The 72,089-nt window shown below is 38.1% G+C and overlaps 2 protein-coding genes across 2 annotated transcripts; both read left to right on the top strand.

Moving 5' to 3' along the window:
* Nucleotides 1–1,476: 1,476 nt before the first annotated feature.
* LOC141417902 (vomeronasal type-1 receptor 4-like) lies at nucleotides 1,477–27,903 on the top strand. The gene is made up of 3 exons (XM_074057364.1): nucleotides 1,477–2,244; nucleotides 4,151–4,208; nucleotides 27,782–27,903. The coding sequence occupies exons 1-3, from the start codon at nucleotides 1,477–1,479 to the stop codon at nucleotides 27,901–27,903; spliced, it is 948 nt and encodes a 315-aa protein (XP_073913465.1).
* Nucleotides 27,904–40,894: 12,991 nt separating this feature from the next.
* On the top strand, nucleotides 40,895–50,603 carry LOC141417903 (vomeronasal type-1 receptor 4-like). The gene is made up of 4 exons (XM_074057365.1): nucleotides 40,895–41,767; nucleotides 42,887–42,945; nucleotides 50,209–50,416; nucleotides 50,559–50,603. Exons 1-4 carry the CDS (start codon nucleotides 40,895–40,897, stop codon nucleotides 50,601–50,603), a joined length of 1,185 nt encoding a protein of 394 aa, XP_073913466.1.
* Nucleotides 50,604–72,089: the final 21,486 nt, after the last annotated feature.

The following is a 72,089-nucleotide window of genomic DNA, read 5'->3' on the forward strand; positions in this document are numbered from 1 at the left end:
TTCTTGGTGCTCAATGCTGTTATAGGAATCCTATACTCTTACAATCTCTACATGCTTGTTTTAAGAGTATGAAGAAGCTACAGCAATATATAGTACAATGTAGAACCTGTAACTGAGTGATAACTGCATGTGCATACAGTTTTCTCCATCTTTGAGCATATCATGACATGATGATGAAAGTAATTGTATGAATGCTGAATGCATCACTCATCTGTGATTATGATATGGGTATTGCTCTCTCAAATCCTCACAAGAAATATTGAAATACATGTTAACAAATAATTGTGAGTTTTCACTACCACTTCTCAGATGAGTACCATTTTGTCTATTTAAAAAGCATTCTCATTCTAATTGGTTTGGAAATCTTATAATGGAGGAGATTGCTTACTTTCTGCTCTGCTTTGCTTTGAACTTCAATTTGATTCAACAAAATTAAGTCTGTTATATATACAATTGTGTGATATCCCAAATCTACTACTTAAGTTTTTGAAGTATATGGGACTTCATGACATACACATGCCAGGTTGCATGTATGGTTCCTATAGTATTACTATATCATTCATCAATCTTGCCTCATTGAGAATAAATTTCTTAACTCAGATATTAATGCATAAGTGCATTATCTGAAATCAGAAATAATTCAGTTGCATGCTATTCTGATTTATCATTGGCTGCCTCTTTTTGTCCTATGATTAGAAAAAAATGTATAGGAGTATTTACTTATTCTTCTGATAGATGGCAGTGGCATTGCATTCCTATTATAAAGTGCAATCTGTCATTTAGTAGCCATCCTGAAAATACCCATTATTGCACTGTTGTACACAACTTGCAATGGGGTAGGTTCTTTCAGGTTTATATTGCTCATAATACATTTACCTTTATTAAAACACCATAATGTTCTCTGATAATTGATATTTCCTCATGGAATTTTAATAAGTGTCAAAATCAATAAATGTAAGTGGAAGTCTCTTGAAACAACAATTATAAGCTACCACCAGTTTATGGAATAACAAGAATGTGTAGAAACAAAACTAGAGAAGTGGACTATTGGAAGAAACTATTTAACAACCTTTAGGGTTGCATGTGCATCAATGTATTCTGTGAACACTCAGGAAGATTCTAGACCCCAACTTACCCTAATGACAATGACAATTTATACAATAGGTAAGCCCTCTCTTCCAAACTATGTTCTCCTCTTCTTTATGTTTAAAGTCATAGCCAGGCCTGCCAAAAAGATTGTGAAGTATTGAGAAATTGTCATGTGTGCTTCATCATCAAAGGGATTTGTCCATTATAAATGCTTGCTAAATTTATTAATCCTTGGAATCGTCTTAGGAAAAGATAAACTTTGAGGAACTATTTCTAATGGTCCTAACTGTGAATGGAGGATGTTGAGTTCAGTTGACTCAGTACAGGCAGCCTGTGCCTCATCTTCCTATGCAGGATCCTCTGGCTCAGACAACAGGAACCCACAGGATGGAAGGCAGTACTGCAGCTATAGGAGTGATCTTCATATTACAGACTCTACTTGGAATTCTTGGAAATTCCTGTCTTCTGTATTATTATGTGTTCCTTTCCTACACTGGGTTCAGGCTAAGGTCCACAGACATGATTCTTAAACACTTGACTGTAGCCAATATCTTAGCTCTTGTGTGTAAAGGAGTTCCCCAGACAATGGCAGCTTTTGGTTTGGAAGTTTCTGTCAGTGATATTGGATGCAAACTGCTTTTCTATATCCACAGAGTGGGCAGGGGTGTGTCCATTTGCAGCACCTGTTTCCTGAGTGTCTTCCAGGCCATCACCATCAGCCCCAGTGAATCCAGGTGGGCAGAATTTAAGGCGAAAGCTCCCAAATATATTGTTTCCTCCATGTTCCTGAGCTGGATCATGTCTCTCCTTGTAAACATTGTTCATCTTAGGTTTATTGCTGGACAGGAGAGCAATGAAAACATCACCAGCCTAAAAAGTTATGGATACTGTTCTTCTGTTCGTCATGATAAATACCATGACATACTGTATTCAGTAATCCTGACATTTCCTGATGTCCTTTGTCTGGGGCTCATGCTCTGCGCCAGTGGCTCCATTGTTTTCATCCTGTATAGACATAAGCAGAAAATGCAACATGTTCATAGGACCAGCATCTCCCCCAGATCCTCCCCTGAGTCCAGAGCTACCAAAACCATCCTTCTCCTGGTAAGCACCTTTGTCTTGTTCTATATGCTTTCTTGCATCCTGAATGTTTGTGTTAGTCTTAGTTATATTCCCAGCTTGTTCCTGGTGAACACAGCTGCAATATTCAATGTCTGGTTTTCATCAGTGAGTCCCTTCCTGCTGATGAGCAGTGGCCCCAGTGTTTCCAGGCTCTGCTTTCCACAGATAAGATGTACAAAAATACCCTAATCACATGAGGAGCTTTAAAATCATTTGTTTCTGTGCTAACTATGGCTTTGTACTCATCCCCACACAGTCTTAGCACAGGAAAACAGTCACATAATAGCAGCCTATTATTTATATCCATGTACCCTCACATAATATGCTCAAATCCACCTTGTATATTATATTATAATTTGTCTATGTGTGTATTCACATATCACACTTAGGTTGTTTATCCATGATGCAATATTAAACATTTTTCAAAAGATATTTAAATTTTAATTGTAACACTAGGTATTAAACTGGAAAAACAGCTTTAACATAAAATCTCTTTTATTTGACTTTTTCTGATGTTTAGTTGACTAATTAGTTTAAATAGATAGATTGCATTCTTATTGATCCCCTTCAATTCTGTGTCTTGGCTATTTCTCTTAGGAAAATATATCCACAATATTGATACTCATGATAAGAATTTGGCTTTGCATACGATTTTAGGCTTTCATGTTAATGTAATAATGGACATATTTAGAAAAAATTTACCAAGCAATAATGTATTCTCATGATACTTGTATTTTCTTATTCCATCTGTGTTGATTTCTTCCATGTTATTTATTTTCAAAATTCTAAATATTTCCCCCTTTTTAGTGGTGTATATTTATTGTTAGACTTCATTTTCAAAACTGTAATGTACTGTGAAAAGTAGTCAACGGTAAAGTTATTTGGGTCTTAACCTCTCCCTTGAACAATAGAGAGCATTGTAAACAAATCTACTTTCATGTTTTGATGCATTTGCAAGTTCTAAAGAATTTTCAAGCCAATTTTATGCATAGTTTATTCATACATGAGATTTCACAAACTGAGCACACCTGTGTATGCATCTTCTGTGTCAAAAAACAGAATTTTCAGAGCCTGTGAAATGGCTGAAGCAGTAGAGTACTTGCCTAGTAAATGTGAGGCCCTGACATCAAATCCTAGTGCTACCAAAACCAAGCACCAATATTTTCAGTCTCACAAATACTTCCCCCTGCCCCCGCATCATTATTCCCCAGATACCACATGTGCATCTACCTCCATACATCACTTTCACCTCTTGTTAATTAAACACAAAAGGAATCAACAGCACAAACTCTTTAGAGTTTGACTTTTACAGTCTGTATGTTTTTTATTTTTCTGTATTTTTTCATGCTCTTAGTGATAGAATTCTATGTGTGGCTACTAGCCATTACCTCATTCATTTCTTGTGTGCATGTGAGTGTGTTTCAGTATGGGTCCATCATGAATCCTCTTGTAATGTCTGTTCTGCAACATGCTTTGGTGATGTCTAAAGAGTTTTTGTTGTTGTTATTTTAGGTAGATACTGGGTTTGAACTCAGAGTGTTGGACTTCCTAGGAAGGCAGCTAGCCCTTTTTTGCTTTAGTTATTTTTCAGGTAAGATTTGGAATTTGTGTCCAGGTCTAGTCTCAAGCCATGATTCTCCCAATATTTGCCTCCCTAGGTGGAATTACAGGCATGTGCCACCAGATCAGCTCTACTTATAGGTATTTCTGTTGAACACATGTGCAGCAGTAGAGTTGCTGGGTCACAATATCACTTGTTTACAGGAGTTTACATCACCTTAGTTGTAGAGAACATTTCTGAGCTCTCTTCCAAAATAATTATATGAATTTTATCCCAGGAAAAAGTCCTTAATTTTAGTAAGTATTTGCATTTATTTTATTTAGCATAAATTAAATTGTTCAAAGAGATTTTTGTCATGACATTTCCATATGTGCATAGAGAGTACTTTGGTTACACTTGCTTGCTCTATTTTATTTTTCAGCACTCTCCTCCCTTTGTCTTCCCTCTCTCCTTCCTAGTGGTTCTCTTTTTACTTTCTTGACCTTCATTTTTTGTTTTGTTTTGTTTTGTTTTTTGTCTCCCTAGCTTACACATATGAGGAAAAACCAGGTGACATTTGTCTTTGTGTGACTGGCTTATTTTGCTTAGCATGATGATCTACAGTTCCAGCCAAATGTCATCATTTCATTCTCCTTAATGGCTGAGTAAAATGTGAGTTTGTAGGTTTGCCACTTTTTTATCCATTCATTTGTTGTTGAGAACTGAGACTGATCTCATAACTTGGCTTTTGTGAATAGTATCACAAATAACATGGGTATGTTGTCATGTCTATTATAAGGTGACTTTGTTCTTTGGGATATAGTCCTAGAAAGGTGTACCTGAGTAATAGGGAAGTTCTACTTTTAAGTTTTTGAGGAACTTCCATAGTGGGTAGACTAACTTACATTCACACCAGCAGTCAAGAACAGCTCCTTTTCATTTATATCTTCACTAGCACGCATTGTTATTTGGTTTCTTAATAATAGCCATTCTGAATGGAGTAAGGTAGAATATCAACATAGTTTTGATTTGTGTTTCCCTAAGAGCAACAATGTTGAGAATTTTTTCATGTGTTTATTTGCTATTATTACTTTCTTATTTGAAAAGTGTTTCTTCAGTTTATTTTTCATTTTACTTTATAATTTTGGAGGGATTGGGGTTTGAACTCAGTGCTTTGCCCTTGGAAATCAGGCACACTACCATTTGAGCCACTCTTCCCATCCATTTTTCTGTGGTAATTTTGGAGATGGGGGTCTCTTGTACTAATTTCCTGGGCTGTCCTCCAATGTGTTCTCCGGATCATAGCCTCCCAAGTAGCAAAGATTACAGTCATGACCCACCAGCACCCAATTCTTCAGATTACTTACCATTTATTGATTGCATTATTTCTTCCTTCAGGTCTAATTTTTTAGTTCTTTACATATTCTGGACGTTGATCCTATGTCGGATGAAGATTTGACAGAGACTGTCTCCCATTATCCAGGCTGTCCCTTCACTCTGTTTATTGGGTTATTTTTTGTCAAGTAGATGCTTTAATTTGATTCAATCCATGTTGAAAATTCTTATTTCCTGGACTGTTGGATTTGTATTCAGAAAGCACGTGTCTACTAAGCCTGTATCTTCAATGGTTTCCCATAACAATTTTCAGATTCTTTATTCTTATAGGAACTATTTTCTCATGTCTAGGAATGAAGTTCAGTGTTGCATCACCTGATTAGCATGTGAGTTCCCCTTTTCCTATCACCACAAAACAAATACCTCCATGACTAACAAAAAAATTAAAAACAGAATTCTTTTCCCATTATATGATCTGAGAGATGTTCTACTTCACTCTTTTTAAAAATATCATTTCATGCCTTTAAATTGTTTAACTGGTCATTCATTTAGGACTGAATGCTTTTATGTGAGTAGTGATTTGAGTCCTTTTTCCCGTGAAGATAATGTTTCAATTGATTCTGAAGACACTGTAGCTGACTTTGCTATGGTTGTCGTTTTATGTGTGACCACAACCTCTCCTACAGTGACTCCTCCCAACTTCACATTAAGCAAGCTACATAGTGTGTAAGGGGCCCCTTCCCCAGCATCTGCTTGATGTGCAATACATTCATCTCCTCCTAAGTTTGTTTTGTGGAGGGCCTGTGATCTGAGCCTGTGAATCTTTCTGAAACCTGCCCTTTCTGTTTTTCCATGATCCCCACTACAGGGAGGTGTTCTCATTCTTCCTTACCATATTTTCAATGCTGTGTATCACTGTTCATTGTTTTATTGAAATATCTAAAGTTAAAGATTTCTGGATTCCAACTGGTTTCAGACTGTGCGCTGCTTACTTTTTCCCTTTCTAGCCTTTCTTTGCCACCCACTAATTCTTGGCTCTAGTATTTGGGGATAATTTTCCAGATTAGTGCAGATGCGGGAACGTGATGGGTATCTCCAATCTGCCATCTTGAGTGTCCTTGGGTGTGGCCTCCTCATTATGCCCCAAGGTTCTTGAAAGTTGAGGTCAAGCTTACAGTTCTTTTCCTTTTTTGCTGTCTCAATGTAATAATCTCCTTCATCTTTACCTTCAATCTTCTGCTTTATCTAGTCCATTGATAAATCTTTTGATTGTGTTGTTACTGGATTATTGAATTTTACACTACTAATATTGCAACCTTTCCCTTTACTCTCCTCCTTCCACTGGTTCCCACCCCTAAACTGTCACCCTGTTGTATACTTATGTCATTTTTAAGGGTCTAGGTTCACATAAGAGAAAGAACATGCAATATTTGGTTTTCTCAGTCTGGTTTTCTCATCTTGTATGATGATTTCAATTTCTATTCATTTTCCTAAAGATGACATAATTTTGTTCTTATTATGTCTTAACAGTATGGTGGTGTGTGTGTGTGTGTGTGTGTGGTGTATATCACATTTTCTTTTCTTTCTTTTTATTTTATCATTTTTACATTTACTTACATATGTATACATTATTTGGGGCCCCTCCCCCGTCCCACCTCCAGGCAGAAGCTGTTCTGCCCTCTTGTTTTCTCACTTTGTTGAAGAAAAAAACATATAAGATAAAAAGAAAAACATAGTGTTTTTGCTAGTTTGAGATGAAGGTAGCTATACAGGGAAATTCCTTGTGTTGTTTTCATGCATATGTGTATTACAAACCAAATTGGTTCATCTCTACCAGAGCTCTTCACTACTTCCTGGTCACCTTCCCATAGTGGCCTCTGTCATTTTAAGATTAATATATTTGTTTCTATGCAGTGAGCACATCAGCCACATTCAAGTTTTAGATTTCCTTCCCTTTCCTTATGCCTCCCATGTACAATCTCCCCTTAGTGTATGACCCATGTCCAATTATATTACTGCATTTGTTTTAGGTTTATAATCCACATATGAGGGAGAACATGCGATTTTTGGCCTTCTGAGCCTGGCTAACTTCATTTAAGTTGATGTTCTCCAGTTCCATCCATTTACTTGTGAATGACAAAATCCCATTCACAATGGTTATTTAGCTATTCAAACAGGGATGTGTGGTGTGTAGAACATGAAAGACAACCAAAATACAGATGTTAAAAATGTTGGTGTGATATTGACTAGTCTATGTAGAGGATTCTGCTTTAGTCAGGAAGCAGATATGCAATGAAATAAACACAATACTATGTGTTAACATTATCCTGGTGTTTCTTGGTAGTGTTTTTCCATAGTAGTGGTTGTCCAAATCATGAACTATGTTTGGGTCAAAATAATGTTTGGACATGTTGGAAGTTTTAATGGTTTATCAGAGCAATTGGATTCACCATTGTATATTGGTAAAGTGTAGTGGTGTTATTTACTAAAACTAACTCTTGGGAAGACATTTAATGTGTATATTTCCAATAAAATTTATACATGCTATCCTAGAAGACTGTTAGAAAAAAATGGTGTGGATGGACATAAAACAGTGGATTACAGCAATCCCTGTACCTATATGAATCTGAGACAAAAATATCAGCCTTTGGCTCAGGTGGTAGACCATGGTCTGTTAGGCAAGGTGAGAAGTAAACAGCAGAGGGACTCCAAATGAAATCCAGAAATGTCTACAGAACATTTCATCCAACCTCTACACAATATACATTCTTCTCAGCAGCCCATGGAACCTTCTCCAAAATAGATCATATCCTAGGGCACAAAGCAAGCCTCAGCAAATATAAGAAAATAGAAATAATACCGTGCATACTATCTGACCACAATGCAGTAAAAGTAGAACTCAACAACAAAAGTAAAGACAAAAAACATGCAAGCAGCTGCAACTAAATAACTCATTACTTAATGAAGAATGGATCATCGATGCAATAAAAGAGGAAATTAAAAAGTTCCTGGAAGTCAATGAAAATGAAAACACAACCTACTGGAACCTATGGGACACAGCTAAGGCAGTCTTGAGAGGAAAGTTTATAGCCATGAGTGCATATATTAAAAAGATTGAAAGATCCCAAATCAATGACCTAATGATACATCTCAAACTCCTAGAAAAACAACAAGCAAATCCCAAAACAAATAGAAGGAGAGAAATAACAAAATTAAGAGCTGAAATCAATGAAATAGAAACCAAAAAAACCATACAAAGAATTAATGAAACAAAAAGTTGGTTCTTTGAAAAAATAAACAAGATCGATAGACCCCTGGCAAACCTGACTAAAATGAGGAGAGAAAAAACCCTAATTAGTAGAATTAGGAATGCAAAAGGGGAGATAACAACAAACACCATGGAAATCCAGGAAATCATCAGAGACTACTTTGAGAACCTATATTCAAATAAATTTGAAAATCTAAAAGAAATGGACAGATTTCTAGATACATATGATCATCCAAAACTGAACCAAGAGGAAATTAATCACCTGAATAGACCTATAACACAAAATGAAATTGAAGCAGCAACCAAGAGTCTCCCAAAAAAGAAAAGTCCAGGACCTGATGGATTCTCTGCTGAATTCTATCAGACCTTTAAAGAAGAACTGATACCAATCCTCTTTAAACTGTTCCATGAAATAGAAAGGAAAGGAAAACTGCCAAACACATTTTATGAAGCCAATATTACACTTATCCCAAAACCAGGCAAAGACACCTCCAAAAAGGAGAACTATAGGCCAATCTCCTTAATGAACATTGATGCAAAAATCCTCAACAAAATAATGGCAAAACGAATTCAGCAACACATCAAAAAGATTATTCACCATGACCAAGTAGGCTTCATCCCAGGGATGCAGGAAAATCATATGCATCCCAGGGATGCATATGATTTTCAACATATGAAAATCAATAAACATAATAGACCACATTAACAGAAGCAAAGACAAAAACCACTTGATCATCTCAATAGATGCAGAAAAAGCCTTTGATAAGATCCAACATCATTTCATGATAAAAGCTCTAAGAAAACTAGGAATAGAAGGAAAGTTCCTCAACATTATAAAAGCTATATATGACAAACCTACAGCCAGCATTATACTTAACGGAGAAAAACTAAAACCACTCCCTCTAAAATCAGGAACCAGACAAGGATGCCCACTATCTCCACTCCTATTCAACATAGTACTGGAATTCCTAGCCAGAGCAATTAGGCAAGAAGAAGGAATAAAAGGAATACAAATAGGTAAAGAAACTGTCAAAATATCCCTATTTGCAGACGACATGATCCTATACCTTAAAGACCCAAAAAACTGTACTCAGAAGCTTCTAGACATCATCAATAGCTATAGCAAGGTAGGAGGATATAAAATCAACATAGAAAAATCATTAGCATTTCTATACACTAACAATGAGCAAATGGAAAAAGAATGTATGAAAACAATTCCATTTACAATAGCATCAAAAAAAATCAAATACCTAGGTGTAAACCTAACAAAAGATGTGAAAGACCTCTACAAGAGATTGAGGAAGACTATGGAAAGTGGAGAGATCTCCCATGCTCATGGATTGGTAGAATCAATATAGTAAAAATGTCGATACTCCCAAAAGTAATCTACATGTTTAATGCAATTCCCATCAAAATTCCAATGACATTCATTAAAGAGATTGAAAAATCTACTGTTAAATTTATATGGAAACACAAGAGGCCACGAATAGCCAAGGCAATACTCAGTCAAAAGAACAATGCAGGAGGTATCACAATACCTGACTTCAAACTATATTACAAAGCAATAACAATAAAAACAGCATGGTACTGGCACAAAAATAGACATGAAGACCAGTGGAACAGAATAGAGGACCCAGATATGAAGCCACAAAACTATAACCAACTTGTCTTTGACAAAGGAGCTAAAAATATACAATGGAGAAATAGCAGCCTCTTCAAGAAAAACTGCTGGGAAAACTGGTTAGCAGTCTGCAAAAAACTGAAACTAGATCCATGCATATCACCCTATACCAAGATTAACTCAAAATGGATCAAGGATCTTAATATCAGACCCCAAACTCTTAAGTTGATACAAGAAAGAGTAGGAAATACTCTGGAGTTAGTAGGTATAGGTAAGAACTTTCTCAACGAAACCCCAGCAGCACAGCAACTAAGAGACAGCATAGATAAATGGGACCTCATAAAACTAAAAGGCTTCTGTTCATGAAAAGAAATGGTCTCTAAACTGAAGAGAACACCCACAGAGTGGGAGAAAATATTTGCCAACTATACATCAGACAAAGGACTGATAACCAGAATATACAGGGAACTCAAAAAACTATGTTCTCCCAAAACTAATGAACTAATAAAGAAATGGGCACGTGAACTAAACAGAACTTTCTCAAAAGAAGAAATTCAAATGGCCAGAAAACACATGAAAAAATGCTCACCATCTCTAGCAATAAAGGAAATGCAAATTAAAACCACGCTAAGATTCCACCTCACCCCTGTTAGAATAGCCATCATCAGCAACACCACCAACAACAGGTGTTGGCGAGGATGCGGGGAAGAAGGAACCCTCTTACACTGTTGGTGGGAATGTACACTAGTACAACCACTCTGGAAAAAAATTTGGAGGCTACTTAAAAAGCTGGACATCGATCTACCATTTGATCCAGTAATACCACTCTTGGGGATATACCCAAAAGACTGTTACTCCAGAGGCACCTGCACATCCATGTTTATTGCGGCACTATTCACAATAGCCAAGTTATGGAAACAGCCAAGATGCCCCAGCACTGACGAATGGATTAAGAAAATGTGGTATCTATACACAATGGAATTTTATGCAGCCATGAAGAAGAACGAAATGTTATCATTCGCTGGTAAATGGATGGAATTGGAGAACATCAGTCTGAGTGAGGTTAGCCTGGCCCAAAAGACCAAAAATTGTATGTTCTCCCTCATATGTGGACATTAGATCAAGGGCAAACACAACAAGGGGATTGGACTTTGAGCACATGATAAAAGCGAGAGCACACAAGGGAGGGGTGAGGATAGGTAAGACACCTAAAAAACTAGCTAGCATTTGTTGCCCTTAATGCAGAGAAACTAAAGCAGATACCTTAAAGCAACTGAGGCCAATAGGAAAAGGGGAACAGGTACTAGAGAAATGGTCAGATCAAAAAGAATTAACCTAGAAGGTAACACCCACGCACAGGAAATCAATGTGAGTCAATGCCCTGTATAGCTATCCTTATCTCAACCAGCAAAAACCCTTGTTCCTTCCTATTATTGCTTATACTCTCTCTACAACAAAATTAGAAATAAGGGCAAAATAGTTTCTGCTGGGTATTGGGGGTTAGAAGGAGGGGGCGGAGTGGGTGGTAAGGGAGGGGGTGGGGGCAGAGGGGAGAAATGAACCAAGCCTTGTATGCACATATGAATAATAAAAGAAAAATAAAAAAAAAGAAATCCAGAAATGTCAAAATTTAGATTCTAAAGGAAAGAACAAACTCTAACATAGAGTACTGAGGAAAATGGTAGGGCAGGGGAAGGACCTCTACCAGCTGGACAAGAAGCTTAGGATAGAAACCCAAAAGGAGAGACATCAGAAGATGCACAAGCATATGCCAGCATCTACAGATATAAAAGACAGGACATGAGGTGTACATACTGCACAGTACCGGGACACAAGGCAAGGAGTCCAGCTTCATATAAATATAAATATACACACACACAGTATATGTGAATGTGTGTAGTGCCAGAGGGAGGAAACTAAACTGCAAAGGCAAAGGTTCAAAATGAATAAAACAGTAGACAAGGCAAGGATCCATAAGGACTCCTTATGCTATGGCAGCAGACCTGGATCTGCATCACAAAGAGAACTCTGGTGAGAGAAAAAAGTTGTTGGGCTAGAGCATAGAATCATGAGGCTTAGGCAGTCAGGATCAAGTCCTACAATGTGCCCAGGCAGTGCAAGCTCCATTGCCTTGTTCATTTTGCACAGCTGTGAATGACTACAGAGTTGGTAAACAGTAACTACAAACCAGGAATTTATGAAAATGAATGATTAACTGACATAGGGAGATACCTGAAACATGGTGGAGTGCTCAACTCAAATTCAACAAATCAGAAACTGATTGTAGGCAGTCCCTATATTTCCTGCGTATTCAGGCCTGCCTACATGTGAACACTGTCCTGAATCAAGCCCAGTAGGAAAGTCGGGTCAAGTTCAATCCCTTAATAGACCCCACCACTCTAACTTTTTGAATTCAAAAACAAAACAAACAAAACAAACAAAACACTTCACTCTCAAATTATAACCTAAAAAGCATTTTTAAAGAAAAAGTGATGTATACAAAGGAATTTAGAGTATTTTTTTACATTTCTCTTAGCTTATATTAGTTGTAGAGGGAGGGTTTCATTGTGACACATATATACATACAATGTATCTTAATGTTTTTCATCTATCATTCTTTTTTGTTCATTTGCATATTGATTTATTTATTTATTTTTATTTTATCATTTTTACATTTACTCAACATGTGTATATGTTATTTGAGCCACCTCCCCCCCCACACACACACTCCGCTTCTGGGCAGAACCTGTTCTGCCCTCTTCTCAGATTTTGTTGAAGAGAAAACATAAGAGATAATAAGAAAGACATAATGTTTTTTGCTAGTTTGAGATAAAGATAGTTATACAGAGATTCCTAGCATTGCTTCCATGCACTTGTGTACTGCAACCCATATTGGTTCGTCTCTGCCAGACCTCTTCACTACTTCCCAGTCCCCTTCCCATAGCAGACTCTGCCAGTTTAAGATTACTTTATTCACTCCTCTACAGTGAGCACATCAACCACATTCAAGTTTTAGGTTTCCTTCCCTTTAACTACTCCTCCCATGCATGTTCTCCACTTTGTGTGTGACCCATGACCAATAATATTACTGTATTTGTGTTATATCTAAATTCCACTTATTAGAGAAAACATGCAATTTTTTGCCTTCTGAGTCTGGCTAACTTTGTTTAAGCTGATGTTCTCCAGTTCTATCCAAAGAAGAATGACAATTCTTCTTTGTGGCTGAACAAAATCCCATTGTGTATATATTCCACATTTTCTTAATCCATTCATTGGTAGTGGGCCATCTTGTCTGTTTTCATTGTTTGGCTGTTGTGAACAGTGCTGCAACAAACATGGGTGTGCAGTTGCCTTCATAATAACTTGAGTCGCATTCCTTCAAGTATATCTCTAGGAGTGGTATTGCTGGATCATATGGCAGATCTCTGTGTAGTTTTTAAAGAGCCTCCATATTGGTTTTCAGAGTGGTTGTGCTAGCTTACATTCCCACCAGCAGTGTATGAGAGTTCCTTTTCCTCCACATTCTGGCCACATTTGTTGTTGGTGGTGTTCTTGGTGGTAGCAATTCTAACAGGAGTGAAGTGGAATCTTAGTGTGTGGTTTTCATTTGAATTTCCTTTATGGCCAGGGATGGTGAGCATTTTTTCATGTTTTTTTTTTTTTTTTTTTTTTTTGCGATTTGGACTTCTTCCTTTGAAAAGGCTTTGTTTAGTTCAATTGCCCACTCCTTTATTGGTTCATTGATTTTTGAGCAGTTTAGTTTTTTTAAGTTCCCTATATATTCTGGTTATCAGTCCTTTGTCTGATGTATCGCTGGCAAATATTTTCTTCCACTCTGTGGGTGGTCTCTTCAGTTTAGAGACCATTTCTTTTGTTGTGCAGAAGCTTTTTAATTTCATGTAGTCCCAATGTCCATCCTTTTTTAGTTGCTTGGCTGCTAGAGTTCTACTGAGAAAATCTTTACCTATACTTATTGCTTCCAGAGTATTCCCTGCTCTTCTCTGTACTAACTGCAAGGTTTTGGGTCTGATTTTAAGGTCCTTAATTACTTTAAGTTGATGCCAGTACAGGGTGATAGGCATATGTCTAGTTTCAGTTTCTGCAGGCAGATAACCATTTTTCCCAACATTTGTTGAAGATGCTGTCTTTTCTCCATCATATATTTTTGCCACCTTTGTCAAAAATAATGTGGGTGTAGCTGTGTGGATTCATATCTGGGTCTATTCTGTTCCACTGGTCTTCATATCTGTTTTTGTGCCAGTACCATGCTGTTTTTATTGCTAATGCTCTGTAGCATAGTTTGAAATCAGGTACTGTGATAACTCCAGCATTGCTCTTTTTGCTCAGTATTGCCTTGGCTATTTGCAGCCTTTTGTGTTTCCAAATGAACTTTAGGGTAGATTTTCCAATGTCTGTGATGAATATCATTAGGATTTTGATGGGAATTGCTTTGGGTAGTATAGCCATTTTTACTATGTTGATTCTGCCAATCCATGAGCATGGGAGATCTTTCCATCTTCTGTAGTCTTCCTCAATCTCTTTTTTCAGTAGTTTGTAGTTCTCCTTGTAGAGGTCATTTCCATCCTCTGTTAAGTTTATTCCTAGGTATTTGATTTTTTGAAGCTATTGCAAATGGAATTGTTTTCATAAATTCTGTCTCAATTTGTTCATTGTTGGTGTATAGAAAGGTTACTGATATTTGTAAGTTGACTTTGTGTCCTGCTACATTGCTGAAGCTGTTTATGGTGGCCACAAGTTTTTGGGTAGAGTTTTCTGGGTCTTTGAGGTATAGGATCATGTCATCTGCAAATAGGGATAATTTGACTATTTATTTACATGTTTGTATTCCTTTTATTTCTTCTTCTTGCCTTATGCTCTGCCTAGGAGTTCCAGAACTATGGTAAATAGGAGTGAAGAAAGTGGGCATCCTTGTCTCATTCCTGAGTTTAGGGCAAATGGTTTCAGTTTTTCCCCAGTAAGTATGATGTTGGCTATAGGTTTGTCATATAGAGCCTTTATAATGTTGAAGTACATTCCTTCTATTCCTAGTTTTCTTAGAGCTTTTATCATGAAGTGGTGTTGAATCTTATCAAAGGCTTTTTCTACATCTACTGAGATGATCAAATGGTTTGTGTCTTTGCTTCTAGTAATGTTCTGTATTATGTTTATTGATTTGCATGTATTGAACCATCCCTGCATCCCTGAGATGAAGCCTACATAGTCATGGTGAATGATCTTTCTGATATGTTGTTGGATTAGGTTGGCCATTATTTTATTGAGGATTTTTGCATCAATGTTCTTTAAGGAAATTGGCCTATAGTTTTCCTTTTTGGATGTGCCCTTGTTTGGTTTTGGAATGAGTGTAATTCTGGCTTCATAGAATGAGTTGGGCAGTGGTCCTTCCCTTTCTATTACATAGAAAAGTTTAAGAAATTTTTGGTATTAGTTCCTCTTTAAATGTTTGGTAGAATTCAGCAGAGAATTCACTGGGTCCCAGATTTGTCTTTTTTGGGAGACTCTGTATTGCTGCTTCAATTTCATTACATGTTATAGATCTGTTTAGGTCGTTAAAATTCTCTTGGTTCAGTTTTGGGTGGTCATAAGTATCTAGAAATTTGTCCATTTCTTCAAGGTTTTCCAATTCATTGGAATATAGGTTCTCAAAGTAGTCTTTGATCATTTCCTGGATTTCCATGGTGTTTGTTATTATCGCCCCTTTTTCATTTCTGATTTTACTAATTTGGGTTTTTTCCCTCCTCATTTTAGTCAGATCTGGCAGGGGCTTGTCAGTATTTTTTATTTTTTCAAAGAAACTGCTTTTAGTTTCATTGTTTTTTTGTGTGTTTTTTTTTCTGGTCTCTCATTAATTTCAGCACACATTTTTATTATTTCTCTTCTGCTTGGTTTGAATTTTGCTTGCTCTTTGTTTTCTAGGCATTTGAGATGTAGCATTAGATCATTTATTTGAGATCTTTCTGTCCTTTTAATATATACACTCACGGCTGTAAACTTTCCTCTTAGGACTGCCTTTGCTATGTTTCATAGGTTCTGGTAGGTTGTGTTTTCATTTTCATTAGCTTCCAGGAAACTTTTTATTTCCTCTCTTATTTCTGCTATGACCCACTGATCATTGAGCAATGTATTATTGAACCTCCAATTATTTGTGTATTTTCTGTTGCTGTTTTTGTTGTTGGGTTCTAGTTTTAATGTAGTATGGTCAAATAGAATGCAGGGTTATTTCTATTTTCTTATATTTGCTAAGCCTTGCTTTGTGTCCTAAGATATGATCTATTTTGGAGAAAGTTCTGTGGGCTGCTGAGAAGAATGTGTATTGTGCAGAAGTTGGATAAAATATTCTATAGGCATCAATTACATCCACTTGATTTATGGCGTCATTTGGCTCTAGGATTTCTTTATTGATTTTTTGTTTGGATGACGTATCTATTGGTGATAGAGGGGTATTAAAGTCTCACACTACCACTGTGTTGGAGTCTGTATGTGCTTTTAAGTCCTCCAGTGTATGTTAGATATAATTGTGTGCATTGACATTGGGTGCATATAGATTGATCATTGTTACCTCCTTTTGGTGTATTTCCCCTTTCGTTAGTATGGAGTTTCCTTCTTTATCTCATTTGATCAATGAAAGTTTATAGTCTACTTCATCTGATATAACTATTGTTACTCCTGCCTGTTTTGAGGGGCCATTGGCTTGGTAAATCTTCTTCCAGCCTTTCACCCTAAACCAGTGTTTATTTCTGTCAATAAGATGGGTCTCTTATAAACAACAGATTGTTGGATCTTCCTTTTTAATAGTTTTCCAAACTGTGTCTTTTGATGGTGGAGTTGAGTCTGTTGACATTCAGTGTTAATATTGATAAGCATGTGGTGTTTCCTGCCATTTGGTTGTTTTTGTTGATTAAGGATTTGATTGTGTGCAGTCAAATCAATGCTACTCTCTTATTGCTTGTCTTTTTCTTCACCTATGGCTTGATGCTTCCAATCTCTCATGGTTTTGTTTGCTTTCATCTTCTGTGTGCAGAATTCCTTGTAGAATCTTCTGTAGTGGTGGCTTGGTTGTCATATATTGTTTTAGTTTCTATTTATCGTGGAAGATTTTTATTGTTCTGTCAATTTTGAATGATAGTTTTTCTGGGTAGAGTATCCTAGGGTTGAAATTATTTTCATTCAGCGCCTGAAATACCTCACTCCATGCCCTTCTTGCTTTTAAGGTTTCTGTTGAGAAATCTGCTGTTATTTTGATGGGTTTGTCTTTATACGTTATTTGTTTTTTCTCTCACACACCCTTCAGTAGTCTTTCTCTGTTCTCTATGCTTGTTGTTTTTATGATAATATGTCATGGGGAGGTTTTATTTTGTTCAATTCTGTTTGGTGTCCTGGAGGCTTCCTGTACTTGAATGGGCAAAACTTTCTGGAGATTTGAAATATTTTCAGTTATTATTTTATTAAATGTGTTATGTAGCCCTTTGGTTTGCCCCTCTTCTCCTTCTTCAATGCCCATGATTGTCAGGTTTGGTATTTTTTAAAGCCAATGAGTTCTTGCATATTCCTTTCACAGCTCTTGAGTTGTTTGACTAAAGTTCCTTCTGTTTTTTCTTTAATTTCTATTTTATCTTTGAGCTCTGAGATTCTGTCTTCCACTTGTTTAAGTCTGTTGGAGTGGCCTTCCTCTGTTTGTTTTGTTTGACCATAAAGACCTTTAATTTTCACTATTTCTTTTTGATTCTTTCTTCGAGGTTTTCCAAATCTGTGATCAACTCTTCTTTTATAATTTGTGTGGTCCTCTTTAATTCATATATCTCTCTTTTTATAGTGTCCTTTGTTTGTTTGCTGAGGTCCTCTCTAAGTTCCTTTATTTGTTTTTGTGTCATCTCATATTCTTTGTTTTTGTTGTCTTGAGATTTCTTGAGTGCATCTTGTATAGTTTGGTTGACCATGTCTAATATCTTCTCCATTAATTTCTCAGTTGTTTCTTCCCAGATTTCTTTTTTGAGGGTATTTTTGTGGGTATTTCTCAGTTCCTTAGTTACATTTATCCTTGTATTGTTGAGGTCAGTGACTGGGTATCCATTTTCTTCATATTCCACTGAATTGTGCATTTTTTTTTGATGAGAATCATTTCCATCCCTTCTTCCCATAACTCCACATGGTGCTGTGATATACATTTTTGGTATGTTAGTTGGTGGATTTGACTGCCTGATTTCTTTCCCTGATTTAAGTTTTGTGTTGTGACTTACTTGGTTGTTAGTAGGTTGGTGTGCTCCTTCTGTCCCTGGCCTGGAGAGGTAAGTTAGCAATAGCAAATTCACAGGTTCAATGCCAGACAAGTTGTTTACATATAGAAAACCCTTTGGTGATAATATCTATAAACAGTGGGAGTTGGGGGGACATAATTGTTATTAGGCTAGATAGAGAATTTTCACTAATTGGTAATGGTGGCACTAAAAGGGGGGTTGGAAAAGGGGTTGGTGGGTAGGTGAAGATATGGGGGCTGCTGGGTTTTGTGGCGTTGCACATGTTTGGGTGTGTTTCTGTTATAGTGGAGGGCATTTATGTCAGGGATTGCAGGGGGCTGGGGTCGTGTGCAGTTGGTGTAGTAGGCTAGTCATCAGGTGATGAACGTGTAGAAGGGAGGGATAGTATGGTTACAGGTTGGGGGAGGATGGGAGGAAAGTGAAGACAGGAAAGAGTGGATGAGAAGAGTCAGAAAGAGTAGTTGAGAGGGAGAACAATGGATTGTAGCACAGGAGAAGGAGGGAAAGTGAAGATGATGAGAATGGGGATAAGAGAACAGTAATGATGGAGTTAATAATACAGGAATAAGCAAAGAAAAAGAAAGAAAGAAACAAGTAAAAAAGGTACACAATATAAAAAAAACAGGTTCAAGAATGTGGTTCACTCTTACACTGCTGTGGGGAATATAAACTAGTACAACCACTCTGGAAAAAAATTTGAAGGCTACTTAAAAATCTAAACATAGATCTACCATATGATCCAGCAATACCACTCTTGGGGATATACCCAAAAGACTGTGACACAGGTTACTCCAGAGGCACCTGCACACCCATGTTTATTGCAGCACTATTCACAATAGCCAAGTTATGGAAACAGCCAAGATGCCCCACTACTGATGAATGGATCAAGAAAATGTGGTATTCATACACAGTGGAATTTTACACAGCCATGAAGAAGAATGAAATGTTATCATTTGCTGGTAAATGGATGGAATTGGAGAACATCATTCTGAGTGAGGTTAGCCTGGCCCAAAAGACCAAAAATCATATGTTCTCCCTCATATGTGAACATTAGATCAAGGGCAAACACAACAAGGGGACTGGACTTTGATCACATGATAAAGCGAGAGCACATAAGGGAGGTATGAGGATAGGTAAGACACCTAAGAAACTAGATGGCATTTGTTGCCCTCAATGCAGAGAAACTAAAGTAGATACTTTGGGGCAACTGGGGCCAATAGGAGAAGGGGACCAGGAGCTGGAGAAAAGGTTAGTTCAAGAAGAATTAACCAGGAAGGGCGAAGCCAGGCCATTATCGTGAGAAGAGGAGGTTCGCCTGCACACCTCGTGAAGTTCTGCTTGGGTCAGGCTACATGTGCATGGGATGGTGAAGGTCTGTCCTTGTAGTCACGAGGATCTCGGGCTCCCTGCCTTCCCAGGTTGGACAGAACCCCTTATTCTGACCTTTTTGCCTTGGCTTCACGCCTTACCTTCGTCTTGGCACCCTTTGCTTCATATGGAAGAGTCAAGCAGCCTGGATTCCTGTCCCAACCTTAACAATGGCAGCTTTTTAACCCTGGATTGACCACTTTGCCCTCTCCTGGCCTCAACTTTCTGATCTGTGCTACAAGAACTCCTATCTGCGAAGTCCTTTAAGTTCCTAAAGTCTTAGATGACAGTTAAGTGTTGTTGGTGAAGGGATTCCAAGATGGCAGCTAGAGGGAGGAAGGAGAAAGCGAGCCTCCTATAGTGAAATCTTGGAGAGACTCTGGAGACACACTTTACAGGCATAATCACTGAGAAGAGGCATAACTTTGACCCCTCCACACCTCCAACCGGTGCAGAGAATCTCTACTTCATGTTAAACAGAGAAACCAGGAGGACCCCCGGGCCGCCAGTCTCCGGCACCCAGACAGCTTGGGAAGACGTGGACCAGGTGAGCTTTGAAGTACCGTGGTACTCCAACAGACAAGCCTGGGCCAGAGCAGCATAGCCCCCTGGACAGACTGACCTCCACCCAGGGAAAAAAGAGAAACTGAGTAATAAGCAATAAGAATAAATAAGACACACAGGAAAGAGGGTGGGGCGCACTGAGTGCTGAAGATTGGGGGAAGGGAATCCTTCCCGGGACTGTAAGTAAACAAGCCGGGTGGGCCAGAGAGCCTCTGGCGGGAGTGGGGGCAGGGCACGCGCCCAGCAACCAGGAGTGGGAAAGCTGGTGAGGGTGGCGGAGGGAGGAAAACTCCACAGGAGAGGAGGGAAGACCCACTTCCCATGTGAGTTGTAAACAAACACGGCGGCTGGCAGGAGCAGCAGCACCGCCCAGTAATCAGTAGCAGGAAAGCTTGTGAAAGCAGAGGTGGGAGGACAACTGCACAGGAGAGGGGGGAAGATCCACCTCCCACATGAACTGTAATTAAACACACAGGCCTGAGAATGCGGGTGCAGTGTTACCTTTCCCAGTTCTTGGAAAGGGGAAAGCCCATAGCAGAGGCTCACACACAGGAGAAATCTGAGCAAACAAAGCCTGCAGGGCCAGGTGAGTGCTAAGCTCACCCCTGAGATCTGCATAAATAATGCCTCCAACAACAGCAGGCTGACAGCAGCAGGCAGGCAAGCCACAGTTGCAGATAACATTCTCAGAACTGTCTCCAAACTCTTTTTTTTTTCTTTGTCTCCCTACCTTTGATGAGAGAACGACCAAATTACACCTGCAAGCTGAAAACCTTACTGAAACTGTATTGCATTTGAACATGGGACACTTTGTGGGTTTTTTTTTCTGCATGTGTGTGTAGTTTTGTTCTACTTTATGCATCCCCTTTGATGAGACAACTACAGAACATCTGAGGCACCATATGCAGGATTGGAGACTGAAACAGACACCCAAATTATTAAGTCTGAAACTTCATTGCATTTGAACTTGGAGGTTTTTTGGTTTTTTAAAGTTTTCTATTTTTTCATTTTATTTTAATACATTTTTATAAATAGATTTTTCTTTCCTTATTTTTTATTTTTATTCTTACCTTTATTTTTTTTATTTTTGATTTTCAATCCTCTCTCTGTCTCTCTAATGTCTGTTTATCTTACTGTCGATTAATACACCAAAGCTCCCTGTTTATACCTTTGAAACCTTCTTGTCTGATACCTTGTTCTGTTTTCTCCCTCCAGTCTGTGTATTTGTTTTCTCCCTTTCTTTAACTTCTTGTTTTCCATCTAGCTCACCCTTCCATTCTAAATATTACCATTGTTATTATTACAGGCTAGAAAATACTTAATTGCACACAGTACAGGGACAGTAACAACACCAAAGACAATGATGGGAAGACAGAAAAAACAGGGAAACCAGTTTCCCCACAGCAAAAAATTACTATAGGAACCAGAGGGGAATGAAGAAAACAGGTACTCAGATCCAGACTCCAACAAAATGAAGATAAACTATGCCAAAGTACCCAAAGAAGCCCACAAGAATAATTTAAAAGAAGACATACTACAGGTACTCAATGAGAATTTTATAGAGATGATACTGGATAGGGTCAACCAAAATGTACAGGAGACACTCAAGAAATTCCAAGACAACAAAAATAGAGAATTTGAAAAAGCAAAAGAAGAAATAAAGGAAACCATAGAAGCACTGTATAAACACCAAAGTGAAACAGAGAACACGATGAATAAATGGATAAATGAACTCAGGACAAAAATTGACAACATTAAAGAGGAAACCACCCAGGATATGGAAAACCTCAGAAAAAAGAACGAAACAGAACTGCAAAACAAAACGGAAGGCCAATCCAAAAGAATAGAACAAATAGAAGACAGAATCTCAGAACTTGAAGATGAAATGGTAATTAAAGGAAAAACCGAAGAACTATTAATTAAACAACTCAAGACCTGTGAAAAGAAAATGCAAACTCACCGACTCCATCAAAAGACCAAACTTGAAAATCATGGGCATCGAAGGAGAAGAGGTGCAGGTGAAGGGAATGTGTAATATATTTAACAAAATAATAATGGAAAATTACCCAAATCTAGAGAAAGATATTCCCATACAGATGCAAGAGGCCTCCAGGACACCAAACAGACCAGATCAAAATAGAACTACCCCACGACATATCATCATTAAAACAACAAGTTCAGAAACTAAGGAAAGAATATTGAAGGCTGTAAGAGAGAAAAAACAAGTAACATACAAAGGTAAAGCCATCAAAATCACAGCAGACTTCTCAACAGAAACATTAAAAGCCAGAAGAGCGTGGGGCGAGATCTTCCGGGCACTGAATGAAAATAACTTCAACCCCAGGATACTCTACCCAGCAAAACTATCATTCAAAATAGATGGAGCAATAAAAGTCTTCCATGATAAGCAGAAACTAAAACAATATGTGACCACAAAGCGACCACTACAAAGGATTCTTCAAGGGATTCTGCACACAGAAAGTGAAACCCAACTTAACCATGAAAAGACAGGCAGCACCAAACCACAGGAAAAGAAAAAGCAAGACAGTAGAGAGTAACCTCAACTTAGGTCCACATAATCAAACCTTCAAACAACTGAGACAACTAAATGACAGGAATCACCACATACCTATCAGTACTAATGCTTAATGTTAATGGACTTAATTCACCCATCAAAAGGCACCACTTGATGAAATGGATTAAAAAGGAAGATCCAACAATTTGTTGCTTACAGGAGACCCATCTCACTGACAGAAATAAGCATATGCTTAGGATGAAAGGCTGGAAGAAGATTTACCAAGCCAATGGCCCCCGAAAACAGGCAGGAGTAGCAATACTTATCTCTGACAAAGTAGACTTCAAACCTACATTGATCAAATGAGATAAAGAAGGATATTCCATACTAATAAAAGAGGAAATAGACCAAAAGGAAACAATAATTATCAACCTGTATGCACCCAATATCAATGCACCCAATTTCATCAAACATACCCTGAAAGACCTAAAAGCATATATAAACGCCAACACAGTGGTTGTGGGAGACTTTAACACCCCATTATCATCAATAGATAGGTCATCCAAACAAAAAATCAATAAAGAAATCCAAGATCTAAAATATGCAATAGATCAAATGGACATACACGATGTCTACAGAACATTTCATCCAACTTCTACACAATATACATTCTTCTCAGCAGCCCATGGAACCTTCTCCAAAATAGATCATATCCTAGGGCACAGAGCAAGTCTCAACAAATATAAGAAAATAGAAATTATACCGTGCATACTATCTGATCACAATGCAGTAAAAGTAGAACTCAACAACAAAAGTAAAGACAAAAAATATGCAAACATCTGGAAACTAACTCATTACTTAATGAAGAACAGATCATCGATGAAATAAAAGAGGAAATTAAAAAGTTCCTGGAAGTCAATGAAAATGAAAACACAACCTACTGGAACCTATGGGACACTGCTAAGGCAGTCCTGAGAGGAAAATTTATAGCCATGAGTGCATATATTAAAAAGATTGAAAGATCCCAAATCAATGACCTAATGATTCATCTCAAACTCCTAGAAAAACAAGAACAAGCAAATCCCAAAACAAATAGAAGGAGAGAAATAACAAAAATAAGAGCTGAAATCAATGAAATAGAAACCAAAAAAACCATACAAAGAATTAATGAAACAAAAAGTTGGTTCTTTGAAAAAATAAACAAGATCAATAGACCCCTGGCAAACCTGACTAAAATGAGGAGAGAAAAAACCCTAATTAGTAGAATTAGGAATGCAAAAGGGGAGATAACAACAAACACCATGGAAATCCAGGAAATCATCAGAGACTACTTTGAGAACCTATATTCAAATAAATTTGAAAATCTAAAAGAAATGGACAGATTTCTAGATACATACGATTATCCAAAACTGAACCAAGAGGATCTTAATCACCTGAGTAGATCAATAGCACAAAAAGAAATTGAAGCAGCAATCAAGAGTCTCCCAAAAAGAAAAGTCCAGGACCTGATGGATTCTCTGCTGAATTCTATCAGACCTTTAAAGAAGACCTGATTCCAACTCTCCTTAAACTGTTCCATGAAATAGAAAGGGAAGGAAAACTGCCAAGCACATTTTATGAGGCCAATATTACACTTATCCCAAAACCAGGCAAAGACACCTCCAAAAAGGAGAACTATAGGCCAATCTCCTTAATGAACATTGATGCAAAAATCCTCAACAAAATAATGGCAAACCAAATTCAGCAACACATCAAAAAGATTATTCACCATGACCAAGTAGGCTTCATCCCAGGGATGCAGGGGTTGTTCAACATACGAAAATCAATAAATGTAATAAACCACATTAACAGAAGCAAAGACAAAAACCACTTGATCATCTCAATAGATGCAGAAAAATCCTTTGATAAGATCCAACACCATTTCATGACACAAGCTCTAAGAAAACTAGGAATAGAAGGAAAGTTCCTCAACATTATAAAAGCTATATATGACAAACCTACAGCCAGCATTATACTTAATGGAGAAAAACTGAAACCATTCCCTCTAAAACCAGGAACCAGACAAGGATGCCCACTATCTCCACTCCTATTCAACATAGTACTGGAATTCCTAGCCAGAGCAATTAGGCAAGAAGAAGGAATACAAATAGGTAAAGAAACTGTCAAAATATCCCTATCTGCAGACGACATGATCCTATACCTTAAAGACCCAAAAAACTCTACTCAGAAGCTTCTAGACATCATCAATAGCTATAGCAAGGTAGCAGGATATAAAATCAACATAGAAAAATCATTAGCATTTCTATACACTAACAATGAGCAAACTGAAAAAGAATGTATGAAAACAATTCCATTTACAATAGCCTCAAAAAAAATCAAATACCTAGGTGTAAACCTAACAAAAGATGTGAAAGACCTCTACAAGGAAAACTATACACTTCTGAAGAAAGTGATTGAGGAAGACTATAGAAAGTGGAGAGATCTCCCATGCTCATGGATTGGTAGAATCAACATAGTAAAAATGTCGATACTCCCAAAAGTAATCTACATGTTTAATGCAATTCCCATCAAAATTCAAATGACATTCATTAAAGATATCTAAAAATCTACCGTGAAATTTATATGGAAACACAGGAAGCCACAAATAGCCAAGGTAATACTCAGTCAAAAGAACAATGCAGGAGGTATCACAATACCTGACTTCAAACTATATTACAAAGCAATACCAATAAAAACAGCATGGTACTGGCACAAAAACAGACATGAAGACCAGTGGAACAGAATAGAGGACCCAGATATGAAGCCACAAAACTATAACCAACTTGTCTTTGACAAAGGAGCTAAAAATATACAATGGAGAAATAGCAGCCTCTTCAAGAAAAACTGCTGGGAAAACTGGTTAGCAGTCTGCAAAAAACTGAAACTAGATCCATGTATCTCACCCTATACCAAGATTAACTCAAAATGGATCACAGATCTTAATATCAGACCACAAACTCTAAGGTTGATACAGGAAAGAGTAGGAAATACTCTGGAGTTAGTAGGTATAGGTAAGAACTTTCTCAACGAAACCCCAGCAGCACAGCAACTAAGAGACAGCATAGATAAATGGGACCTCATAAAACTAAAAAGCTTCTGTTCATGAAAAGAAATGGTCTCTAAACTGAAGAGAACAGCCACAGAGTGGGAGAAAATATTTGCCAGCTACACATCAGACAAAGGACTGATTACCAGAATATACAGGGAACTTAAAAAACTAAATTCTCCCAAAACTAATGAACCAATAAAGAAATGGGCACGTGAACGAAACAGAACTTTCTCAAAAGAAGAAATTCAAATGGCCAAACAACACATGAAAAAATGCTCACCATCTCTAGCAATAAAGGAAATGCAAATTAAAACCACACTAAGATTCCACCTCACCCCTGTTAGAATAACCATCATTAGCAACACCACCAACAACAGGTGTTGGCGAGGATGTGGGGAAAAAGGAACCCTCTTACACTGTTGGTGGGAATGTAAACTAGTACAACCACTCTGGAAAAACATTTGGAGGCTACTTAAAAAGCTAGACATTGATCTACCATTTGATCCAGCAATACCACTCTTGGGGATATACCCAAAAGACTGTTACTCCAGAGGCACCTGCACATCCATGTTTATTGCGGCACTATTCACAATAGCCAAGTTATGGAAACAGCCAAGATGCCCCAGCACAGACGAATGGATTAAGAAAATGTGGTATCTATACACAATGGAATTCTATGCAGCTATGAAGAAGAACGAAATGTTATCATTCGCCAGTAAATGGATGGAATTGGAGAACATCAGTCTGAGTGAGGTTAGCCTGGCCCAAAAGACCAAAAATCGTATGTTCTCCCTCATATGTGGACATTAGATCAAGGGCAAACACAACAAGGGGATTGGACTTTGAGCACATGATAAAAGCGAGAGCACACAAGGGAGGTATGAGGATAGGTAAGACACCTAAAAAATTAGTTAGCATTTGTTGCCCTTAACGCAGAGAAACTAAAGCAGATACCTTACAAGCAACTGAGGCCAATAGGAAAAGGGGACCAGGAACTAGAGAAAAGGGTAGATCAAAAAGAATTAACCTAGAAGGTAACACCCACGCACAGGAAATCAATGTGAGTCAACTCACTGTATAGCTATCCTTATCTCAACCAGCAAAAACCCTTGTTCCTTCCTATTATTGCTTATACTCTCTCTACAACAAAATAAGAAATAAGGGCAAAATAGTTTCTGCTGGGTATTGAGGGGGTAGGGGGTAGAGGGAGGGGGTGGAGTGGGTGGTAAGGGAGGGGGTGGGGGCAGGGGGGAGAAATGACCTAAGCCTTGTATGTACATATGAATAATAATAAAAAAAGAAGAAGAAGAATTAACTTAGAAGGTAACACACATGCACAGGAAATCAATGCAAGTCAACTCCCTGTATAGCTCTCCTTATCTCAATTGGCAAAAACCCTTGGTCCTTCCTATTATTGCTTATACTCTCTCTTCAACAAAATTAGAGATAAGGGCAGTATAGTTTCCGCCAGGTAGAGAGGGGGTGGGGGGGAGAGGGAGGGGGCGGGGGGTGGAGGTAAGGGAGGGAGTGGGGGAAGTGGGGAGAAATGATCCAAACATTGTATGCACATATGAATAAAATAAAAATAAAAAAGAATGTGGTTCGGTTCAGTCTATTAATAAAAGTTCCGCAGTTATTCCTTAGGTGTCCAATCCTGGTACTGGTGTTCAAGATCTGATGTGGTCTCATCAGGTGACTGGCTTGTGAGTTGTATTTGGACCTTCTTTCAGCCAGATTAATTGGAGTTGTAAGTTGATGTAAGATTGCCACCTCATACAAAGTGGTTAGAGCTGTTTTCAGCAGGCGGCAGCTAGGGTGTTCCTCAGCTGCAGGACTGATATGTCAGCTCTTCCACCAGCAAGATGGGGCAATTCAGCTTTGAGTACTGCACTCTGTCCTGGATATTGACTCTGGGATCCACCTCCTTCCCTGCTTTTGGAGGTTAGTTTCTCTCTCTTAGTCTTTATGCCTCTCCCAATCTCTGCTGTGTACCTGCAGTTTCTCTAGTGGTTGGCTTGTCAGCCTGTCCCCACTCAGCCTTTGCTGATTTACGGTTTGTCACCGAGAGTTCGGCGCAGAAAACTCAGTTCCTTGCCACTCCCCTAACAGTTCAGCAGTGAGAGATCAGCTCTTTGCCCCTCCTCATTCTCCATGGTGGGTTCAGCATTCCACCCTCCCTGATGTCCGTGTTAATTTACAGTTCACTGTTTATGGCTTTCAGTTTTGCTGGGGGGCAGTTTCATTCTGCCCAGGAGCTGCACTGGATTATTTTCCCAGGGTGGGGTGGTGGGCAGGGGAGTCACATGTGGTGCATGATGCTCTGCTTTATCTTCTGCAGTTTCATGCAGGCAGCTTTGGAATGAGCTGTCAGGGAGAAATGGCATCCTTTGGGGGCGGTGTAGGGAGGCTTTCCATGGGTTAGGGGTCCAGGATGTCACAGGGCTTAATTCTGACTGATGCACCGTCTTCAGCTTATTGGGAGAAGAGTGAAAAGAAAAGAAAAAAAGAAAGAAAAGAGAAGCGGCTGGCGCCTTTTTTCCCAGGGCTGGATCTGGACACACTTTGTTTGCAGTGCCTGGGCAGGGTTTTCATGGTTGTTAGATGCAATTAAAGGCTGATTTAAAGGTCAGTCTTTGAGTTTTATTTGCACCTAATGTGGTGGTAGTTATTATTTTGGCTAGGAGCAATCAGAATTACCCAAGTGTAGCTCCAGTGTGTCAGGGGGGTTTCTGAAGTCGTGGAGCTTAGGAGATCTGCTTTCCCATCTTAGCCACCATTTTCTCTTCGGCTTTCATCTTCTGTGTGTGGAATTCCTAGTAGAATCCTCTGTAGTGGCGGCTCGGTGGTCATACGTTGTTTTAGTTTCTGCTTATCATGGAAGATTTTTTTTGCTCCGTCAATTTTGAATTATAGTTTTTCTGGGTAGAATATCCTAGGGCTGAGATTATTTTCATTCGGTTCCTGAAACACCTCCCTCCATGCCCTTCTTGCTTTTAATGTTCCTGTTGAGAAACCTGCTGTTATTTTATACATTATTTGTTTTTTCTCTCTTACACCCTTCAATATTCTTTCTCTGTTCTTTGTGCTTATTGTTTTAATGATAATATGTCATGGGGAGGTTCTATTTTGTTCAAGTCTGTTTGGTGTCCTGGAACCTTTCTGCACCTAAATAGGCAATACTTTTTTGAAATTTGGGAAATTTTCTGTTATTATTTTATTGAGTATATTACATATCCCTTGGCGTGCACCTCTTCTCCTCCTTCAATGCCTGATTCTCAGGTTTGGCCTTTTGATGGAGTCACTGAGTTCTTACATATTCCTTTCACAGCTCTTGAGTTGTTTGACTAAGAATTTTTGTGGTTTTTTTTAATTTCTATTTTATCTTTCAGTTCTAAGATTCTGTCTTCCACTTGTTCTAGTCTGCTGAAGTGGCCTTCCACTGTGTTTTGTGTTTGACTAAAGGGACTTTTTTCCCTAGGATTTCTGGAAATAAACCTTTTTTCTGAGGTTTTCCATATCTTGTTCAACTCCTCTTTTACGTTTTGTGGTTGTTATTGTTTATTCATATATCAATATGAATGTGAAGAGAGTAAGAATAGGGATAAGAAAATAGTAATGGTGAAGTTAATAATACAGAAAAAGAAAACCAGGTACAGGAACAACAAAAAGTTCAGTCTTTTGGTAAAAGTTCTAGAGTTATTTCTTAGGCATCCAATCATAATATTGGTGTACAAGCAGGGGTTCTGATGTGGTCTCACTAGGTGACTGGTTTGTGAGTAGTATTTGGGGCAGTTGCAATTGGCAGGTGAGGTAAGTCTGCCAGTTCCTGTTCATTCTGCAGATTCACACAAGCAGTTTTGGAACCAGCTGGCAGGGAGAAATGGCTCAGCATAGGGTTAGGGGTCCAGGATGTCACTGAGTTTGATCAGCATTTTTTGTTTTGATGACAGGATGAGGCAGGGTATCTGAAGTACACACAAAATAACTGGCTTATGGGTGATATTTGAAAAGTGACAGCTGTATTTCAAATATTGTACTTATTGTTTGGGTCTTGTAGAGTTTATAAAGACTGCATGTATAACTTTTCATTTTTAGTATATTTTGTAATTACTACATTAATTTATCTTTTAGTATAGAGTTTAAAACATCACATAATTTAAAATGGTGATTTCCATTTGTCACTAAAGCATGTGTTTATTCTAAACAAAAGAAGACAAGTAAATATCCCTTCAACCTAACATCTAAACTTTACTATAAATAAGGTTTTGCACTATGAATTTTAAATGTATTTTCTACTTCATATAATATCACTGATTTACTGTACAGTTTTAGAACTGTTTTGGTGTATTTATATGTTTTGGTTGGGATGTAGTCTTACTAAGTTGCCAAGCTGTTCTCAACTTAATAGACTCAAGTGATCAACTGGCATCAGCCTCCAAGAGACTGGGACTACAGGTATGTACCAACATGCACACTATTTCAATGACTATGGGCACATAAAGAGTCAGGTTGCTACTGCAAACATGATACAAATCAGGTCATGGCTTGGGAATTTGAAAACCTGCCCTTACTTCTGACACCATCTTTAAAGTTGGAGCTTTTGCTGTCATCCCTTGGTAGGTGATAATGCTTCTCACTACATTAATTAGACATCTTCAGTCTTCATATCTGATTTTTCATGAAGAAAAATCAGGTTTTTTCATTGGTGTAGACATGGTATTATACATTTTTATCACATTGAAACATACAATAATTTACATGTATTTTATGAATATTGTTCATAACAGTATTCATAGGAACTGCATTGCATGTATTTCTAAGTTGCAAATGACAAAAATAGAGCTCAAATTACCTTGAGCAAAATGGTGGCTTCTTTGCTCAGAAATCAGGACTTTAAGGATAGAAGTGCTGTGACTCCAAGTTATACCATAGGACTCCGTATTTCCTTTGTTTGTCACTTCTACTCTCTTTAAAAATGCCGTTGTTCAAAATGGATCAAGGATATTAATATCAGACCCCAAACTCTTAAGTTGATACAAGAAAGAGTAGGAAATACTCTGGAGTTAGTAGGTATAGGTAAGAACTTTCTCAATGAAACCCCAGCAGCACAGCAACTAAGAGATAGCATAGATAAATGGGACCTCATAAAACTAAAAAGCTTCTGTTCATCAAAAGAAATGGTCTCTAAACTGAAGAGAACACCCACAGAGTGGGAGAAAATATTTGCCAATTATACATCAGACAAAGGACTGATAACCAGAATATACAGGGAACTTAAAAAACTAAATTCTCCCAAAACTAATGAACCAATAAAGAAATGGGCAAGTGAACTAAACAGAACTTTCTCAAAAGAAGAAATTCAAATGGCCAGAAAACACATGAAAAAATGCTCACCATCTCTAGCAATAAAGGAAATGCAAATTAAAACCACACTAAGATTCCACCTCACCCCTGTTAGAATAGCCATCATCAGCAACACCACCAACAACAGGTGTTGGCGAGGATGCGGGGAAAAAGGAACCCTCTTACACTGTTGGTGGGAATGTACACTAGTACAACCACTCTGGAAAAAAATTTGGAGGCTACTTAAAAAGCTGGACATCGATCTACCATTTGATCCAGTAATACCACTCTTGGGGATATACCCAAAAGACTGTTACTCCAGAGGCACCTGCACATCCATGTTTATTGTGGCACTATTCACAATAGCCAAGTTATGGAAACAGCCAAGATGCCCCAGCACAGACGAATGGATTAAGAAAATGTGGTATCTATACACAATGGAATTCTATGCAGCCATGAAGAAGAACGAAATGTTATCATTCGCTGGTAAATGGATGGAACTGGAGAACATCATTCTGAGTGAGGTTAGCCTGGCCCAAAAGACCAAAAATCGTATGTTCTCCCTCATATGTGGACATTAGATCAAGGGCAAACACAACAAGTGGATTGGACTATGAGCACATGATAAACGCGAGAGCACACAAGGGAGGGGTGAGGATAGGTAAGACACCTAAAAAACTAGCTAGCATTTGTTGCCCTTAATGCAGAGAAACTAAAGCAGATACCTTAAAAGCAACTGAGGCCAATAGGAAAAGGGGAACAGGTACTAGAGAAAAGGTTAGATCAAAAAGAATTAACCTAGAAGGTAACACCCACGCACAGGAAATCAATGTGAGTCAATGCCCTGTATAGCTATCCTTATCTCAACCAGCAAAACCCCTTGTTCCTTCCTATTAATGCTTATACTGTCTCTACAACAAAATTAGAGATAAGGGGAAAATAGTTTCTGCTGGGTATTGGGGGGGGGGAGCGGGAGGGGGTGGAGTGGGTGGTAAGGGAGGGGGTGGGGGCAGGGGGGAGAAATGAACCAAGCCTTGTATGCACATATGAATTATAAAAGAAAAAAAATAAAAAAGAAAAAAAAAAGAAAATGAAAAAAAAAAATAAAAAAATAAAAATGCCGTTGTTCTCTCATGCTATAGACAAACTTTATTCACGTGATCAGAAAGTTGCACACTGGTCAACCACTCCTCCATATTACAAACCCTATGCTGAAGAGAAAGGGACCCCAAATCTCATACCTTTCATATGTCTAATATTATTATATTTTTAATTGACAGATGGTGCTGGACATGTAGCTCAGTGGTATAATGTCTGCTTAGAGTGTTTGGAGTCTCACTAGAATGTCAAAAACAACAGAAAAATTAATATAAAGAAATAAATTGAAAGATAAGACTTTGTCTTTACCTTGTAGAACATATTTTTTCATATATACCTTCTTATTTACCTTGTTGAGTTTTTCATTTTCAGCATTTCTGTTTTGTTTTTTTAGAGTCTCAATATTTTAGCTAAACTTTCCATTCTTGCTCCTGATTTTCTTAAACAGATCTTAAATTCAGTTGCTTACTACATTCAGGGGATTCCTTCAATTCTATTTAAAATTATTGATCAATTTTAAAAGTATACTTTTGAGGATTTTTTCCTAGCATTTTAGCCATTTCACTATTTATTTATTCAGTTATTGGGGAGTTACAACTTTGTGGAAGAGACATATTGTCTTCCTTTATCATATTTTTGTGTTACTTCATTGTGATTTGTACCTCTTTTAGATGGATTGAATTGTTTGTTTGTTTGTTTTTGGTTGGACTCTTGCTACTTGGGTCACAATCTTTACTATAACTCAAAGGAAATAAAAAGGTACTGGTCACAGCAACTCAAAAAACACTGTGGTTTAACTGTAGTGTAAAACAATTAGAAATATGAACTATACCCCCAATACAGTTAGAAAGGAAAGAAAGTAGAAAATTTATAGTACATTCTAGGAGGCTGAAAATGAATGGATCTAGAAGTATTAATAATTCAATAAGAAAAAGAAGGAGGGATGGAGAAAAGGAGAGAGCAAGCAAACTAGGAAAGAAGGAAAAGAATATGGAGAAGAGGAATAGGAAATAGTAGAATGATGGTTAAGACAGAACAAGCTAAAATGATTACAGCCTAATACAAAGTGGTCAAACAAAAAAACAAAAAGATGGAGAACAAAACCACAAGTGCAATAGTGCAACACAACTATAGCCATAAGAAATGAAATAATTTTAAAAATTAAAATGCCATCAATATTTATTCCTCCTTGAGGGAGTATGGATTTCCACCATACAACCTTGACTTTTCAGGTTCCTTTATTGTAGCATTTTTGTTTACTTTCATTTTTTCTCTGAACATTTAAGAAGTAAAAGTAGTGGTGTCTCCTTACATGCTGGATCTTTCTTGCCTTCCCTGATGGGTTAAAATTAGGACATTGTTTCACTATAAACATCAATGCTGATTCTTAAAAAAACTCCTGCCTAGTGAGCAAGTGTTAGTATATCATGGGAAATAACTTTCTGAGAAGTGGCTGGTGTCCACCAATCTCTCCAGTCCTATGGAAATATGCAAAGCTGTCAAAATAATACAATTTGCACTAGCTGGGCAAGGCACAGGGGTCTCTAATTGCTCCTAATTTCTCTAGCCTAACTGTTCTCTGTCTTGGCATCGAAGCCTCTATTCAGAGACAGCTGAATAGAGCTCTCAAAAGAGGTCAGAACAGCATTGCAGTTCCTCAGTGACCACTGAAGAGGTCATCACCCACACCCCTGCTGCATTTGTTGTGGTGGTTTAGTCTTTGGCTCTTCAGCTGGATTCCACATGGCACTTCCCTACAGGTAGATTCTGTTGATCAATCTGCCACCAAGACCCAACCAGTTCCCTATCCCCACACTAGTTCTTAAAATGGCTTTTCACTTAGGCAGTGAAGGGGGAAAGTTTTCTAAGTTTGGAAATATGTATTAAAAAGAAAAAGAAAAAGTGGGAAAAGTGACCAGTCTACTACTCTCCCAGCGATTTGATTATTGCATCCCCTGAAATGATTCCCCTCCACCTTGCCAAGAAGTGACATAAGAATTTGGTTGAGCTCCTTCATTTGTGTCTTCTTGGTGTGGAGCTGCTATTGTATTGAATTTTATTTTTGTAGCGTGACAGCTGGCATGCACCTAAAGGTCTTTTGGAGACTTGCCTTTTCTCTTTTATCCTTGCTGTGGATTCCCCCTGACTTCCCTGCTGTTGTACTCATTGTTCTACAGGAAAGTTCATCATTTCTCTTATAAATCTAAACTTGACTATATCCCAATTTCATCTGATTTGTCTCTACTGTTTGCTGTTGCCCTCGTTTGATTTATCTCAACATCCTCTCTATGAGCCATGAGTGTGATGATTTTGTTTCAGATTCATGGAATTGTAGGATAGTGATGGATGTCTCTAATACACCATCATAAGAGTTGTACTGATGTATTTTTGATCTGTCTTTCCACTATGGTTAAGATTTCCAACAGTTTTTCATGTGTTTATTGGCTAGTTGTAGTTGTCTTGAGAACTGTCTGTTCAATTCATTTGTCTATTTATTCATTGCGTTATTTGTTCTTTGGCATTAAAATATTCAAGGTTCCATTCTATTTTTTAATTTTATTATTCATATGTGCATACAAGGCTTAGGTCATTTCTCCCCCCCTGCCCCCACCCCCTCCCTTACCACCCACTCTGCACCCTCCCTCTCCCCCCTACCCCCTCAATACCCAGCAGAAACTATTTTGCCCTTATTTCTAATTTTGTTGTAGAGAGAGTATAAACAATAATAGAAAGGAACAAGGGTTTTTGCTGGTTGAGATAAGGATAGCTATACAGGGAGTTGACTCACATTAATTTCCTGTGGGTGTGTGTTACCTTCTAGGTTAATTCTTTTTGATCTACCCTTTTCTCTAGTTCCTGGTCCCCTTTTCCTATTGGCCTCAGTTACTTTTAAGGTATGTGCTTTAGTTTCTCTGTGTTAAGGGCAACAAATGCTAGCTAATTTTTTTAGGTGTCTTACCTATCCTCACCCCTTCCTTGTGTGCTCTCGCTTTTATCATGTGCTCAAAGTCCAATCTCCTTGTTGTGTTTGCCCTTGATCTAATGTCCACATATGAGGGAGAACATACGATTTTTGGTCTTTTGGGCCAGGCTAACCTCACTCAAAATGATGTTCTCCAATTCCATCCATTCTCTAGCAATAAAGGAAATGCAAATTAAAACCACGCTAAGATTCCACCTCACCTTTGTTAGAATAGCCATCATCAGCAACACCACCAACAACAGGTGTTGGCGAGGATGCGGGGAAAAAGGAACTCTCTTACACTGTTGGTGGGAATGTAAACTAGTACAACCACTCTGGAAAAAAAATTGGAGGCTACTCAAAAAGCTAAACATTGATCTACCATTTGATCCAGCAATACCACTCTTGGGGATATACCCAAAAGACTGTGACAGAGGTTACTCCAGAGGCACCTGCTCACCCATGTTTGTTGCAGTGCTATTCACAATAGCCAAGTTATGGAAACAGCCAAGATGCCCCACCACTGACGAATGGATTAAGAAAATGTGGTATCTATACACAATGGAATTCTATGCAGCCATGAAGAAGAACGAAATGTTATCATTCGCTGGTAAATGGATGGAATTGGAGAACATCATTCTGAATAAGGTTCCATTGTTTAGGCTGTCTTTTCACTCTGGTAGTTGTTTCCTTTGGCATTCAGTTTTTAAATTTGATAGTAGCCTATTTGTCAATTCTTGCTCTCATTTCATGAGTTATTAGAGTTCAATTCACAAAGATGTTGCCTAATAATTAGATCTTGAATTATTTTCCTGATGGTTTCACATAGTCACTTCAGAGTTTCAGGTCTTAGACTATGAAATGCATTTTAAATTTTTTATAAGGTGGGGTACAGGGATCTGGTTTCAGGCCTCTACACATGGATACCTGGTTGTCCTATCCACTCATTGAATAGGCTGTCTTTTCACCAGCATAAGTTTTTGGAACTTTTGCCAAAGTTCAGTCTGTTGTATCTGTGTTGTCTAATTTTGTGGTCCTCTATTCTATTCCATTGTTCTGTGTGCCTGTTTTCTGCCAATTCCATTCTAGTTTTCCTTTACAGTGGTTCTGTAGTCTAGTTTGAAGTCAGGTATAGCAATACCTCCAGCATGCTACTTTTGCTTAGGAATGCTTTGGCTATTTGGTATCTTCTGTGTTTTCATATGAATTTAAGATTCTTATTTCTAGTTCTCTAAGGAATTTTATTTGAACTTTTTTGGTAATTGAATTGAATTTGTAGATCACTTTTGGTAATATACCATCTTCACAGTATTAATTCTGTTACTCTGGTAAAAGGAAGGGCTTTCCATCTTCTACTGTCTTCTCAATTTCCTTCTTCAGTGTTTTGTAGGTTTCATTGTAGAGCTGTTTAAACCTTCATCATATTTATTCCTAGGTATTTTGGTTTTGGGGGGCTATTGCTAATGGAGAAATAGCCATGATTTCTTTCTTAGCAAGTTTGCTTTTGGTGTAGAGAACAGGTACTAATTTCTGCATATTAATTTTGTGTCCTATTAGTATGGTGAAAGTGTTTATCAGATCTAGTAATTTTCTAATTTTCTGGTTGAGCATTGATGGCCTTTTAAGCACAGGATCATATTATGTACAAATAGAATAATTTGATTTCTTCTTTTCCTATTTGTATCCATTTTATTTACCTTATGCTCAGGCTAAGAATTTAATCACTATTGAATACACAATGGAATTTTATGCAGCCATGAAGAAGAACGAAATGTTATCATTCGCTGGTAAATGGATGGAATTGGAGAACATCATTCTGAGTGAGGTTAGCCTGGCTCAAAAGACCAAAAATCGTATGTTCTCCCTCATATGTGGACATTAGATCAAGGGCAAACACAACAAGGGGATTGGACTTTGAGCACATGATAAAAGCGAGAGCACACAAGGGAGGGGTGAGGATAGGTAAGACACCTAAAAAACTAGCTAGCATTTGTTGCCCTTAACACAGAGAAACTAAAGCAGATACCTTAAAGCAACTGAGGCCAATAGGAAAAGGGGACCAGGAACTAGAGAAAAGGTTAGATCAAAAAGAATTAACCTAGAAGGTAACACCCACGCACAGGAAATCAATGTGAGTCAATGCCCTGTATAGCTATCCTTATCTCAACCAGCAAAACCCCTTGTTCCTTCCTATTATTGCTTATACTCTCTCTACAACAAAATTAGAGATAAGGGCAAAATAGTTTCTGCTGGGTATTGAGGGGGGGAGCGGGAGGGGGTGGAGTGGGTGGTAAGGGAGGGGGTGGGGGCAGGGGGGAGAAATAAACCAAGCCTTGTATGCACATATGAATAATAAAAGAAAAATGAAAAAAAAAAAAGAGTGATGAGAGTGGTCGCCATTGTCTTGTTCCTCATTTTATATGAAATGATTTTTTCCCATTAGTACAATGTTGTCTTTAGGTTTGTGATATGTAGCCATTATAATACTGAGTTATATTTCCTCTACTCCTTATTTATTCTGGGCTTTTATTGTCAAGAGATAATGAATTCTGTCAATGGACTTCTTTGCATCTAGTGAGATTATCTTGAGAGTTTTTCCCCTGATTGTACTTATGAGTGCTAATACCATTATTGATTTCCATATGTTGTACATTTCTAGCATCCTTGGAGTGATTCTCACATGATAATGAATGATTAATGAGCTTTTTAGTGTGTTGTTGAATTAGGTGTGTGTATATTTTGAGTTTGGTAGCATTCCTTCCCTTTCTATTTTGTTGAATAGTTGGAAGAGCATTTTGTTGCTCCTATTAAAATATCTGGTAGAATTGATAAGAGAATGAGTCTCCTATTGAGTACTGAACAAAATGTTGCATTTTCCCCTTCTCTATTCCCCCTCTCACCTCTCTTTCTTTCTTCTTCTTCAGCATCCTAGAATCTGCACCAATGTATTGCTCCTATACCACCTTTGTTCCTCTTTTATTTCACCTATTTGTAGTCTCAATGCCCCCAAATCTTCCCTTTTCCATCACAGGTCTTCAATAAGTAGTGAGGTGTACAGAAAATCTAAATCCTTGCTAAATGCTGAAGAGTTGAAGAAATTATAAGTAATGAAAGGGGTTCTCCCATTTATATTCACCTGTCAAGGCTCTTGAATTAATGAAAGTAACTCTAGTGTATGTGACAGTTGCAGAAATGGTCAATTGGGTCTGCCATACCATCTAATCCTGATATTTACATTTGTGAGGGAAAATTTTTTAAACATTCCTATGTCCTGTATGGATATGGCTCTGTCTCCCTCCCATTACTACTGCTAATCATTACTGACAAAGTATTTTTTATAAGATTTCAGTAGAAGTTGGCACTGTATCATAAGCAAGCCCCAATTAACTGGCTTGTATTTGCAGATGAGTCTAAACATTTCCAGATGAATCGTTATCATCTTGTTTTCTTTTTACTCCTCTTTGCAAAGCCTTCCCAGGCATTTAGCTTCATTCCATTTATCTTCTGCTGACTTCAGTGATTGTGCTTCCCACTGAGATGATCCATAAGATATAACAACATTTGGAGTTAGACGATTTCTCAGGGAAGTAAGGAACACGATGAGACATCCATGGCTCACTGAGGGTTCTTCACATGTCAGATCTCAGTATTTCCAGGTCCCATCTGTGAAAGTCTGTTTCCCTCCAGGAATAATGGACAAATTAGATGCTATTAAAACTCTACAATAATTTCATAAGACATGCTAAAAGAAATTTATCATTGTCCTTTGATAATTGTCACCTGGGGAAAAAAAACTTTCTGAAAAGTTTGGACACCCCATGCATGCAAAAGTGAAATGATAATTGCAGGTCTGAGGGGAGGTGAGGTCACATAATCACAGACCCAAACTTGGTAATTGGCTGCCTCTCTCCAGCTCATGACCTATTCATAGAGACCATCACACTGAGATCACCGTTCTGGCAAAGAGACGGAGCCTGTGAGTCATCTCATGCACACTGTGAGAAGCACAGTCCATATGGGAAAACCCATTCCAAGTGCCTAGGTAAGTACTCACACAGAAAAAAAAATGGTTCTTGATTGTATCTAGGAGAATGATAAAGACACACAGAAAGCAGAGAAACTCATGGTGCTCAACACTGTTACAGGAAACCTACATTACATTTTCAGAATTCCTACAGGATTGCCTATAATCTCTCAATTCCTGTTTAAAGGTTAGGAAAAATCTATAGGATCATGTAGTTCTTTTTTGGGCATGGGGATTGTAACTTGAACACTAGGCCTCAGTCTACCACCTAAGCCACTCCACCTGTCCAGGAACATGTCATTGTATGTAGAACCTGTAAGTGAACGCTACCTACATGTGCATAAACTTTTTCTATCTCTGAGCATATGATGAAAATAGTTGTATGAATTCTGAATTCATCACTACTCTGTAATTATGATTAGGCTAATGGTCTCTTAAAGCCTGCAAGGAATATTTAAATACTTATCAACATAGTAATTGTGAGTTTGCAATACTACCTCTCAGATGAGTGTCATCTTGTCTACATCTATTTAAAAATCATTCTCATTCTAACAAATATACCACTCTGGTATGGAAATTTGATACTGGATGAGGCGCTTTAATTTTTGCTCTGTTTTGCTGTGAAGTTAAATTTTCTCTTCTCTAAAGTATTAAGTCTGTTATAGGTACAATTGAGTGACACCCCAAGTCTAAGTCCAGTTTTTCAAATGCACAAGGCTTCATGCTATGCACATGACTGGTTGCACGTACTATGGCTATTGTAATATCATTCACCAATCTTGCTTCATTGCTAATAGATATTTTAGCTCAGCTATTAACATGTAAATGTATTATCAGAAATTGAAATCAGAACTAACTTTGTTTCACTTCTATACTCATTTGTCCTTTGCTGTTTTGATCCTTAAAGTAGGAAACTATTGGGATATTGACTAATTCTTCTGATAGGTGGAAGTAGACTTGTGTCTCTAATATAAAATCCAATCTCTCATTTAGTAGCTATCCTGAAATCAGGCCATTATTGCATTGTTGTATACAGCTTGCCATGGGGTAACTTCCACTAATTTTATATTGCCCACAATAAATTTACCTTTATTACAACACTGTAACATTCACATAATTGATCTTGGCTTAGGAAATATCAGTAAACTTCAATAATAATAAATACTTATGAGTATATATTTCTTGCAGAAGCAATTATAAACTACCACCAGTTTACAGATAAGAATATATTGTAACAAAATTAGAGAATTGGGTTGGTTGAAAAACCTACGTAACAACTGTTAGGGAAGCATGGTGCATCAAAGACCTCTGTTATGACTCAGGCAGATTATAGACCTAAATCACCCCTAATTACAGTACTAATTTCAACAACACATAAACCTTCTTTATCAAAAGAAGTTCTCCCTACCTTTACAATTAAAGTTGTAGTATGGCCTGCCAGATACACTTTGAAGAATGAAGAAGTCACCATGCGTGTTACCTTCCTCCCAGAGATTTTACATTATAAACGCTCTCTGAATTTATAATTCAACACTTGGATTACTCAGCAAAAGACAATCATTGAGGAAATATTTCTGGAGGTTCTAACTGAAGGGAAACATTGTGTTCAGTTGACTCAGTACATGCAGCCATGCTTCATCTTCCCATGCAGGACCCTCTGGCTCAGACAACAGCAACCCACAGGATGGAAGGCAGTGCTGTGGCTGGAATGATCTTCACATTACAGACCCTAGTTGGAATTCTGGGAAATTCCTGTCTTCTGTATCATTATGTGTTCCTTTCCTACACTGGGTTCAGGCTAAGGTCCACAGACATGATTCTTAAACACTTGACTATAGCCAATATCTTAGCTCTTGGGTGTAAAGGAATTCCCCAAACAATGGCAGCTTTTGGTTTGGAAGTTTCTTTCAGTTATATTAGTTGCAAACTGCTTTTTTATATTTACAGAGTGGGCAGGAGTGTGTCTATTGGCAGCACCTGTTTCCTGAGTGTCTTCCAGGCCATCACCATCAGCCCTAGTGAATCCATGTGGGCACAATTTAAGGTGAAAGCTCCCAGATACATTGACTCCTCCATATTCCTGAGCTGGATCCTGTCCCTCCCTGTAAACATTCTTCATCTTATGTTCATGACTGCAAAAGGGAGCAATGATAACAGCACCAGCCTGAAAAGTTATGGATACTGTTCTTCTGTTCGTCATGATAAATACCATGACATACTGTATTCAGTAATCCTGACATTTCCTGATGTCCTTTATCTGGGGCTCATGCTCTGCGCCAGTGGCTCCATGGTTTTCATCCTGTACAGACATAAGCAGAAAATGCAACATGTTCATAGGGCCAGCATCTCCCCCAGATCCTCCCCTGAGTCCAGAGCTACCAAAACCATCCTTCTCCTGGTGAGCACCTTTGTCTCTTTGTATATGCTTTCAAACATCATTAATTTTTGTGTGGGTCTTATTTATAATCCCAGCTGGCTCCTGATGAACACTGCTGCAATAGTCAATGTCTTTTTCCCAACAGTGAGCCCCTTCCTGCTCATGAGTGGTGACTCCAGTGTATCCAGGGTTTGCTTTCCCTGGATAAGGAGTAGGGAAACACCCTAATCACATGAGGATCATGTAAATCATTTGTTTTTGTGCCAAATACAGTCATCTATTCGTCACCACATACTATAGTGTGGGAAGGCAGTCATATAAGAAAAGCAGGTGGCTTTTACCTATGTACTCCCACCTACGTACTAATATTCACCTTTGTATGTTGTATTATAATGTGTATATATGTGTGTTTTCGTATCTCAATTATGTTGTTTATCCATGAAGCAATATTAAGCATTTTAGAAAATAAAATGCAAATCTTATATGTAAAATACTACTTATTAAAATGGTAACAATATGCTTTAACATAAAATTGATTTTATTTGACCTTTATATTGGCATCCTGGTTGATTAAGTGGTTAAAAGTTATTTATTGTATGCTTATTGACTCACTTCAATTCTGTATCTTGCTGATTTCTCCTGGGAAAAATCTAAAGAATATTGATACATATAATGTTACATGAGTAGTGATGTGTTTTCAAAATTAGTCATGCTTTAAAGTTATTTAATTTTTAGCCTCCTCCTTGAACAATATAAAATCAGTGTATGCAAATCCACTTACATTGTTTCAACGAATTTTTAATTTCTAATATGTATTTAAAACAATTTTATGCACAAGTCATGAGTGCACTGCTCAATGAGATTCCACAAACTGAGCACAACCTGCATGTGCTCACAGATGCCTCCTCATGACCCTCCCATTACCATCCCCAAGAGTAACCACAATGCAAAATTTAACTGCATGCATCACTCCACTGTATACACGTGGAGTCACACAGCATCTACTCCTTAGTGTATACATTTTTTCAAGCTATTAGTGATAGAATTCCATTGTGTGGATATCCAGGAATTAATGTTACCATTCATTTCTTCATTCACATGTGAGTGGTGTTCAGTCTGGGGTCTTCATCAGTCCTCTTGTTACGTAAGTTCTACCATATGCTTTTGATACATGTAGAGTTTGTGATTGCTCTTGGTTTATACACATCCTGGGTTTCAACTCAGGGCCTCACTTTTGCTAGGCAGGCACTCTACCACTTGAATCAGCACCAACCCTCTTTTGCTTTACTTATTTTTCAGATTGGACCTTGGATTTTGTCCATGTCTGCACGATTCTCCTACTGGACCAAGATTCTCCAGTAGGTGGGTTTACAGGCATGTACAACCATTCTAGGCCACATGTAGGGATTTCTGTTGGGCATATGTGCAGCAGTTGAGTTCAGGGTCACATCTTCACATATTTAAATGAGCTTACATCACCTCAGTTCTAGAAAATATTTCCAATCTCCCTTCTAAAATAATAGCATGAATTTCGCACCAAGAAAAAGTCTTATTTGATAGAACATCATTTCACATGTTCTCTATTTTTAATCTTTTATTTTTAGCATAAATTAAGTTGTACAAAGGGGTTTCATCATGATATTTCCTTACATGCCTGTTGGGTAGTTTAGTTAAATTTCCCCCTTCCATTTCTCTGCTTTATCCCTTCTATTCCCTCACCCTTTCTTTTCACCTCACCTCCCTAGTAGTCCTCCTTTTACTTTTATTACCTTGCTATGTTTGTGTTTATTTCTTCCTACCTTTCAGAAATGAGAGAAAACATGTGGAAATTTTTTTTATCAGACTGGCTTATTTTGTTTAACATGTTATCTCTAGTTCTTCCATCCATTTTTCAGCAAATGACATAGTTTTATTCTTCCCAATGGCTGAGGGAACTTGATGGTGTGGATTTCCCACATTGTCTTTATCCATTCATTCACTGATGGGCTACTGAGCTGATTCCATAATTTGGCTATTGTGAACAGTGTCACACTAAATATGGGTATGCTGACATATCGCTAATGTGCTCACTTGATTGTTTTGGGGTATATACCTAGAAGTGGTATATATGCCTGAGAGCTCCCTATTTTCATTATTTTTTGAGGAACCTCCATACTGACTTTCATGGTGGATGAACCAACTTACATTCCCACCACCAATGGGGTAAAAAGCCCTTTCCATTGCATCATCCCCAGCATTTATTGTTATTTGTTTTCTTAAGGACAGCCATTGTGAATGGGGTAAGGTAGAATCTCAATGTAGTTTTTAATTTCCATCTTTATAATGACTAAAGATGTTGATAATTTTATCATGTGTTTATTGGCCTGCTGTCCTTCTTCATTTGAAAAGTGTCTCCTCAATTTACTGATTCCATTATTTGTTCTTTAGTTGTTTAATTTTATTTTGCTTTCTTTATGCAATATAGATGTTAATTCAATGTTGGATAAAGATATGGTATAGACTTTCTTCACTCTTCTTAGTATTTCCTTTGCTGTGTAGATGCTTTTCAATTTCAGACAGTCCAATTTGGACATTCTCCCTCCTTTTTTACTATGTTATTGGATTCCTATTCAGAAAGCATGTGCCTCTACTTGTACCTTGTTTCCCCTAACAGTCCTAGAGTTTTGTGTTCTTATAGGAATTACTGACATAGTGCTGGGAATGTAGCTCAGCACTGCATCACTTGAAGAGCATGTGAGCTCTGGCGATCAATTCCCTTCAGCCAAACACCAAATATTTGAAAAACAGACCCTTTTCCCATTATGTGATCTGAGAGATGTTCTCCTTCACTGTTTAAAATATCATTTTAATTTGGAGGCTATTTAAAAAGCTAAACATTGATCTACCATATGATACAGCAATACCATTCTTGGGGATATACCCAAAAGACTGTGACACAGGTTACTCCAGAGGCACCTGCACATCCATGTTTATTGCAGCACTATTCACAATAGCAAGTTATGGAAACAGCCAAAATGCCCCACTACTGATGAATGGATCAAGAAAACATGGTATTTATACACTTTGGAATTTTATGCAGCCATGAAATAGAATGAAATGTTATCATTTGCTGGTAAATGGATGGAACTGGAGAACATAATTCTGAGTGAGGTTAGCGTGGCCCAAAAGACCAAAAGTCGTATGTTCTTCCTCATATGCGGACATTAGATCAAGGACAAACACAATAAGGGTATTGGACTTTGATCACGTGATAAAGTGAGAGCATGCAAGGGAGATATGAGGATAGGTAAGACACCTAAAAAACTAGATAACATTTGTTGCCCTCAAAGCAGAGAAACTAAAGCAGATACCTTAAAGCAACTGAGGCCAATAGGAGAAGGGGACCAGGAACTAGAGAAAAGGTTAGATCAAGAAGAATTAACCTAGAAGGTAACACACATGCACAGGAAATCAATGCAAGTCAACTCCCTGTATAGCTATCCTTATCTCAACTAGCAAAAACCCTTGGTCCTTCCTATTATTGCTTATACTCTCTCCTCTACAAAATTAGAGATAAGGGCAAAATAGTTTCTGCCTGGTATTGAGGAGAGGGGGGAGGGAAGGATTGGGGGGGTAAGGGATGGAGTGGGGGAAGGGGGGAGAAATGACCCAAACATTGTATGCACATATGAATAATAAATAAATAAATAAATAAAAATAAAATATCATTTTATACATACAAAGTTTTTAGTTGGCCATCCATTTTAGATCAATTTCTTTTATATGTGGGTAGTGATTTGAGTTCTCTTTTTCATGGAGGTAATGTGTGTTAATTGATTCTGGAGATACTGTACCTGGCTTTTTTGTGGTTGTTCTTATTGTATGTGTGGGTAAGACCTCTCTTGCTCTGACTCCTCTCCACTTCACCACTATGCAAATAACTAAGTGCAAGGGGCTCCTTCCCTAGCACTTGCTTGATGTGTGGTAGAGACATCTCCTTCCTAAAGTTTATTTTTGTGGAGTGCCTGCTGGTATGAGCCTGTGGATCTTTCTGGAGCTTTCCTTTTCAGGGGAGATCCCCTTCTTCCTTACCATTTTGTATAATGCCATATGTTAGGACTTATCATTTCTTCTTACATATCTAAAGTTAAAGATTTTTGGATTTCATCTGCTTCCTAACCATCTACTGTTTACTTTTTCCTTCTCTAGCCTTTCTATGACACCCACTTGAACCAGTCACCTGGAGATTATTTTTCTGATGAGGGGAGATGCATGAAACTGATGGGTATCTCTAATCAGCCATGTTAGTTCTCCTTAGGTGTTGCCTTCTGATAATGTCCCACAGCTCTTGAAAGTTGTGGTCTCCTGCTTGTTATTTTTGTTCTTTATTGATTTATTAACATAATATCTCCTCAACCTTTGCATTCAATCCCTGATACTCTTATCTTCTTGATCTTGTCTGTTGATGAATTTTGACTATATTCTTTATTTATTGAATTTTAAATTTCTAATGTTTCTATTTTTTTCAATATGCTTTCAAAGCCATATTGTATACTTTCTCATCTAGGTTTTGAATTTACTTCCTTATTTCATTCATCTGTTTGTTAGAATTCTCTTTGAAGCAACTGATTATTTTTTAAAGTAGACTTTTACTTTTTTGTCCATTTAGTATTTTGGGTTTATTATTGTAGAGTTATAAGCTTTTGGTTAAGTATTATGTTCTAATAGTTCTTGGAGAGACGCTGGAGATATGCCTTGCAGGAAAAACCATCAAGAAGATTTAAAACTCTGACACCTCCACAACCCCAGCCCATGCATAGCGTCCCCACTCCACATTAAACGGAGAAACCAGGAGGGCTTCCATGACACCAGACACCAGCTCCTATCCTACTTGGGAGAAGCAGACAACCAGGTGAGCTAAACAGCACATGGTACTCCCACAGACAACCCTGGGCCAAATCAGCATAGCCCCCTGGACAGACTGACCCTCACTCAGGGAAAAAAGAGAAAAAAAACCCAAACTGAATAATAAACAAGCAGCTGAAAAAAAAGACACGTAGCAAAGAGGGCAGGGCACCCTGAGCTCTGGAGAGTGGGGGAGGAGCACTCCCCACTTGAACTGTAAATAAACAAGCCAGCTGGAGAAGGCAGGAGTGGTAGCACCCACCCAGCAACCTTGGAGAGGGAAAAGCTTGTAACAGCGGCTGTTGTGTGAAATTTCCACCAGAGTGGGGTGAAGAGACACCCCCTTATGTGAACTGTAAATAAACAAGCCAACCAGAGGAGGCAGGTGTGGCACCACCTCCCCCAGTATGCTTGGAGAGGGGAAGGCTTATAACAGTGGCTAAAGTGTGGCATGAACCACAAGAGAGTGGGGGAGGGGCACCTCCCCATGTGAACTTTAAATAAAAAAAAAGATTGCAATTGCAGGTAGGGCTGTATACTGGAGAAAACAAAAGGGGCATACATCCAGTAGAACTCTAATTAAACAAAGCCTGAGGGGCTAGGTGAGTGTAAAGCTTATTCCTTAGATCTACAGTAAATAAAGCTTAAAACAGGAGCTGGCTGACAGTAGGTGGCAGGTAAGCTGCAGCCTCAGATAGACATTCACAAAGCTGTCCCCAGACAGCTCTTTTTTCTTCTCTCTTCCTTTGATGGGACAATGACAGAACTAGGACTGGATGCTGAAGGACTAACTGAAACTAAATCACATTTGAACTTGGGACTTTTTGTTTGTTTGTTGTTGATTTTTCCCCTTTGATGAGACAATGACAGAACTACTTTGCAGGCAACAACATCAGGACTAGAGGCTGAAGGACAAACAACAAAATTATTAAGACTGAAACTTTTATTGTATTTGAACCTGAGGATTTTTTTTATCCTCTCTCTGTCTCTCTAATGCCAGTTTAGCTTACTGTTTATTGGTAAACTATCTCTCCCTGTTTATTTCTTTGGCTCTGTTTTTCTTTTGTGTGTGTGTGTGTGTGTGTGTGTGTGTGTGTGTTTGTTTTTCCCTTTTTTCTTTACCTTCTTTGCTTTCCCTCTCCTCTCACCCTTCCACTCTAGATATCACCATAGTTATTATTGCAAGCTAGACAATACTGAATTACACATAGTACAGGGAGAGTAACAATAGCAAGGGCAATGATGCGAAGACAGAAAAAAGAGGGAAACCATTTTCCCCCCAATAACAAATTAGTACAGGAACCAGAGGGAAATGAAAAAAACAGATACTCAGGTCCAGACTCCAACAAAATGAAGATTAAACTATGCCAAAGAAACCAATGAAGTCCACAAGAACTTTCTGAAAGAAGAAAACCTGCAAGTAATCAATGAGAACTTTATAAGATGATACTGGATATGATCAACCAAAATGTACAGGAGACACTCAAGAAATTCCAAGAAGATAAAAATAGAGAATTTGAAAGCACAAGAAGAAATAAAGAAACTATAGAAGCACTGAATAAACACCAAAGTGAAACAAAGAACATGATAAATAAAGAGATAAATGAACTCAGGACGAAAATAGACAACATTAAAGAGGAAGTGACTCAGGACATGGTAAACCTAAGAAAAAAAGAATGAAACAGAACTGCAAAACAAAATGGAAGGCCAATCCAGCAGACTTGAACAAGCAGAAGACAGAGTCTCAGAACTCGAAGATGAAATGGTAATTAAAGTAAAAACCAAAGAATTATTAAACAACTCAAGACCTGTGAAAAGAAAGTGCAAGGACTTACTGACTCCATCAAAAGACCAAACCTGAAAATAATGGGCATTGAAGAAGAAGAGGTGCAAGCAAAAGGAATGCATAATATAGTCAACAAAATAATAATAACAAAATTTCCCAAATCTAGAGAAAACTATGCCCATCCAGGTACAGGAAGCCTCCAGAACACCAAACAGTCCTGACCAAAATAGAGCTACCTCATGACATATTATCATTAAAATAACAAGTACAGAGACTAGAGAAAGAATATTGAAGGCTGTAAGAGAAAAAACAAATAACATACAAAGGTAAACCCATCAAAATTACAGCAGACTTCTCAACAGAAACATTAAAAGTAAGAAGAGCTTAGGGTGAGATCTTCTGGGCACTGAATGAAAATAAATTCAACCCTAGCATACTCTACCCAGCAAAACTATCATTCAAAATAGATGGACCAATAAAAGTCTCTCATAATAAACACAAACAATATATATGTCCACAAAGCCACCACTACAAAAGATTCTTCAAGGGATTCTGCACACAGAAAGTGAAACCCAACATAACCATGAAAGGGCAGACAGTACTAAACTACAGGAAAAGAAAAAGCAAGGAAGTAGAGAGTAACATCGATTTAGCTACACACAATCAAACCTTCAAACAACTAAGACAACTAAATGACAGGAATCACCACATACCTATCAGTACTAACACTTAATGTTAATGGACTTAATTCCCCCATCAAAAGGCACCATTTGATGAAATGGATTAAAAAGGAAGATCCAACAATTTATTGCTTACACGAGACCCATCTCACCGACAGAAATAAACATAGGCTTAGGATGAAAGGCTGGAAGAAGATTTGCCAAGCCAAAACAGTCAGGGGTAGCAATACTTATCTCTGACAAAGTAGACTCTAAACCCACATTGATCAAACAAGATAAAGAAGGACATTCTATACTAATAAAAGGGGAAATAGACCAAAAGGAAATAACAATTATCAACCTATATGCACCCAATGTCAATGCACTCAATTTCATAAAACATACCCTGAAGGACTTAAAAGCATATATTAACTCCAACACAGTGGTCATGGGAGACTTTAACACCCCATTATCATCAATAGATAGGTCATCCAAACAAGAAATCCTAGATCTACACATGATAAAGCAAGAGCACAGAAGGGAGGTATGAGGATAGATAAGACACCCAAAAACTAGGTAGCATTTGTTGCCCTCAATGCAGAGAAACTAATGCAGATACTTTAAAGCAACTGAGGCCAATAGGAGAAGGGGACCAGGAATGAGAAAATATTAGTTTGAGAAGAATTAATTTAGAAGGTAACACACATTCACATGAAAGCAATGCAAGTCAACTCCCTGCTTAGCTATCCTTATCTCAACTAGCAAAAACCCTTGGTCCTTCCTATTATTGCTTATATTCTCTTTTCAACAAAATTAGAGATAAGGACAAAATAGTTTCTTCCTGACAGTGAGTGGGTAGGGGAGGAGAGGAAGGGGGTAGAGGGGGAGGGGGGAAGGGGGGAGAAATGACCCAAACATTGTATGCACATATGAATAAAAGAAAAAAAAGAATATCAATAAATGAAAAACAATATCAATTAAAAAAGAAGAAACAGGAAAGAAAGAGAGGAAAAGTATATGGGATGAAAGTATAAGAAATAATACTGAAGGAGAACATAGTTTAAATAGTGCAGAGAAAGACAAAACAGAACAAATACACCACGTTTTGAGGAAACAAGGTTGGATTTGTTTTTTCACAAGCATGTCTTTTGCAGTTTAGTTGGGTTGTGTGTGGAGCAGCCATGTTTTATCTGAAATTCAACCAAGTTAGAATAAAAAAGCAGTCTGCAAGATGAGTCCATTGTGACTTTTCCTTCTGGGCTGAATTTCTGTTACTATTTTTTCTTATGCAGGCTTGCCAATGAGCAAAAGCAAGAAGCCGCCCTCAACTGCTGTTTCCAGTTGAGTCTCCGGAAACTCAGAGTTGGATTGCGTCCTTGCACAAGTGGAGCTTTCCAGGAGCTGGCTTGTGAGATTTCTGAGCAGTGGTTGCTTTCCAAAAATCTCTGTGGCACTCTGTCTGCGCAGAGCAATCAGGCCAAAGTAGACTGCACTGGATGGGTAAAACACAGGGCTCACAGTTCTCTGCTCAATACTCCCTTTACTGGGCACACACAGCCAGTCAAAATTCCCCTTAACACAGTTAAGACTGCCTACCTGTCAATCCTGATGTTTTCACACTAAGCTTCCCTCTGTGGCACAGTTGGAAACTCATACTTCCCACCATGTAGATCTGTCTGTGAATTAAGTCTAAGTCACAACCAGTTTCTTGGGTCCACAATGATTCTCAGGGTGGTAACTCAGGGAGTAATGGGGGCTTTGGGTGTTTTGGGGATTCATGGACACAAAAATGTGGGGTTCTCTGGTCTCCTTTGCTGAGAAGTCTGACTGTTTGACCTCTCCCAAGACAGTTCCTCTTCATGGCACCAGTAAGCAAAGTGGGAAGTGCAGGGGACCCTTCTGCACCTGCTTTCTGCATTGCACGCAGATCTACTGCTTTAAACTAAATTTTGCAGAGTGCTAGCTTGTGTGCCTGTAGTGCTTCCTGGGCTGCTCTTTGCTCATTTCACTGCAGCCCCAGTCAGGGGGATTCTTCCCCTTCCACGTTATTTTGCTTAGTGCTGTATGAGAGAGTCCAACATTTCTTTTATTAACCTGAAGTTCAATGTTTCTGAATTTCACCCTTTCTCCAACTATCCACTGTTTACTGTTTCCCTCCCTTATTTTCCACACAACCAACCCCTCCCTGCAGCCATGCACCTCATGTTTGTTTCTGATTTGAAGAAATACTGGAAAGGGCTGGGTACCTATAAACTGCCATTTACCTATGCTCATGGTAAACTTCTTCACAATAAACCAAAATAGACAAAACACAAATGCTTCTTAAATAGTGAATGGAGAAATGTATTGTAATACAGCCTTACAATGTGATGCTATTCAGAGCAAAAATAATCAACTACTGATACATAAAACATAAGTGAAAATCAGTCTCACTGTGAAGGAGAGTAAACTCACAGCTAGGTCTATGTCATTCCATTTATAAGACACTATGCAAAACAACAAAATTAGAGACAGAGAACTGACCAAATGTTGCCTGGGAAGTATTCACTACAATGTACACAGAAAAAATTTTTAGAATGTGACAGAAGTTGTGGAGAAATAAAGAGACTCAACTCTGGAAGGTAACCACTAAAACTCTGTAATATGTGGTCTGATGAGTGTCTCTTTCTTTGGGGAGCATTAGGCAGTCTATGATAAAAATATGATTTATGGTGAGAGATCTCAAGTCAAACTCCAATTAAGGTCTATTTCTCAGTCCATTTCCTGTGCTATAACACAATGTCTAAGGCTGGGTGATTTGTAAAGAGGAGGTCCGAGGTTTATATTGGCTTATGATTATGGATGCTGGGAAGGAGTCAGCACTTTCTCACCTTCTTTTGAGGACCTCATGCTGCAAAGTATCATAGTAAGGACTAGAAAAGTGGAACGTAGACCTGTGTGGAAGGAACATGTGAAGAGAAAGGAAGGAAGAGAAACTGAGAAATCTAAACTCATATTATAGTCACCCACCCCCAGATTATCTTCACTACTCTTCTAGGAACAAAAGAAATCCATTTGTGAAGGTGGAAACCTAATTTCTTCTTAAATGTCCCATCCCTGTCATTACCATTGCATTGGTGACCAGGACTCCACATGAGTCTTGATGAGGAAAAACTTTGTATAAGCCAAGTCAAAACTGTGAAAAATCACAGTGCTATGTGTTTGATTTCCAATGAAAATATAACACAACAAAGATAGACTTGGATGAAGTTCTATCTTAGGAATTGTTCTGTACATTTCTACAGATTGGTTCTGATAGAAATATGTGCATGATTCTGATAGAATAGTGTGCATGATTCATCTGGGGGAGAATAACTAGAAGCTCCTTCTTTAGTGTCTTGTGGATCCTGCTGAATGCATTTCTCTCTACTGATTTTCTCCTAAGTCCTTTATCTGTAATAGTTTGTAACTGTAAGTATAGTGAATTATCTGGGTTCTGCAAACCATTCTGGCAAATGATCAACCCTGAGGAGTGACAGGACCAGCTTTAACCTTAAAGATGGTGTCAGAAGTAAGGGTAGGCTTTCAAATTCCCAGTCTGAGACCTGTTTTGTATCATGTTTGCAGTGGTAACCTGACTCTTTATATGTCCAAAGTCATAGAAATAGCTTTGAACCTTAGTGCATACCTATAGTCCCAGCTTCTTGGAGGCTGATGCCAGATGATCACTTGAGTCTACAAGTTGAGGACAGCTTGGCAACTTAGTGAGATTGCATCCCAACCAAAACAGTTCAACAACTGTACAGCAAATCAGTGATATTATGTGAAGTAGAAAATATATTTAAAATTCATAGTATAAAACCTTGTTTATAGTATGGTTTAGATGTTAAGTTGAAAAGGATATTTACTTGTCTTCTTTTATTTAGGACACACATGACTTAGTTACAAATGGAGATAACCATTTTAAATTATTGGTTGTTTTAAACTCTACACTAAAAGATAAATTAATGTAATAATTATAAAATAGACTAAAAATGAAAAGTTATAAATACAGTCATTATAAATCCTATAAGACCCAAAAATTAAGTATAATATTTGAAACACAGCTGTCATTTGTCAAGTACCAACCATAAGCCAGCCACTTTGTGTGTACTTCAGATACCCTACCTCATTCCATCATCAAAAGAAAATGTTTTCAGGTTATAATTTGAAAGAGAAGTGTTTTGTTTATTTTTCTTTTTTTTTTTTGCCCTGGAATCAATCTCCAACTCCAAAAATATAATAAAATAAATAAATCAATGATCATTACATACACTAACAGTAATCACTGTATGTGATATACGAGAAAATCATGTTTATAAATCCAACAATGGTGATCATTTTTAGAAATATGCTACAGAAAATATATACAGGAAACCATGATAAGAAAAAATCCTTAAGCTTGGTGCTGTTATGAATCTCTGTCATCCTCAGCACTTAGAAAGCTGAGACTTATACAGCTTGAGTTTACACAAATTGACTGTCTGCTGAACAAAACAATATTGTACTTTTATGTACTTATTATGGAAATGTAATACAGTTAAAACCCACAATCAAGATTGTTAAACATTTAAGCAAACCAGCAATTGTCACTCACAGTCAGGACAAAAAGCAATCAATAGTAACTAAACACAAGCGCCTCAGTTGTGGGAAACAGTGTAGAATGATCTTCATGTAGGATATTATGTGTGATCAAAGTGGGGGAATGAATGAAGTGATATATTAATTATACAGAGAGCCAAATAAAAAACATAACACTGAGCAATGCAGCATCCAAAATTAGAAGTTCACTGAACATGTCAAAAGAATCCTTGGACTTTGAGAGAGATCAATAGATATGAAAAATCTGAAATTGGAAAGATTATTGGAACTCCAGGTGGAAGGCATCTGTGAGACAGTAAACCTAAAACACAGATAAACAGATTTACTTACAGATAAAATGTTGTAGATCCAAGATGGTAATTAGAGGGAGGAAGCAGACAGTGTGAGCTCCGTAAATCAAAAATTTTGCCAAGACACTGGAGCCACACTTGGCAGAAAAAAAAAACACCAAGAAGAAGCAAAACTCCAACACCCTGAACCCCCAGCCCATACAAAACTACTCCACGCCACATCAGACTGAGAAAACAGTAGGGTTCCCACGTCACCAGATGCCAGCTCCAAACCTGCTTGGGAGATGCAGATCAACAGGTGAGCAAATAAGCAGCACACGGTATTCCCACAGCTACCCCTGGAATAAACCAGCACAGCCCTCTGGACAGACTGACCAGTGGCCCACAAAAAAACTGAATAATAAACAAGGAACTGAAAAGGAACATGCAGAAGAGGGGGCAAGATGCACTGAGCACACCAGAGAATGGGGGAGGAGCAAGAAGCTGATTGCAATGTGAACTTTCAGGAAACAAAGCCTGGAAAGGTAGACAGGCTGACAGTAGGTAGGTGATAAGCTGCTAAATGAAATAGGGAAGATAGTAGTCCATGAAGCTTGTCTCCTGAACCAGTGAGCTACATCCAAAGTCAAATGACATCACAAAATTAAAAAACAGTCAACAAACCAGCATAACACACTGACAGCAGAGAACCAGCTGCTGGATCTCTGACCTTGTTCCATATGAAGGGTGTGAGGCAAAGTAACAAGCCACCAATAAACCAACACAGCAAGAACCGAACTCCAAATCAGGATGACTAGTGGGCCACAGGGCTCACCTGGCAAAACTAAGACAGAGCTTCTGCTTAAATACCAACACCAGGAATGGATGCTGAAGGAGTAACACCAGAACTAAGACTGAAATTCTATTGTTCCTGAACCTGGAATTTTTTTTCTTTCTAAGTCTTTGTTTGTCTTGTTTGCTGTTTGTTTGTCCACCATATCTCCCTGTTGATTTCTTTGATTCTCTATTTTTTCCTTTCTTTTTATGTTTTCTCTTTCTTTCTTGGTTTCATTAGTTTTACTATGGTAAGTTAGCTAATACTAAATTACACACAGACCAGGGGCAAAAACAGCAACAAGCAGAATGATGGAATGAAGAAAAAGGGATGGAAACCATTCTCCCCCAAAAAATAAATTAGTACAGGATTGAGAGGGAAATGAAGGAAATGGATACCAGGTCCAGACTCAAACAAAACAAAGATAAACTATCCCCAGGAACACAAAGAAGCCCACAAGAACACTCTGAAAGAAGAAATCACTGAGAATTTCATGGAGATGTTACTAGACAAGGTCAATCAAAATGTACAGGAGGCACTCATGATATTCCAAGACAACAAAAATAAAGAATATGAGAAGACACAAAAACAAATAAATGAACTCATAGGAGCCCTAAATAAATACCAAAGTGAAACAGAGAACACCATAAATAGAGAGATAAATGAATTAAAGATGAAAATTGACAATATTAAAGAGGAAGTGACCCATGATATGGAAACCTCCGGAAAAAAGAATGAAACAGAAATACAAAACACAGTGGAAGGCCACTCCAGCAGACTAGAACAAGCAAAAGACAGAATCTCAGAACTTGAAGATGAAATGGTAATTAAAGGAAAAACTGAAGAGTTATTACTAAAACAACTCAAAACCTGAGAAAGGAATTTGCAAGAACTCACCGACTCCATCAAAAGACTAAACCTGAGAATCATAGGCATTGATGAAGGAGAAGAGGTGCAAGCAAAAGGAATTCATAATATATTCAACAAAATAATAACAGAAAGTTTCCCAAATCTAGAGAAAAGTATGCCCAGGTACAGGAAGCCTCCAGGACACCAAACAGACTTAACCAAAATAGAACTACCTCATGACATATTATCTTTAAAACAACAAGCACAGAGAATAGAGAAAGAATACAGAAGGCTGTAAAAGATAAAAAACAAATAATGTACAAAAGTAAACCCATGAAAATCACAGCAGATTTCTCCTTTAAAGCAAGAAGAGCATGGAGTGAGGTCTTCTGGGCACTGAATGAAAACAACTTCAACCCTAGGATACTCTACCCAGAAAAACTATAATTCAAAATAGATGGAGCAATAAAAGTCTTCCACAATAAGCAGAAACTAAGACAATATATGACCACCAAGCCACCACTACAAAAGATTCTTCAAGGAATTCTGCACACAGAAAATGAAAGCAAACAAAACAATGAAAGGACAGGCAGTACCAAACCACAAGAGAAGAAAAGACAAGAAAATAGAGAGTAACACTGATTCAGCTGCACACAATCAAATTCTTTAACAACAAAAACAATTACCACATACCTGTCAATACTAACAATGAATGTAAATGGACTTAATTCTCCCATCAAAAGACACTGTTTGGCAAATTGGATTAAAAAGGAAGATCCAACAATCTGTTGCTTACAGGAGACCCACCTCATCAACAAAACAGGCACTGGCTTAGGGTGAAAAGCTAGAAGAAGATTTACTAAGCCAATGGGCCCCAGAAACAGGCAAGAGTAGCAGTACTTACCTAGGACAAAGTAGATTTCAAACTTACATTAATCAAATGAGATAAAGAAGGACATTTCATACTAATAAAGTGGGAAATACACCAAAAGGAAATAACAATTATCAACCTATATGCACTCAATGTCAATGCATCCAATTTCATCAAACATACTCTGAAGGACCTAAAAACATATATTAACTCCAACGCAGTGGTAATGGGAGACTTCTATCACCAATAGATAGGTCACCCAAACAAAAAATGAAGAAAGAAATCCTAGATCTAAATCACACTACAGATCAAATAGACCTAGCTGATGTCTACAGAATATTTCATCCAATTTCTGCACAATATATATTCTTCTCAGCAGCCCATAGAACCTTCTCCAAAATTGATTATATCTTAGGGCACAAAGCAAGCCTTAGCAAATATAAGAAAATAGATATAATACCATGCCTTCTATCTGATTACAATTCATTAAAACTAGAACTCAACAACAAAAACAATAGTGAAAAACATGCAAACAGTTGGAAGCTGAACAACACATTGCTCAATGATTAATGGGTCATTGATAGAATAAAAGGTTCCTAGAAGTTAATGAAAATGAAAACATGACCTACCAGGACCTATGGGACACAGCAAAGGCAGTCCTAAGAGGAAAGTTTATAGCCATGAGTACATATATTAAAAGGACAGAAAGATCTCAAATCAATGAACTAATGCTTCATCTTGAACTCCTAGAAAAACAACAACAAGCAAATCCCAAAACAAACAGGAGAGAAATAATAAAAATAAGAGCTGAAATCAATGAAATAGAAACAAAAAAATACAAAGAATCAGTGAAACAAAAAGTTGGTTCTTTGAAAAAATAAACAAAATTGACAGAACCCTGGCAAACCTGACTAAAATGAGGAGAGAAAAAACCCAATCAGTAAAATCAGAAATGCAAAAGGGGAGATAACAACAAACACCATGGAAAACATCAGAGACTACTTTGAGAACCTATATTCTAATTAATTTGGAAATCTTGAATGGACAGATTTCAATACTTATGACCATCCAAAATTGAACCAAGAGGACATTAACTATCTGAATAGATCTGTAACACAAAATGAAATTGAAGCAGCAATCAAGAGTCTCCAAATAAAGAAAAGTCCAGGACCTGATGGATTCACTGCTGAATTCTATCAGACATTTAAAAAAGAACTAATACTTAAACTCCTTAAACTGTTCCATGAAATAGAGAAGGAACACTGCCTAACTCATTTTATGAAGCCAGTATTACACTCATTCCAAAACCAGACAAAGACACCTACAAAAAGGATAACTATAGGTCAATCTCCTTAATGAACATTTATGGAAAAATCCTCAAAAAATAATGGCAAACCGGATCCAACAACACATCAGAAAGATCATTCACTATGACCAACTTGGCTTCATCCCAGGGATGCGGGGGTGGTTCAACATATGCAAATCTATTAATGTAATACAGTACATTAATAGAAGCAAAGACAAAAACCACTTGATCATCTCAATAGATGCAGAAAAAGCCTTCGACAAGATCCAACACCACTTCATGATAAATGCTCTAAGAAAACTAGGAATAGAAGGAATGTACCTCAACATTTTAAAGGCTATATATGACAAACCTACAGCCAACATCATAATTAACGGTGAAAAACTGAAACCATTTTCTCTAAAATCAGCAACGAGACAAGGGTGCCCACTATCCCCACTCCTTTTCAACATAGTACTGGAATTTCTAGCCAGAGCAGTTACGCAAGAAGAAGAAATAAAAGGAACACAAATAGGTAAAGAAACTGTCAAAATATCCCTATTTGCATATGATATGATCCTATACCTTAAAGAGCCAAAACACTCTACCCAAAAACTCTTAGACACCATAAATAGCTACTGCAGTAATGAGGCAGGATACAAAATCAACTTACACAAATCACTAGCTTTTATATACACCAACAATGAACAAACTGAGAAGGAATATATGGAAACAATTCCATTTACAATAGCTTCAAAAAAATCAAATACTTAGGAGTAAACTTAACAAAAGATGTGAAAGACCTCTACAAGGAGAATTACGAACTCCTGAAGAAAGAGATCGAGGAAGACTACAGAAGATGGAAAGATCTCCCATGCTCATGGATTGGAAGAATTAACATAGTAAAAGTGGCTATACTACCAAAAGCAATCTACATATTTAATGCAATTCCATCAAAATCCCAATGACATTCATCACAGAGATTGAAAAATCTACCCTTAAGTTCATTTGGAAACACAAGAGATCACGAATAGCCAAGGCAGTACTCAGCAAAAAGAGCAAAATACTCAGCAAAAAGAGCAATGCTGGCAATATCACAATACCCAACTTCAAACTATATTACAAAGCAATAGCAATTAAAAACAGCATGGTACTGGCATAAAAACATACATGAAGACCATTGGAACTGAATAGAGGATCTGGATATGAATCCACACAACTATACCCACCTTATTTTTGATAAAGGGGCAAAAATTATATGATGGAGAAAACAGCCTCTTCAACAAATGTTGCTGGGAAAAGTGGTTATCCATCTGCAAGAAACTAAAACTAGATCCATGTCTATCATCCTGTACTAGTATCAACTCAAAATGGATCAAGGACCTTAATATCAGACCCAAAACTCTGAAGTTAGTACAGGAAGGAGCAGGAAACACTCTGGAACTAATAGGTATAGGCAAGGACTTCCTCAATAGAACCCCAGCAACCCAGCAACTAAGAGAAAGAATGGACAAATGGTACTTCATAAAATTAAAAAGATTCTGCACAACAAAAGAAATGGTCTCTTTAGTTTAGAGACCACAGAGTGGGAGAAAATATTTGCTAGCTATACATCAGACAAAGGACTGATAACCAGAATATACAGGGAACTTGAGAAACTAAACTCTCCCAAAATCAATGAACCAATTAATAAATGGGCAACTGAACTAAATAGAACTTTCTCAAAAGAAGAAATTCAAATGGCCAGAAAACACATGAAAAAATGCTCACCATCTCTAGTCATAAAGGAAATGCAAATCAAAAACACACTAAGATTCCACCTCACCCCTGTTAGAATAGCCATCATCAAAAACACCACCAAATACTCTGGTTTCTCTTCAGATCATATAAATCTTTCGCCTTTTAAAAACACCACCAACAACACGTTCTGGTGAGGATGTGGGGAAAAAGGAGCCCTCATACACTGTTGGTGGGAATGCAAACTGGTGTAACCACTCTGGAAAAAAATTTGGAGGCTTCTTAAAAATCTAAACATAGATCTGCCATATGATCCAGCAATCCCACTCCTGGGGATATATCCAAAGGAATGCGACACAGGTTTCTCCAAAGGCACCTGCACACCCATGTTTATTGCAGCAATATTCACAATAGCCAAGTTATGGAAACAGCCGAGATACCCCACTACTGACGATTGGATCAAGAACATGCGGTATTTATACACAATGGAATTTTACTCAGCCATGAAGAAGAATGAAATCTTATCATTTGCAAGTAAATGGTAGAACTGGATAACATCATTCTGAGTGAGGTTAGCCAGGCTCAAAAGACCAAAAATCGTATGTTCTCCCTCATATGTGGTCTTTAGATCTAGGGCAAATACAGCAATGTTGTAGGACTTGGGTCACATGTCAAGGGGAGAACATATACGGGAGGTACAGGGTTAGATAGGAAACCCAAAACATGAAAGCATTTGATGTCCCCACTCCAGAGGAATTAATACAAAATCCTTAAAGCAACAGAGGTCAACAGGAGAAGGGGATCAGGAACCAGTGTAAAGATCAGTTAGAGATGAATCAACCTTGGTTGTTACACATTTGTACATGAAAGCAATGCTAGGAATCTCTCTGTATAGCTGTCCTTATGTCAACTAGCAAAAATGCTCTTTCTTATTGCTGCTTATTTCTACTCTTCAACAGAACTGGAGAAAAGCGCAGAATAGGTTCTGCCTGGAAGGGAGGGGGTTGGGAGAAGAGGGTGGGGGCGCGGCCAGAGCAGAGAAATGACCCAAACAATGCACGCACATGTGAATAAATGAATAATAATTTTAAAAACACATGGAGAATTTTTCTGTAACCAGCCCCATAAGGATTAGTGATTTGGGTATGTGCAGTTCATGTGTGAAGAATATTTATTGAGGTTTTGATTGAAGGCAGTATCAGTTGTGTCTGGGTGCAGTGTGTGCTGACACATCAGTGTGTCAAAGCCTATAAGTAGAAATGGGAGACCACAGGGTCATTCCCTGTGATAGCAACAGGATGGCATCAGATCTCGTGCTTGCTCTAGTCAGAGTTTTTGATAAAGATACTAGCATTCAAGAAATGGTCAGATAGGGCAAGGGCTGATGGCTTAGTCATCTGGAGCTCCTCATTTCTGGATTGGAGGCTAGGGTGATAGAAAAAGAAGTGTGATGAGTTATTAATGCCTGCCAAAGGGAGATTCAGGGATGTAGGAGCAATATGGATATCGCTGAGTAGAGATACTGTCACTGGTAATACACAATTAATGTGTGGCATAATGTTTTAAACTGTCTCACAAATTGGTGTGTGTACTTGTTTATCTGCCATCATTTCCCCACTAACCTATTTCTAAGAATATGATCCATTTTAATGCTATTTTTACTACTCTTGCTGTGTGAAATTGGGCACAGAACCCAGACTCAACACGTTTTGTTTTCTCTAATTAAGAAAAATATGATGATAGTGATACCTTTAGGTTTGTAAAGAGATAGCCCATGGGAATGGAGATTATCCTTGCCACTAATTCATCTGACAAGGGACTAATTTACAGAATATATTAAGAACTTAGAAAATTAAACACAAAAGAAACAAATAATCCAACCAGTGAATGGGCAAATGAATTGAACAGGCAGTTCTCAAAGGAAGAAATATAACTGGGCCAACAAATCACAAGGACGCGTTTAATATCCTTAGCAATAAACTACACTGAGTTTTTTTTAACTACTTTGATATTCCATCTCACCCTAGACAGAAATGGCTGTCATAAAGGAAATTAACAACAAATACTGGTAAGGATGCAGGGTGAAAAGGAACCCTCATACAATGGTGGTAGGAAAATAAGTTAGTTTAGTCACCATGGAAATCTGTATTGAAGTTCCTCAAAAAACTAAAACAGAACTACCATATGATCCTTCTGTACCACTCTAGTGTGTAAACATGAATGAATAAAAGCACCATAGAAGAGATATCCACGTAGCATGTTTACTGTGACATATTTCACAACAGCCGAGTTACGGAATGAATCAAGCTTTGTGCCCATAAGCAGATGACCTGATAAAAAGGGTGGTACATATACAAAACGGAGTATTAGTATGCCCTATAGAAGAACAAAATCATGTCACATGTAAACAGTGGATGGAAGAAGGGTATCTGTGTGAATCATCCTTTTTCAGTTCCACTTGTGATTCATCACCACTCATACCAGGGACTCAAACAGTAGGTAAAAGTGCTCCCACGTGGTGGCAAATGGGGGCACTTTTGTTCTCTTTGCTGCATTGACAACACAGAACAGATGAAGGGAAGAATTTGCCAATGGCTTGTGAGGTGAGTGGGACAGGACTTCTCAGGGCTTCTGTGAGGATGTGAAAAAGACAGGTTTCAAAGCTTTCAAGGTATCTGCACACCCACCTCCCCAGGTACAGGTTGTGTTCTCAACAGTGAAGCAGCTGAGCTCAGAGTCTAGCAGAACATGACAGACCTCATCCCTGTGACCCTAAGGGAGCAGGGCATGGAGATGAGTAGACACCATGCAGACCCTACTGAGACTGTTCCAGCTCATGCTGACAGTATCTTGTCAACATTTTTCACCCCTTTTAGAGATCACTGCAGTGATCAGAGAAAAGTTTCCAATTGATGCTAATTAGCTCCTATCTTAATAACCCCCAGGACTTGCTGATTTGTCCTGGAACTAGCATTTACAGCTTCTTCACAGATGTTCCATTGTCCCTTTGAAGAAGGTGTCAGTGCCCTGCAGATGGCAGGGTAAATTGCAGCTCCAGGTGGGGAGGTGAACTCAGAGAATCTGAGTACCTATAATGCTCTAGCTTCTGATGGCAAGTGATAACTGATGGCCCCAGATCAACCCTGGTGAGTGTCTTCTTTTGGCTCAGATTGCTCTCTGGTTTAGGAGACAGTGTCCAAGACATGGAACATTAGATGGCAGGTGAGGAGTGAGGAGCTAGACAGGACAGATATTTACCCATTGATCCTCAGGACAGTGTCCCTTAAGCCTTGGATTTTGAAGTGAGAGTGGTGAGACAGTGTGATACACAGTAGTTAAAGAAGATGTTAGGTGTTTAGCTGAATGGAGGTGTTGGTGCTGAGTGTGTGACATCATGTGGCCAGCCTGGTTCCATGATTATGGTGTACTTACTTGCTATTCCCCTTAAGATGAGAACTGTGCAGTATCCCAGACTACTGAGAAGGAAGTCAGAAAGTTGGCACATTCTGATTGCAGAGTGTAAAGTAGATTTTAAACTCTTGAGCAACACACATGTGCAAACACACACTTCTCACCTCTTATGTTCACAGAGATATTCAGAATGTGGATGTAACTTGAAAAAAATGGTTAGGTGTGCACCATTACTGAGTTGTTATTGTCTGCTTTTGTCTTCACCACTGAAAGACACATCTTAAAAGCAGCACTGAATAACATTCTAGCCTCTGATGCCAGGAAGTTTTTTTGAATTCTTGGCACTGCTCCTACAAATTGAGGGTCTGAGAACACCTGACATGTCTCCGTCACTCAAACCATGGACCAAAAATTGGAAAACAATATCACCCTCAGTGACAAATAGAGTGACATTGCCTGCACACAACTGGCTTGTAGCATATAGTTGTTTTGCTAGTTTTTTCTGCCTTTTTCTATAGACAGTAATTTGGAGCAAGAGAAACCCGCAACTGGCCACATTTGCCAAAAAATGTCACCCCAGTCTCTGTGTGACTGTGATTTTTCATATGTGTCTTTTATTTTGGGGGGCAGGAGTTGGTGGAGTGATTCTGAATTACTTCCCACTGGGTGGAAGAGAAGCAGACAGAGGAAGATGGAGCTGAATGTAGACTACACCCTTGATCTCAGAAGCCAAGCAGTGTTGGGCCTGGCTAGTACTTGGATGGGAGACTATCCCCATGTTTACCATTCCTGGTACCATCCCTGTAGTTCATCTGACCAGGATATGTACACATAACGAGAGAGCACAGGGCCCAGGCCAGATCAGACTGTCATTTGACATTTACTCTAATCGAGAGTCTTGAGGAGGTTTGAAAATATGTGCACACCTCATTTTCTTTTTTATCCTTTGCTATAACTCAATTGAAGTATATTTAACAAGCCATGAAATGCCCAAGATTAAAGTGTACAATTTAAAAATCTTTGACATACTTCTACATCCATGAGATTACTGCTTAATAAAACACGAACATATCAAATGTCTTTGTAAATTTCCTTATGCCCTCTGGCAAGCCTACTCTCCTACAATTTCCCTCCCAGCCACAAGACAACTATTGATATGCTGAATGTTACTATTTTGAGTTTGAATCTTTCAGTAAGATTTATAAGTCTGTGCCTCATTTTCTCTCCATGTGAAATATGATGCATGATAAGAATAATCTTTGAGCTAACCATTCAATATTAACTTACAAGTGAGTCATGAATTACACAATGCCCAATGCAGAAAGCAGCATTAATAAATTGTACCTACTCCTGCTGTGTATGAATGCTGAGGCAGTTTGTGGGGATTGGGTTGGAAGCACAGAAGAGGTCAGTCGCTCTTCTCCAAATCCATTCTCTTTATCTGCATTTCTATTCTCCTAATCACTTTTACCTCTACATATGTCTTACTCTGTTTCCTCCTTGTGGTGCCAGGTTTCTCCCCATTTGATTCTTCTCCCTCTTTTATTGTTTTTGTGTTAATCCTCTGTGACATACAGGGATGTCTCTAGCCCAAGTAGCAAATCTATCTGTGTCAAAGTCACCCATATTTGAACTGAAATTTATATTCCATTATGTTTTCATTTTCACATTTACTGAGGACTGATGCTAATCTCCATCGTACTTAAAATTCTCAAGGTTGGGAATTTTTTCCTCATGATATAGTCTCACCTGTCATGGTTTGGGTATTTTTTCATAAAAGAAAACCATATAACACCAGGCTATGAGAAAAGCAAACCCAGCAGACATGTTTTGCATCAGAAGTTTTTCCTCTGTAGCAAAAACAAAGTGACAAGGACAGACCCTTTAGTGTCTGGATTGCTCTTATATTACCTCCAACTAATTCTGAAACTTACGGTGACACAGGTGACCTCTCTGTGTATCTTTATCACCTCCTGAATGAGAAGGATAGCTGTCATATTCAGAAGATTAGATCACCTGAGGAATACATGAATCATTCTATTTACAACTGTTAGGGTGGTACTCAGTGAATTTTCAGTATGTATTATTATTTTTCTGCTATCACAAGGAAACTCTAATTCACCCAGCCCTGATTTGATCTGCTACTGACCTGTGTTGTCCCTCTCATGTTCCAAAGTCTCTGGTGCTGCTAATATGGTCAGTTGTACAGAAATGTAGGTGTGGTGCTGGCAAAAATCAGTGTCTCAGGGATTTTTTGCTTTTGTTTTTTAGGACTCACCAATGCTGTCTTTAGGGTTCGCTGGTCTTCATAGAAACCACGCTGTCACCCAACAGAAAAGTTTCCTCTTCACAGACAAACAGGTGGGACTTGATTCATATTTGACAAAAGAGAAATGTCGTAAGTAAAAAAACATGAGTAGATCACACACTGTAAATGTATGGGTGGCAACCAAACCAAGTTATAGTTGTACCCTGGACCACTCTCTTCCACAGGTACTTCTTATCCTCTATCTTTGAGGCCCAGCTACTTCAGTTCTTGAGACACAGTTTTATCATGTCAGCACAATAGACTGCCATGATACTCACACAGTGAATGTTTGTGTCCATTCAAGAAATGATTTGCTGAAATTCTGTCAGTGTTATGGGTGATTGGAGCCTTTGGGAGTTGATCAGGTCAGGAGGACAGAGCTATCATAAGCAGGATTAATATCCCAAAAAAGACACCCCAGAAAGCCATTTCACTGTCTTTACACCATAGAAGGATGCAGTGACAACTTGGGCAGCCTGAAACTCTGAAGGGACCCTCAGCAGATCCCAGTCACACAAGCTTTATGGTTTTGGACTTTCATCCAACAAAACTGTGAGAAATATATTTCTGTTGTTTATTAACCACCCAGTCTTTGGCCCCAGACTAAAATAGTATATGGAGTATCTTGATAGTCAAACACCCTGTCTTATTGTTATACATAAGTTATTTTTTTGTTTCCCACTATATGTATTTTAGAATGGAATAAGAAGGAACTTGGTGGGATTTGTTTGCTTTTGACTATAAACAATCTTGTTTCTTGGTAAAGATGGTCTACCATATGAAGGGACAATGTCTATTTGACCTTTTGGGCTGACACTTGCTACATTATCTACATCATTAGCTGGCCCTGGGGATATCCTTGTCTGCACATGAGCTGGCTTCAGTCAAGTACTTGATCTAAGATATCCTCAGATTGGGGACCTGACCTCTCTGGGGTTTTCTTCCTTCTAGAGTTCCCTCCAGGTTTCTGACTGCATCCTGTCCTCAGATTCCATCTAATTCTTCAAACCCATAAGGCTTTATCTTTCTGTCACTTGAGCTACACACCAAAGTGGTCATCCTCAGACCATAAACGTCCAGTTGGGCTACTATGCCTCTCAGAGCTCCTTCTCTGATCTCTGTTTTCCTTATCAATCCCTCTGGGATTCTCATTACATCATGCCTGGATCTGGTGTGAGTTGGGATTCAGGTAGTATCTGAATGCAGATCTGGATGCTGATCCTCTAGTTCACTATCCTTGGGATGCATAGTAAGGTCCACCATTTTCCAACCATGGACGTAAGGTTTTGCTGGCCACAAGTGCTTGCTGGTGCAGAGTATCTAGGGTAAGCATACTTGATTTTCCTGTTTCTACATGTTCTCTACTCCCTTTCAATGGTTTTGAAAACAATTTATCCACTATCCATAACTTTTTATCTGTAAGATAATTTGCTAATTTGTGTTTTAGATTTATTGATCTTGTCTTGTAGGTAACTTTCACTCTGAATTTCCCCACTTCTTGCTCTCAGATTCATCATATTTCTTGTTCTGTTTCAAAGCCCTAAAATTCTTTATCCATATTCATTGAACTTTTTATTTTAGATGCTGCATTACTCCATGCTAAGATTTAATGTATCTCCTCATTCATTTTCCACCTTAGGTCATAGGTAAAATCTGCTTTAAGATCAGTCTATGCTATTTCCAATATCTGGGCTCTCTTATGTTTAGTTACTGTTGATTGCTTTTTGTCTTGACTGTGGGTTATATTGACCTTATTTATGTTTATGTTTAACAATTTTACTCATAGAGACTACCTCTGTTATATTTTCATAATAGGAACATAAAAGAGGACAGTGTATATTTATTTGGCAGATAGTTAATTTGTACATACTCAAATTGCACATCCTGAAATCTCACTTCAGATTTTTGTTGTAAACAGATAGGCTTCTGGGCTGCTGTCCTGTGTATTCACATTCAGGCATCAGCCAAATGCTCGACTAAATCACCAAAATTTGTGGTATCACATTGTAGCTCTCTGCTTTTACAGTTTCATCCTGACTTTTTGGCTTTCTTGATTATCCTAACCTAAGTCCTCTGATTATTTTGACCAACAGAGCTGCCAGGATCTGTGTTGGCTTTAGCTATTTTGCAGGTGCCCACCAAGGCTGCCTTCAGGCTCATGGTCTTTTGAAAAACTGGGAAACTCATACTTTCCATTGAAGTGGTTGCCTGAATCATGAGGTAAGTTTGGCTCAAAATTATGTTTGGACATGTTGGAAGTTTTAATGGTTTATCAGAGCAATTATTAAGTTGGATACAATATCCTATATAGTAAGCAGCAGTGTTTTTTCTTTTTTTAATTTTTACTACTATATTATTGTTTATAAGGGATACATGGTGACGTTTCTATAGTGGTTATAATATTTCATAGTTAAATTCACTCTCTCCATCATTTTCCTTTATCTCCCTCCCCCATGCTTAGAATAGTTTTAACTGGTCTCATTTTTCTATTTTCATACACGAGTATGGTTATTTATCACGGGAAGTCATTTAACCAGTATATTTACCTATAATATTAAAAAATTATATCCTATGAGATTTTTGTGAAAAATAAATTATTGGATGGACTTAACATAGTGGCTTGGAGACAGCCAGCACATTCTTTTGCCTACATGAACCTGAAAAAAATCAGCTTTGTAGCTCAAGTACTGGCCTGCTAAGAAAGAGAAGGAAAAAGTAAACAGTATAGGGAATCCAAATGGGATGCAGAATCACTAAGTTGCCCAAGCTGTTCTCAACTCCTAAATCAAAGTGATCATCTGGCATCACCCTCCAAGAAGCCAGGACTGCAGGTATGCACCAATGTGCTCAGCTATTTCTGAGTTTTGGCACATATTGAGTCAGAATACCACTGCAAACATGACACAAAACAGGTCTTAGTTTGGGAATTCCAAAGCCTACCCTTCTGACACCATCTCTAAAGTTTGAGCTTTTCCTGTCATCTCTCAGGCTCAATAACTTGCTAGAATTATTTGCAGAACACAGAAAATCAATCATATTCACAGTTACAAACTATTGCAACTGAAGGATTCAGAAGAAAATCAGTAGAGATGAGAAGTGGATACACCAGGGTCCACAAGACACTAAAGAGAGAGATTCCAGCTGTCCTCTGCTGATGGTCAGGCACACTGTACATATTTCTGTCATAACCAATCTGTGACAATGTGCAGATCATTTTCTATGATGGAAATTTATCCAAGCCAGCTTTTTTGTGTCATTTTTTTCATTGGAACTCAATCACATAGATGTGATTCTTCACAGGGCTGACTTGATTTAAATAAGGTCTTTTCTCAACAAGACTCATGTAGGGGCTTTGTCACCAATGCAGTGGTATTGACTGTGGTGGGTCATATTAGAGTAAATTAGGTCATGGGGCATTCCACCCTCATGAATGGATTACTGTTGCTCCCAGTAGAGTGGGGGAGGTAATCTGAGGGTGTGTGACTATAATATGAGGTTAGATTTCTCAGTCTTCTCTTCCTTTCTCCTTCCACACAGGTCTGCATTCTACTTTCTTGTTCTTCCTATGACACTTTGCAGCATGAGTTCCTCAACAGAAGGTGAGAAAATGCTCACTCCTTCCCAGCCTCCAGAACCGAAAGCCAAAATAAACCTCCTCTTTACAAATCACCCAACCTTAGACATTGTGTTATAGCACAGGAGATGGACCAAGAGATTGACCTTAATTGGAGGAGTTTGAGTTGATACTATTTTGTTTTAAGGTCTCTCATCATAAACTGCATTTTTATCACAGACCATCTGGCATTTCCCAAGGCTCCCAGGGAAACGGAGACACTAAACTGCATATTGCTGAGTCTTAGTGGTTACCTGCCCAGAATTGAGTGAAAAGACAAATATCTCTTTACTTTGCCACAATCTAAAAATCCCTTCTTTATACATTGTAGCAAGCAAAGCCTGGACAACAATTGGTCAGTTCTCTGTCTCTAATGTTATTTTGTATAGCATCTCATAAATGGAATGCTACTAAGTTTGCCTTCCTTCGCACAATACAGTGCAGTTGAGATATACTATATATATATATATATATATACATGTAGTAAGTTATTTTTGCTCTGAATAGCATCACATTGGAAGAATGTATCACAATATTTTTCTCCATTCACTATTTGAGAAGCATTTGTTTTGTCTATCTTAGATTATTTGTGGAGAAGTTTTCCATGAGCACAGGTAAATGGCAGTTTTTAGACACCAGCCCTTTCCTGCGTCTCTCAAACTCTGAAATGAACATGAGGTGCATGGCTGCAGGGAGGGGTTGGTTTTGTGGTAAATAAGGAGGGAAAGAGTTAGCAGTAAACAGTTGGAGACAGAGTGAAATTCAGAAACATTGATCTTCGGGTTAATAAAAGAAATAATGAACTCTTTCATGCAACACTAAGCAAGGTAGTGTAGAAGGAGAGAATCCCCCCACTAGGGCTGCAGTCAAAAGAGCAATGAGCAGCCCAGAAAGCACTATTGGCACACAGCTGGCACTCTGCAAAATCTAATTTGAGACAGTAGATCTGCGTGCAATGAAGCAAGCAGGTGTAGAAGGGTCCCCTGCACTTCCCACCTTGTTCACTTGCGCCATGAAGGGGAATTATCTTGGGAGAGGTTCAATAGTCAGACTTCTCAGCCAAGGAGAGCAGAGACCCCAGTTTTGTGTCTCTGAACTCCCCCAAAACCCAAACTCCTATTACTACCTAAGTGAGTGACCACCCTGAGAATCATTGTGTACCCAGGAAACTAGTTGTGACTTGGACCAAATTAACAGATAGATCTACATGGTGGGAAGCTGTGTCACAAAGGCAAGCTTCGATAGGTAGGAAGTCTGAATGCTGTTAAGGGGAATTTTGACTGGCTGTGTGTGCCCAGTTGAGCAGAGAACTGTGAGCCCTGTGTTTTACCCATCCATTGCAGTCTACTTTGGCCTGATTGCTCTGTGCACAGAGTGCCATAGAGATTGTTAGAAAGCAACCACTGCTCAGAAATTTCACAAGCCAGCTCCCGCAAATCTCCACTTGTGCAAGGAGGCATCCAATTATGGGTTTCCTGAGACTCAGCTGGAAGCACAAGTTTGAGAGTGGTTGCTGATTTCTCCCATTGGCAGGCCTGCATAAGGAAAAGCAGTGACAGAAATTCAGCCCAGAAGGAAAGGCCATTTTGGACTCATCTTGCAGACAGTTTTGTTCTACCATTTTTGGACTTCAGAGAGAAAATGGCTGGTCTACACACACTCCAACTAAACTGCAAATGACATACTTGGGGAAACAAATCCATCCATGATTCCTCAAAAAATGGTGTTTGGGTTTTGTTTTGTCTTTCTCTGCACTTTTTAAATTGTGTTTTCCCTCAGTATTATTTCTTATAGCTTCATCCCATATACATTTACTCTCTTTTTTTACTGGTTCTTCCCTGTTTTTCACCTTTCCCACAACCCCTTCTTTTATTGGCTAATACTGTTATCTTTTAATAATTTTTAATGACTCTTTCATTTTCAAATGAATAATGGATTTTAAGCAGACTCCTAAAATAACTGGGTGCTATATAAACAAAGAGGGGCTTTTTCTTTGAAACTATATTTACCAGAGTCTGGATTCAGACAATGCAGTTAAAATTCAGTGGCTTTACAAAAATACATCCCAAGATTAAAATAATAAAAACTCAGCAAATGGGGAACCCAGTTTAAATTGTATACAGCTATTCCCATATGTACAAGTGACTTATCAAAACCTTGGCATTAATGATATAAGTACAGTAAACTACAATGGACTTTCAGCATCTTAATTCACTGAGTTTTGGCAAACCCAAATGGCATTCTAATTGGGACGTTAGCAAGGCAATGGATAAGGTACCTCTTCAGACAGAGAATGCGAGACAGTGCTCGTCTTGGCTGAGCATTCATTTTCCTATATAGCTTTGATAATTTTAAGACACACAGTTTATATTATCTTAACCTATTTCCTGACTTTGTAAATTTATTAGAGGTATGGTTGATGATTATAATTTATACTTCATTTAAATCTGGCTTCTTTTGGCCAGCACTTGAGCCATGACCCTAGCCCTTGTTTGTTTTTGAATTGTTGGTTTTTCTATTGTTGTCTGATTCTGTCCTTTGAGTGGTAGCATGGATTGTAACCCCAGGAGAAGCTGCCCATAAAACTGAGTTATTCACCCCATAAATGCCCAAATCATAATGTAGAAAGCTAAGAAATATTAGAATGCAAGACTTATCCAAAAGCTCATAACTCCACAATAATGAATTCAAAATACTAAATGGACAAAAATTTTAAAAGTCTACTTTGAAAAATAATCAGTGGCTTCAAAGAGGATCCAAACAAATAGATAAATGAAAGAAGGAAGCAAATTCAAAAATCTAGATGAGAAAGTAGACAATATGGCTGAGAACTTCAGCAAGGAAAGCAAGTTTCTGAAATAAATAGAAGCTAAAATTAAAATTTAAGAATTCAAATAAAAATATAGTCAAAAATTAATCAATAGACAAGATCAAGAAGATAAGAGTGTCAGGGATTGAATGCAAAGGTTGAGGAGATATTATGTTAATAAATCAATAAAGAAAAAAATAACAAGCAGGAGACCACAACTTTCAAGAGCTGTGGGACATTATCAGGAGGCAACACCTAAGGAGAACTAACATGGCTTCCATGAGTTTCCTGCATCTCCCCTATTCAAAAAAACAATACTCAGGTGACTGGCTCATGTGGGTGTCATAGGAAGGCTAGATAAGGAAAAAGTAAAGAGCAAATGGTTAGGAAGCAGAGGAGATCCAAAAATCTTTAACTTTAGATATATAAAAGAAACAATGAGCCCTAGCATACACATTGTACAAAATGGTAAGGAAGAAGGGGAATTTCCCCTGTGGTGGGGTTACAGAAAAGGAAAACTCCAGGAAGATCCACAGGCTCACACCAGCAGGCACGCCACAAAAATA

Source organism: Castor canadensis, chromosome 16 (assembly GCF_047511655.1).
Source record: "Castor canadensis chromosome 16, mCasCan1.hap1v2, whole genome shotgun sequence".
In the NCBI taxonomy this organism is placed as follows: Eukaryota; Metazoa; Chordata; class Mammalia; order Rodentia; family Castoridae; genus Castor; species Castor canadensis.

What these genes read in the sequence shown, in the direction of transcription:
- LOC141417902 (XM_074057364.1), top strand. Translation starts at nt 1,477, where the DNA reads ATGGAAGGCAGTACTGCAGCTATAGGAGTGATCTTCATATTACAGACT. An exon ending in CTTGCATCCTGAATGTTTGT is followed by an intron (nt 2,245 to 4,150) that starts GTTAGTCTTAGT and finishes ATATGTGCATAG; the next exon opens with AGAGTACTTTGGTTACACTT. An exon ending in TTCAGCACTCTCCTCCCTTT is followed by an intron (nt 4,209 to 27,781) that starts GTCTTCCCTCTC and finishes GTGTACCTGCAG; the next exon opens with TTTCTCTAGTGGTTGGCTTG.
- LOC141417903 (XM_074057365.1), top strand. Translation starts at nt 40,895, where the DNA reads ATGGAAGGCAGTGCTGTGGCTGGAATGATCTTCACATTACAGACCCTA. An exon ending in TCATGAGTGGTGACTCCAGT is followed by an intron (nt 41,768 to 42,886) that starts GTATCCAGGGTT and finishes CTTATTTTTCAG; the next exon opens with ATTGGACCTTGGATTTTGTC. An exon ending in TACTGGACCAAGATTCTCCA is followed by an intron (nt 42,946 to 50,208) that starts GTAGGTGGGTTT and finishes TTTCTTATGCAG; the next exon opens with GCTTGCCAATGAGCAAAAGC.